This window comes from Lactuca virosa, chromosome 5, assembly GCF_052849685.1.
Source record: "Lactuca virosa cultivar CGN04683 chromosome 5, Lactuca_virosa_CGN04683_v6, whole genome shotgun sequence".
NCBI lineage: Eukaryota > Viridiplantae > Streptophyta > Magnoliopsida > Asterales > Asteraceae > Lactuca > Lactuca virosa.
Window position 1 is genome coordinate 53,101,049 of NC_136430.1, and position 72,089 is coordinate 53,173,137.

General features: G+C 36.2%; 3 protein-coding genes, 1 long non-coding RNA gene and 1 pseudogene across 6 annotated transcripts; 2 read left to right on the forward strand and 3 right to left on the reverse strand.

Moving 5' to 3' along the window:
* Positions 1–1,177: 1,177 nt before the first annotated feature.
* Positions 1,178–6,813, reverse strand: LOC145116764 (heat shock 70 kDa protein 17-like). 3 transcript variants are annotated; one of them, XR_013712290.1, is made up of 8 exons: positions 6,435–6,813; positions 6,224–6,286; positions 5,666–6,014; positions 5,292–5,392; positions 5,142–5,211; positions 2,242–2,298; positions 2,092–2,153; positions 1,178–1,279 (listed from the first exon to the last, which is right to left on the reverse strand). XR_013712290.1 is itself a non-coding variant. In XM_079053089.1 (7 exons), exons 2-5 carry the CDS (start codon positions 5,708–5,710, stop codon positions 2,278–2,280), a joined length of 237 nt encoding a protein of 78 aa, XP_078909215.1. In that variant the 5' UTR covers positions 5,711–6,014; positions 6,224–6,813; the 3' UTR covers positions 1,178–1,279; positions 2,092–2,153; positions 2,242–2,277. The 3 variants fall into 3 exon arrangements, 1 of the variants encoding a protein (XP_078909215.1); XR_013712289.1 differs by having other exon boundaries at positions 5,589–6,014; positions 6,224–6,813; XM_079053089.1 differs by having other exon boundaries at positions 6,224–6,813.
* Positions 6,814–21,763: 14,950 nt separating this feature from the next.
* Positions 21,764–23,913, forward strand: LOC145111366 (putative pentatricopeptide repeat-containing protein At1g64310 pseudogene; annotated as a pseudogene).
* A 1,397-nt stretch (positions 23,914–25,310) lies between these two features.
* On the forward strand, positions 25,311–28,009 carry EMB2759 (embryo defective 2759). Its single transcript, XM_079053509.1, has 5 exons — positions 25,311–25,607; positions 26,051–26,129; positions 26,254–26,378; positions 26,874–27,332; positions 27,426–28,009. Exons 2-5 carry the CDS (start codon positions 26,103–26,105, stop codon positions 27,814–27,816), a joined length of 1,002 nt encoding a protein of 333 aa, XP_078909635.1. The 5' UTR covers positions 25,311–25,607; positions 26,051–26,102; the 3' UTR covers positions 27,817–28,009.
* Positions 28,010–28,706: 697 nt separating this feature from the next.
* On the reverse strand, positions 28,707–29,801 carry LOC145117134 (uncharacterized). Its single transcript, XR_013712508.1, has 2 exons — positions 29,615–29,801; positions 28,707–29,077 (listed from the first exon to the last, which is right to left on the reverse strand). It is a non-coding gene; the product is annotated as an uncharacterized LOC145117134 (long non-coding RNA).
* A 2,589-nt stretch (positions 29,802–32,390) lies between these two features.
* Positions 32,391–35,426, reverse strand: LOC145116191 (putative pentatricopeptide repeat-containing protein At1g64310). Its single transcript, XM_079052546.1, has 4 exons — positions 35,137–35,426; positions 34,620–34,698; positions 34,371–34,495; positions 32,391–34,282 (listed from the first exon to the last, which is right to left on the reverse strand). The coding sequence occupies exons 3-4, from the start codon at positions 34,371–34,373 to the stop codon at positions 32,600–32,602; spliced, it is 1,686 nt and encodes a 561-aa protein (XP_078908672.1). The 5' UTR covers positions 34,374–34,495; positions 34,620–34,698; positions 35,137–35,426; the 3' UTR covers positions 32,391–32,599.
* Between the last annotated feature and the right edge of the window lie 36,663 nt (positions 35,427–72,089).

Here is a 72,089-nt window from a genome sequence, read left to right on the forward strand (position 1 = left end):
TGTAAGATGAAGGTGACTATACACTCACTTGGTTTAACGATAATCGGGCAACACTTTGTTTCTTAAAACAATATTCTTCGATGAAACCGGGATGTTTCTCAAAAACCGTGCTTCACGTGGGCAGAGTTTTGGCTCGAAAACTCTTTTTCTCGGGATCTTCAGGCTCTCCGGTGTTTGCTTATGATGCTAGGATGATATAATAGGGTTAGGGGTAATTTTTGCAACAAAATGGAAAGTAGAGGGTGAGAAGAGTGAAAAATGTAAACAATATTCGGCTGGCTTCGGTTCCTATTTATAGGAGACTGGAGCACCTTAGTACGCGGGGCGTACTGCCTTGCACACCTCTTCGTTGGGCGTACGAAGTGGATCAGCTGAGACGCGTCAAGGCTACGATACGTGGCTCTCATGCGAAGGAGTAGGGAGGGTGACGGACTTCGGAACACTTACACGAGTACGCTGGGCGTACTCCCCCGGACCAACCTCAAAGTTTGTGCCCTAAACTTCAAAAATTCGTAACTTTCACATACGAACTCCATTTTCGACGTTCTTTATATCCACACGTAGGTATGACCTTGATCTACAACTTTCGTTTAGACTCCATAGGCTAATTTTGACTTTATTTTTAAAGTTATATTTTAATAGGCCATGACAGGAAAAGTCTGTTAAAAATTCATAACTTCTTCATCCGATGTCCGTTTTCGTCTGTCTTTTTACCGTTAAGCTATAATTGACAAGATCCTCAATTCTCGTTTAGGTTGTTTTGGCTAAAAATCACTCGATCTAAAATTCGAGTTTCAAACTGCATATTGTTATGCCAAATCTTAAAAAATTCATAACTTCCTCATGCAAAGTCAGATTTGGACATTCTTTTTATGCAAGCTCTCGGTTTAACGAATACTACGACTTTCATTTAGATCACTATTGCTAAAAAGCACTTTATCGTAAATTCACTTTTTACATCATACAACGTCATGTCGGTTCTGTCACGAAACTTCAACAGGATATAACTTCTTCGTTATAATTCGGATTTCGGTATTCTTTATATATCCAAAATCCTTGTTTCAACCACTACAACTTTCTTTATAGATATCGGGTTTATCTAACGTTTATTTTCGACGCTTATTTTTATTCTTAACTTATTAAATCATAATAATTAAGCAATAAACACATAATAATCAAATAGTACATCTTTATTATTTCAAAATAAGTTATAAAGGTTGACCTAGACTATTACATCATCATTAATGCCTAGCCTAAAAACACGGACGTTACACCACACCTGCTCATAAAACATAGATAAAAACCGCAATTAAAAAACATTTTTCAAAAAAAACATCAAAGTTAAAAATGCAGCCTCATAAAGTTCATAACTTCTTCAAATTTCTACAAACATTCAAGAAAAATTAAGACTTACGATCATATCTTACATGAAGAGTTGGTGGAAGTGAGTAAAATATTCAATTATAGAAAAAAATATGAACTGAATTTTGAAAAGTAGTTGAAAATGACGTTTTTTGAAATTTAAATGTTAATAGGGTAAATTGTGAATAATAGCAGTATAGTTTACTCTCTCTACCAATATGGGCAATGTACTTTATACAGAAAATACATTGTCTATATTAGTAAAAAGAATAAAATATTTTGCTATTTCCTGCTATTATCCCTAATTTATAATTACAAAATAAAATATATAATGGAGGGTAAAATGGTAAATTTACATGGATTTAACGACAGAAAATAGATGGGAGTGAGTCTCATGACCAAAAAGGTGAAAAAATACACCACAGAGATCGAAAAAAGCCAAAAACATTCCTTTGTGGACAAATCCAACAGAAACCACTATACCACAGGGACAATGATAGTATGAAAGTATGCTTTATAGCACTATACTTTGCATCAGTTTGAAAAGAAAACTTGAGAAAATAAAAGATTCCATTATTACTCAATTCAAAAATTCATTCAGAAAGTAATTTATGAAAAAATGATGAACTTATATTAAAAAAATAATAAAAAAAAAGTCTAAATCAATTTTTTTTAGACTACAAAATGGCAACTTGACTTTGTGTATAACCAAATAAAACATTAACTCACTTTTATTGCTCAGCCTCCTTATCATTCAACCACTTCTTAAGATTTTTTGCCTCACGTAGTACCTGGAAATTAATAAAACATTAAACTTTATGTTTCATTAATAAAGCTGCATAGTTTACACTTTAAAGATGAAAAAAAAAAACAATTGACCTGGTCAATTTTCTCTTTTGGAATCCATGGTTTTTTTTATTCCCACCCACTAACAATCTGCACAAATGAAAAAAATTAATAAGTGACAGTCTGGCAGAGGTAGAGGCGTAGGATTCTTCAATTTATTAAGTGACATTTTTAATCAAAGGATATTATTTACTGTTGAGTGGTGAAGCCACTTGTTTAGTGGCAGACAAAAGTAAAGGCAGAAAACATGCAAGAAATCATGGCACCATGTTTCACGGATCATGATTAGCAGCTACTTTTGACAACTTGCAATTTCAATCTCTATATATAGTAATCATATGTATTTGTAAACTGTGTACCAAGATCAATAGAATATATTCCCAGTTACCAAGAGTGGACGTAGGTCAGAAATTCGACCGAACTACTATAAATTATTGTGTTCTTGTTTTTCTATAATTTGTGAGCTAAGAGAGAGAGAGTTTCGTGTTAGTGTCTCGATCCTAACAAGTGGTATCAGAGCAAGGTTTTAGCTCCAGAAGGTGATTTTCAGTTTTTTGGTCGAAATTTTTTTTCGTCAAAAACGATTTTGGTGTATACCGTTGGAAAGGTCTCGTTCCGAAGATTCCGAAAATATTTTTTTCTGAATTTTTTGACCACCGGAAGACGTCCAAATCGCCGGTCAAAGGTTTGCCGGAATAGTTACCGAAAAAAAACCAGTTCGCCGGAGAAGACGACACTGTAGCACCTGAACTCACCGGAGAAGACGACACTGTAGCAGGAACTGTAGCACAACGTCAGCGGTGACGTCAGCAGACACTGTAGCACGACGTCAGCGGTGACATCAGCAGAAACTGTAGCAACACTGTAGCAGATTTGAAAATTTGCAATTTGGCCCCTGAATTTCCAGAAAATTGCAAGATAGGTCATTGTTCTTTCAGAAAATGGCAGAAAGCAGTAAGCTTCAGATTGAGAAGTTTGATGGGAAAGATTTTGGTTGGTGGAAGATGCAAATTGAAGATTTGCTCGTGCAGAAAGACTTGGACGCAGTTTTAAGTGAAAAACCAGAGGCGATGACACAGGCAAACTGGGAGACTTTGGATAAGAAGGCCAAGGCATTTATTAGACTGACGTTGTCAAAGGATGTTGCCTTCAACATTTTGAAGGAGACCTCGGCAAAGGGAATCATGGAGGCATTGTCTAATATGTACGAGAAGCCGTCGGCAGCAAATAAAGTCTTCCTGATTCGGGAGCTAGTCAACACGAGGATGAGGGAAGGAAGTTCAGTTACAGTGCACATCAACAATTTAAACTCGATTTTATCTAGACTTGGGTCAGTGGGAATAAAGTTCGAGGATGAAGCTCAAGCTTTACTATTGTTATCATCATTACCTGACAGTTGGTCTGGAACAGTTACAGCCGTTACTAGTTCCACAGGATCGAAAGGGCTCACTTTTGAAGGAATTCGGGATTTAATTCTAGGCGAAGACGTCAGACGAAGAAATTCCGGGGAATCATCAAGTGAACAATTGAATGCGGTCAGAGGTAGAAGAAATAACAGAGGTAGTGGGAGCGGGAACAGAAGAAGGAGTCAGTCGAGGACTCGAAATGATGTGACTTGTTGGAACTGTAAAGAGGTTAGACATTTCAGGAATCAATGTCCAAAAGACAAGAAAGAAGTTAACGCTGCAGTAGACCATTCAGATGATGATGTTTTGATCTGTAGTGTGGAGAGCAATGTGGATTCCTGGGTTATGGATTCAGGTGCTTCATTTCACGCTACCCACAGCCGTGAAGCACTGCAGAATCTGAAAGAAGAAGATTTTGGTAAGGTAAGACTGGCGAACGATGAGGTTCTTGATGTGACGAGCATAGGTGACTTAGTTTTGAAGACTCCAGTTGGTCCATGGACTTTGAAGGATGTCCGGGTAATTCCAAGTCTGAAGAAACAATTGATTTCTGTTGGGCAGTTGGATGAACAGGGACACGAGGTTAAGTTCAGGAATGGGCAGTGGAAGGTTGTCAAAGGAAATCTTGTGATAGCTCGTGGACATAAGAAGGGTTCATTATATATGGTCAGATTACCATCTGAGGGAGTAACCGTCCCAGTTCAGAAGAAAAACAAAACCCGGTTCATAGAGTCTCGTGGACAGAAGAAGGTTTGCTTTGCAGATGGCAAACCCAGAGTCACAGGTCAGATTCAGGTTGAACGTGTTTGGAACGGTTCAGAAAAACCAGTCAAGGGCATTCATAGCAGTGGGAGCAAGGGTTGTGCTTCAGCTAGAATACCCAGAACACAGTGGGTTAAGAGAACCAGTATTCCATCTGTAAAAGTCTCTCCAGATTATCTGCTTCATATGGAGAGTGTCGTTTGTTCTCAAGATGTTCCAGGATCGGGCAGTTCATTTCAGTGGGAGCCGGTGGAGACAGAGAACAGGTCAGTGGCAGACTTAGTCATGACTGATGTGTTGGAGCTAACGGAAGCTTCAACTGGCCTTCAGGATAATTGAAGAGAAGGCCGGGTAATTAGGATGGAGTCAAGGTCAAAATCGTTTTACAGAAATACAGATGCACAGTTGAAGCACAGGTGAAAATTGTTCCGTGGCTTCAAGTGGGAGATTGTTGAGTGGTGAAGCCACTTGTTTAGTGGCAGACAAAAGTAAAGGCAGAAAACATACAAGAAATCATGGCACCATGTTTCACGGATCATGATTAGCAGCTACTTTTAACAACTTGCAATTTCAATCTCTATATATAGTAATCATATGTATTTGTAAACTGTGTACCAAGATCAATAGAATATATTCCCAGTTACCAAGAGTGGACGTAGGTCAGAAATTCGACCGAACCACTATAAATCATTGTGTTCTTGTTTTTCTATAATTTGTGAGCTGAGAGAGAGAGTTTCGTGTTAGTGTCTCGATCCTAACATTTACCTCTTGAAGCTCAGTTAAATACCGGCTAACACTTTTTGATGCTTCTGGCCTTGCTGTAAGCTCCTTGTATCTATACATACCACATGTTTATAAAAATTTAAGTTTTATAATATCACAATCAAATTTTATTATTTTTTATCTACTGCATACCTGAAAATTTTGGGGTCCCCGATATCCGTCAGTTGATCCAAACGTTCTTCAAATTGAGTAGCTGAAGCATCTTCACCATCCATGTACAACCGATATTCCACCTAAAAAAACAAACAAAATTAATATTAATGTCAATTGAATAGTCATTATGTGTGTGTCTCTGCACTTCTCATTCTTTCTGCATCCTTTGCATCAAGTGCAGTCAACCTATTCCTTTATTTGAAATTTGAAATCAACAATATAAAGCAATAAATCAGCATATCTTCTCTTCTTAATCTAATCAAACAATCATTTTACCTTTAAACCCTCCATCCTTATTCTATGCCTATGTCTCATTCTTTTCATAAAGTTATAATACCGTTTTTGCCCCTCACCCTTAAAATTTGCAACAAATCCGTCACATGCTTCAGCATCAACATCTTTTTCCCCTGAATGTGATATCTACATGTAAACAACACACAAAAATTCCATTACCCGATGCATAACATCTTCTTAACCCACCTGTACAGACATCAAGCAATTCAATTATGCTTGCAATTCATTGGTATATACATAAAACTATAAAATGGAAATGAAACCTGGGTGAAAGTGGAAAACGAAAGAGAAATCAGAGGCAAAGATACTGAATTTTTGAAAAACCTGATCAAAAACCACTTATAATCTACGAAATTGTCGTCGACCTCTCCATCTCCCCTCTGTCTTCATTATTGGAACTTGTAGAACCTGAAAAGAGGTTTCGTTGTGATGTTTAATGAAGAAAGAAACTGAAAACGAACGGAAGGAAGAACATGTTTTGCACCTGTGTTGATGTCTGTAGAGAAAAGAGAAGCAACCAGAAGCGGGGGCGACTTCATGTCGAAGAGTCACTGTTTTTGGTTAACATTGAGATTATATCATATTGAAAAAAGAGGTTATTAGGCGGTGGTAATAACCTAGATGTCGGTGGCTGGATTTGACGATGATTTTGAGACCAATTTATCCTTGAAGAGAATTACCTGAACATTGTCAACATTATCTGATTTCAAAATATCAGCAAGCTTCAACAAAATCTTTGCTTTGTCAATATCAGTATCCCCCATTGCAAGACATGTGGTAAATCCGTATGATATAAAAGAAACATCATTAAAGTATCAAGAGTCCTACCAAATTGTACACCGTGATTTTCAATGAGAGGAGGCTCAGAAAAAGGGGATGAAAGACGGTATGGCTACAAACAGCGGCTGCATATTCCAATCAGATATGCCTTGCCAAAATACGGCCTTCAAGTCCACCCATGGTCGACGGTGCAAATTTATTTCACGAACAAATCTCATCATCGCCTCAATCTTTGTAAAGAACAATCAAAATCGGACCCCATCAAAGGAATCACAAGTCAATGATGAACACCAGAAAATGCCACAGGAAGCAATCAAAACCGCAAGCCGTCAAAGGAGACGGTAGTTAGCGATTGAGCGATTCACCGGAAGAGGAAGAAAGAGTAAAGAAGAAAGGAAGAAGAAATAAGCAAAAGGGAAAGAAATACTACAGGACGACGAGGGCGGCAATGAAAGCGGATAAGAAAAATCATGATTGTGGAGTTAGAATGAAAATTAGAAGTTCCGTGTCAAAATATGAAAGAGAAAAAACTTCACTACAGCTAAGGATTTTAAGAATTTATGGTATATATAATGTCAAAGTTACTTATTTGGGGTTTGTTTAGCTTATTTTAATAGAAAAAAATACATGCGTTTAAATAATCAAGACTAAAAATATAGCCTTGGTTGGTCGAATTGTATAGGCAATGTCCTTGTTACTATCAGAAATTGCTTTAGAAGAGTGAATTTTGTGGTTGCTTTGCGTGAAAGATTCTGTTTAATTTTTATCATGTGAAGAAACTCATATGCTAAATGCACTCATATAAATCGGAAACTCTAAACTAAAAGGGGACTGATTTATCCACGGCAAGTTTTCATCCATCCACAGAAAACTTTATGTTTTGACAATAATACCCCTAAGTTTAATACCTAAATATTGAAGATAGAAAATCCCAGCCTCCGAACTCTAAAAGAAACATGACGAAACAACCTTCTTCCTACTTCAACGCCGCTTTTTCTTCAGCCCACTCTCTGCAACGCCTCTATTGTCGATCAACAATCCATCCCAAGTTCATCCAATTTCTCGATCTTCGTAAATCGAGCTTAGGGCTCCTGAAGATGATATGTGCAAATTAACCTCAAGTTCATCCATATTTATCGATCTTCTTAGCAAGCTCAACCGATATTGGTACAATCACACGAAAAGGACCACACATGAGGCTTTGAAACCGGCAACCACATGTCAACAACTCTGTTCAAATGTTAAGGCCTTAAGAATATTATATGATCAAAATTGTTCTGAAAACTCGTATGAAGCAATTCAACATAAGTCCCTCCACAAAATCCAACAAGGGTATGTCAAGATTAGGGGTGAAAATGCCAAAACAAGAGAGACTAAAAGGGGAAAACCATTTTATTAATAACTTATATGAATCACTAACCAATCTGTAGAGTCAAATTAATTGATTTTAAGAGTAAAGCCTAACAACTTTCATCAATTCAGGTTTCTGAACAAACTCAAAAGGATAAACCCCAACACTATGAAACCAAATTTAAGAAAAAAAAACACAGAATCAAATGCATAAACTGTAAATCCACATCAGATAACAAAAAATAAAGAACATTTTCTAAGATGAGGAAAGGATTGATGTTATTCGGGTCCCAAGAGTAATCTGATTTGTAGGTTTGCAACTGATATGCTTCTGGAAGTTGTGACAGTGAGTTTTCATGGTTTTTTGGAAACACAGGATCTGGTAGCGCTGAAGGAGAAAGAAGGATTGCAACGATTGCAGCGACGTGTGCATCGTGGTCCTTCGAAAACATAACACTTTTCTCTCTCTTAAATATGTTTAAATTTAAAATTTAAATGAGGGCATAATTGTCTATTTACAATAAAAATATGTGGATACATCAAAAATACCATGGAAAAATCAGCTCCCAAACTAAAAAAACGGAAAGAAAAATAAGAAAACAAGGGGCGTTTTATGAGGGAACGGTATTGTGGTCCCAGGTACGATATAAAAGGAGAATGTTGGTCATTGAATTCGCGGTATAAAACCCTCGACCGCGTAGCAGCCAATGCAGAAAACGAGAGTGGTTCTCCATTATTTTTGTGTTAAGATTTATGGAGTCTTGAACAAATTGACAAGTTCCTAAAAATTCAAGGGCCATAAATGTAACTTGACAAATATTAAACAATTCAATTGTTTAATATTGAATGGACGTACATGTCGGCAAATCAATTGTTTATTATTTGGACGCATCTTTTGCATGGTCAAACAATGGACGGCAAGAAATATTAAATTATTAAATGATGGCTCCTTTTTTCTCAATTGCGGCAATTTTGTCAATATGGACGGCAAATTTGTGTGAATCAAGAAAAGTTTACAGTACATCTCCTATATATATATATATATATATATATATATATATATATATATATATATATATATATATATATATATATATATATATATATATATATGTGTGTGTGTGTGTGTGTGTGTGTGTGTGTGTTGTGTAGCAGAGAGTGTGTGCATCAAATATAACTTGTAGAGTTATAAATTGTAATCTTATTGAGTTAATAAGAAAATCTAGTTGCAGCCCGTGGACGTAGGATTTACACCGAATCCGAACCACGTAAAATCCTTGTGTTCCTTCTTGCTTTATTTCCTTCGTGTGTTTGTGTGTGTGATAGTGTTTCCGCTGCATGTACCCGGTCTGATTCCTAACAACTGGTATCAGAGCCTGGTTAGCAAGGTTTGGAGGGTACGATCGTTTTTTTTATCACGCACGAGTGTACCTGATTTGTCTCTTGTTTGTCATAATGGCTAAAGACAAGGTTGTAATCGAAAAGTTCAACGGTTCTGATTTTAGCTGGTGGAAAATGCAATTAGAAGCATTGCTATGTCAGAAAGACTTGGACATGGTACTCGGAGACAAACCGGAGAAAATGGAAAAAGCTTTTGAAGATGCGTGGAACTCAAAGGACAAGAAAGCCAAGGCGGTTATTACATTGTCATTGACGAAGAGCGTTGCTTTCAACATCATGAATGAAACCACGGCGCGTGGTATGATGGAGGCTCTGTCAAATATGTATGAGAAACCATCGGCGGCTAACAAGGTGTTCTTGATGAAGGAGTTGTTCACTACAAGGATGAATGAGGAAGGATCAGTTACGGTTCACATTAATAATCTAAATTCAATTCTGTCCAGATTATCATCTGTGGGAATTAAATTTGATAATGAGACTCAAGCTTCGCTGCTACTAGCTTCTCTACCTGATAGCTGGTCCGGAACAGTTACTGCTGTTACGAGTTCCGTGGGGACCAGTGGTATGACTTTTGAAGGGGTTAGAGATTTGGTTCTAGGCGAGGATATCAGACGCAAGAATCAAGGTGGATCTTCCTCTTCTGATTTATTAAATGTCGGAAGAGGTAGAGGGAATAGCAGGAGCAGTGGGAGTCGGGGAAAAAGTTCTTCTAGAACTTTGAAGAATGTGAAATGCTGGAACTGTCAAGAAGTGGGACATGTTAAGAGTCAATGTCCAAAGAAAGAATTGAACATTGCTGGTGCTGAGAGTGTGTCTGAGGATGATGCATTGATACTCAGTATGGAAAGTTCTGTAGACTCTTGGGTCATGGATTCAGGGGCTTCGTTTCACGCCATGGACAACGGGGAAACGATGGTGAATCTAAAAGAAGGAGATTTTGGGAAGGTACGGTTGGCAAATGACGAGATGCTTCAGGTAACGGGCATGGGAGATATTGATCTGGTTACTTCATTGGGAACTACATGGAACCTGAAAAATGTCAAGGTGATTCCGGAGCTGAAAAAGAAATTGATTTATGTTGGTCAGCTGGATAAACAAGGACTGGAAGTAAGGTTTGGTGATGGTAAATTGATGGTGGTCAATGGTAATTCGGTGATTGCTCAAGGTTTGAAGCGTGGGTCATTGTATATGGTTGAGGTACCTGCTGAGGGAAGTATGACCATCCCGATTAAGCAAGACAAAATCTGGTTCGCTAAATCTACGGCTAAGAGAGTTCATTTTGCAAACATGAATTCTAAAGCCAAGGGGATGTTAGCTGAACGAGTCGGAAAGTCTAAACCAGTCAGGAGATTATGTGACAGTGGGAGCACGGGGCGTGTTCCGGGTACAGTTATAAAGAGCCGTTGGGTTTTGAAGACTAAGACTGAAAATTTCTCTCCTGTTGGATGTTTGCTATGTTTGGAGAGTGTTAGTGGTCCTCGGTGTATCTCTGGATCCGGTGGAGTGTCCAAACCAGTTGAGACAGAGGATGAGTCGATGGTGGGATTAGCCACGGCTGAGTTGGAGCTAGTGGGAGCTTCAACTGGCCCTTCTAGTAATTGATGATGAGGGGCGGCTGCAACTAGAGAAATCAGACTAAGTTTTAGCTTGTTCATTGGAACTGGAAGCCTAAAAGGACTTGGTTGTTTTTTAAGATTACTGGAATAATTGAGAGTTGAATGGCGGAGAAAAGCTAAAGTTGTTCAAGCCTCCAAGTGGGAGATTGTTAAGATTTATGGAGTCTTGAACAAATTGACAAGTTCCTAAAAATTCAAGGGTCATAAATGTAACTTGACAAATATTAAACAATTCAATTGTTTAATATTGAATGGACGTACATGTCGGCAAATCAATTGTTTATTATTTGGACGCATCTTTTGCATGGTCAAACAATGGACGACAAGAAATATTAAATTATTAAATGATGGCTCCTTTTTTCTCAATTGCGGCAATTTTGTCAATATGGACAGCAAATTTGTGTGAATCAAGAAAAGTTTACGGCACATCTCCTATATATATATATATATATATATATATATATATGTGTGTGTGTGTGTGTGTGTTGTGTAGCAGAGAGTGTGTGCATCAAATATAACTTGTAGAGTTATAAATTGTAATCTTATTGAGTTAATAAGAAAATCTAGTTGCAACCCGTGGACGTAGGATTTACACCGAATCCGAACCACGTAAAATCCTTGTGTTCCTTCTTGCTTTATTTCCTTCGTGTGTTTGTGTGTGTGATAGTGTTTCCGCTGCATGTACCCGGTCCGATTCCTAACATTTTGTCGATTAAGGTAACGATTACTTTTTCCAGAATCGAATTGAATTGATTATTATGTGTTTCAGGATCGAATCACATATTTAGCCCAGTTCGACTAAAATATTTTGTTTAATATTTTTCAAGCGAAGAAACTCATATGCTAAATGCATAGATACTCCTTGATTTTTTATAATAACTAACATGATTTCATGCTAATTTGTATAAATTTTTTGAACTCATCATTACACTTATGGTGTTGAAACCAATTATTGTGTCCATGGCCACTGACATGTGCAAAATTAGTGCCATTCTTGGACCAAATACTGAACTGGATTTTCTTTTAGCTATGTTACGGAATCTGATTTGATCTTTTTGTATATTAGGATTAATTAGAAGTTGCTTATGAATCGATCTCTGGCTTAATTACCAGATAAATGCTATTATTTGCAGAATTCTTTGATAGCATTCATGGCAGGAGTTACGGTGCAATATACCAGCTTTTCTTCAACACTAATTTCCAGTGAAAGCAATGTTTGCTCAAAGTCAAAGCGATATGGTAATTATAAAAACAGTCAAGTCAAGATGATGTGTAGGTTACAGGGAGTCAACGCTTTAGACAACAAGGTCAACAAAGCCATTATCTCCACTCAAAGCCAACGATTGCAGACACTCCCTTACATTGGACAGACAGAGATTGTTATATTTTGCCAAAGACCATGTTTGATCGGTTTACAGAGAATGCTATCAAAGCTATTGAGCTTGCACAAAAGGAGACTATATGCCTTGGTCACAATCTCGTGGGAACAGAGATGATTTTATTAGGTCTTATTGGTGAGGGCACAAACATAGCAGCAAAGGCCTTTGAGTCAATGGGGATTGGATTGAACGATGCACGGGTTGAAGTAGATAATAAACTTTACATGATACTTGGGTATTCTTACCCAAAAAGAAAAAAAGCTATCGGTAAATGTAGTGGAATTGTTGAAGTAGAGATTCCTTTTACATCTAATGCAAAACGCATAATTGAGATGTCAATAGAGGAGGCCCAAAAACATGGTAATATTTGTGTTTTTGAAACATTAATAATTTAAGTTATATCGATATAACATATTTAGTACCACGACTTGATCTTTCACGTCATAGTTATATTGGGACAGAGCACTTGCTTATCAGTTTGCTTCTTCCTAATGGAGGAGGTCTAGCAATTGACGTACTTGAGGAATTAGGTGTCGACCCAAGTAACATTCTCCAGGCAAGTGTAGCTACTATATATTGTATGTTATAACTTATATATTTTTGCTCTTAGTGTTTGTTTCTCTTTTACTTAATGCATTCAACATTTCTTTTTTACTTAATTTCGTATATCCGTTTTTGAGCACCCCTAGCTAGTCTTAATGGGTCAAGTGCTAGGGTGTCATTTTTTTGCATTAAGACCATCATTACCATTTTACCAAATCCATTGGTCCTTGTTTTTTGTTCTATATTTGTATTTTTGTTCCAAATACGACAAATCAAATCGACAAAAAACTGAGTCGTTTGTTATTCAACATCCCCTTTACATAATAGAAGGGTAAAAGGGTATTCATTTACATTTTGACAATTCATTCAAACATACATCATTTAACCCTTCTTTTGAATGTAGAAAGAAAAAGAAACATTGCACTAGTTAATTTCAATTAGCTTTTCATATGCTAAGAAGAAATTTGATCCCCGAGGATATCCGTTATCCCAAATACTAAAGAAAACACGGAGGGTGTAGGTAATTACCATATAAAATCTATTATTTGCAGAGTGTTTTTGTTGCAATCATGGTGAGGGACTGTAAAAGCAAGGTCCATTCAGTTTGGAGAGGGAATATGCCAATGCCCTTGTTTGAGTGTTTTACAGAGCAGGCTAACCAAGCTGTTACACTTGCACAAGAGGTAGCAAGATCGCTGGGTCACAATTTTGTGGGTCCAGAGATGATTTTATTAGGTATTATTGGTGAGGGCACCAGCATTGCAGCAAAGGTCTTCATATCAATGGGTGTTAATTATGAAACTCTATATGTTGAGGTGGAAAATTTTCTTGGTAGGGGTAGTGGATTTGTTGCTGAAGAGATTCCACTTACACCCCGTGCAAAACGTGGAACTATAAAATCATTAGAGGAGGCCCAAAAACTTGGTAATGTGTGTTTTGTTGAAATATTAATAAAGTTAACTCGGCCATAACTTATTGAGTACCATGCATGTCTTAATCTTTCAGGTCATAAATATATTAGAACATAGCACTTGCTTCTTGGTTTGCTTTTCAAGGGAGGTGTAGCAGATCGTGTTCTTGAAAGTTTAGGTTTGGACCGTTTTGACATTCGCAAACAGGCAAGTCGGACACACACACACACACTTATATATATATATATATATATATATATATATATATATATATATATATATATATATATATATATATATATATATATTATAAAGGGTACTTCTTTATGACTTGATGCATACAATAACTCTTAATTGGTTTAAGTGCAAGAGGGTCAGTTTATGCTTTTAAGACCATCATTTTTCTATCCCTACCATTTTACCAAATCGTTTCTCCCCTGTGTTTGTTCCAAGTATTGATGGTATGTGTGTAATTTTGTTCCAAATATGTCAAGACGACAAAAATCTTTGAGAGAAATACAATGGCTGTATATATAATTTGAATTTGTAACAGTTATCAATTAAACACTCGTTTTTATTAAACATTAGCTCTAGATAGAAGAGTAAAATAATCATTTATTCACATTTAGATGACAATGAAAAAAAAAAACATACAGTGTATCTACCGATTCAGCATTTTATCCATACAAGAATTGATGTAAAAAAAATAAAGAAACAGGCATAGTTAGTTTCCTGTGCAAAAAATCCTTCTCTAGTCTTATGTGCAATCTTTAACACCTTGAGTAGGTGATCAAAATGGTTGAAATGGTTGACGAGAGTGCTGCACTTTTAAGCAAGATGCCAACTCTAGAGAAATATGGTACCAACTTGGGAAAGCTAGCGAAGGAGGTAACTTGTGTTCAATATGGGAGTGATTTTAACTTTTAAGCAGATAAAATAAAAATTGCAACTGTTCTTTTTCCTTTTTACAGGGTAAGTTGGATCATGTTGTTGAAAGAGTTGCTCAATTTCCTGGAGGACTTACAAAAACTAATCCAGAAACAATTGATGGGAAGAAGGTCGGTTGCAGTTTGTATTTGTTTTATGTGGATAATGATGATGGTCTTGCATTAGGAGATGGATTGTGTACCATATATAGATTCTAATGAAAGGAGTTGGGTTTTTTATTTAATATTTTCTGCTGTTTTTCTTCCTAACTAAATGGCAATTAAGCCAATTGTGATTTATGTTCCTTCTTCAGATGTTTACTGGAGACATGGGTCGGGAGAGACGACTAAAAAAGCTAATTAAGCTAAGCGATGTAATTATTCTCCTTATTGATGAGTTTGATGACTTAATGGGAGCACAAGTAGGAGAAGGGGCTATTGATGCTGCTTAGGGGTGTTCAAAATATCACACACCGAAAAAACAATCGGAAAATTCCAAGAACTGTACAAATTTATTTTTATTTTTATTTTTTTGGATTTTTATAAAGTTCGTTAACATTAGTGAAATCTTCGGGTTTTTTGGCTTGGTTATCATTCATGTTATTTCTGCCGATAGGAAACTGGAAACAGAAATTTTTATTTTCTATTTTCTAGCTAGGTGGATATTTATGTTTAGAATTTTGGTTGATATGAGAAATCTCAAATTTTAGTGCTCGGCTAATACTTTTGTATTAGATTTATAACTGTAGATCATAATCATATATATCTGTTTAGGGTTATATGCGATTCTGTTTTTTTTTCTTCCATATTTGATGGAGTGGAGTTCGAATTTTGGGTTTCAAAATGCTCGGTTAATACTTTTGTAGGGCAAGTGTTTGCATGTAGACACTCTTATGTTATTTGGTACCCCTGGAAATTCGTTTCTTTTGTTATGGTACATGATAAATTGCTTAAATGACATAAGGGATTACTTTATTTTTACACCCGAAGACAAATGATGCATATATCATATGTTAAACAGGATACTTTTCACTTTTTAGAATGTTTATTTTGGAAGTATTGCCAGCAAGATGTATATATAGTCCCTAATTTGATCTCTTTGGTTAACAATGAACCATGTAAATTGTAGTTTTACTTCATCTGCTGCCAAGCAAATGATAGTGACAAGAGCACACGTTTTTTAATTAGTTCAACCTAAGACTTTAGTTGGATTTCTTAGAGGAATTACTCGTCTAATTCTTACGTAGTTAGAAGTAATATGGTTTCTAGCACCACTATATTGATTCCATAGGTGGATTTTATATTTATGTTTATAGATTACACAAAAACCGGATCCCGGGAATTGGTCCGATAATATCCGAATCTTGTCAAAATTGGATTTTGATCAAACTGGATCTGATTAATGCGATCGGTAGAATCCATATCCAAAATTGGATTGTTCCTGGATTGTAAACCGGTTTTAATGAGAATCCGTATCCAAAACTTCTAAAGATCCGATTCAAAACTGTGGAAAAGTTGTCTCCAAAATTAGCAAGTGGCAAATAGTTCAGGGGTTATTTCAGTAACTTATCATTTACTATTCATAGTTTGACTATGAATAGTAATATATATGTGAATTGAATGAAGAATTGGACGGTGTATATATGTGGTCAAAGTAAGGCGCCTAAAAACAATTGTCCGCCTACAATTTGGACGGCTTTTCTTCTTTCATTTCATATTATATTGCTTTTGGCTATAAATAGCCTAAGCCATGAACCAGAAAAAAGAACACAACCAAAAATTATCCAAGTATATATAGAAAAGTATTACATATATATACTGATACACCACCGTGTATTTTAGCTCTCCCACTCTATTTTGTAATCTCTTTCATAATCCCTGTAAACACTGCAAATTATAGTGAATTGTTTCTCGGCTTCCTCCGCCCGTGGTTTTTTCCCGATTTGGGTTTCCACGTAAATTCCTGTGTCTCTATTCTATTTATTTTATTCGTATTACGTTGTGATTATTACGCTTTGATAATTTTTGATCTCATTCCGCATTGAGCTAATATTATTTAAGTCAATTTGGATCCGTCATATTTTACAACAATTGGTATCAGAGCATCCAGGTTGTGATATTAGCTCGTTGGGATCATTTTATCAAGTAATTAATCATGTCTTCGGTAAAATACGATATTCCACTACTGGATCGTAACACCCGATTTCCGTTGTGGCAAGTAAAGATGAGAGACATTCTCATTCAGATGGATTTACACAAGGCGCTCTTGGGTTTCAATAAGATGCCCGATACATGGACCGAAGAAGAAAAGGGGATGAAAGATCTGAAGGCTTTATCCCAAATTCGTTTGCACTTGTCAAACGATGTTTTGCAAGATGTTCTAAAAGAAACGTCAGCGGCTTCTTTATGGCTAAAGTTGGAGCAACTGTTGATGACCAAGAGCTTACCAAACAAGTTGCATTTGAAGCAACAGTTGTTCAATCTCAAGATGATTGAAGGAGGCTCTTTAGCTGAACATATATCCACATTTAAAGAGTTAGTAAATAACTTAGAGAATATGGATGTTCAGTATGAAGATGAAGACTTGGCTCTATTCTTACTATCATCGTTGCCAGAATCCTATAGCCATTTTCGTGATACTATTATCTATAGCCGTGACACTCTAGTTTTAGATGAAGTCTATACAGCTTTGGATTCCAAAGAGAAGATGAAGCATATTACTGGTGGTGGTTCAAGTGATGCTAAAGCCGAAGGTTTGACTGCCAGAGGAAGAACAACAGAGAGAAGTAGAACTTCTCAATCTTCCAACAGAACCAGATCCAAGTCAAAAGGCAAACGAAAGTTTTGCAACTATTGTCACAAGAAGGGACATGTGCTTGAAGAATGCTTCAAGTTGAAGAACAAAGAAAAAGAGAAGACGACAGCAAATGGTAAACAAGCTAGCACTTCGGGTGAAGCCGATCTAGCTGAGGTCGAAGGTATTGGAGAACTTTTGACAGTTTATTCAGATAAACTGGATTCCACTGGTGATTGGATACTCGACTCTGGTTGTACTTTTCATATGTGTCACAACAAAAGTTGGTTTTACACATTTGAAAAGGTTAACCAGGGCTATGTGTTGATGGGTAACAATACTACATGTCCAGTTCTTGGACATGGTTCAGTCAGGATCCGTATGTTTGACGGAGTTATTCGAACCATAGGGGATGTTAGATATGTTCCTGACCTCAGAAGAAACTTGTTATCTCTCAGTTCCTTTGACAAAAAGGGATACGAGTTTGCTGGTAAAGGTGGAGTTCTCAGGGTATTCAAAGACGGTTCTGACAAACTGAGAGCCGAACGAAAAACCTCAGATCTTTACTTTCTTGACGGGCAAACAATTTCGAGTGATGCTGATGTTGTGTCAAAGTCTTTTTCTGATCCAGATCAGTCCCGTCTTTGGCACCTTCGACTCGGCCATATGAGTTTTCAAGGCATGTCAGAATTGAGTCGAAGAGGTTTACTTGGTCAACAAAAGATTGTTGATTTGGATTTCTGTGAAGACTGTGTATATAGCAAGGCAAAACGAGTAAGGTTTGCAAGTGGTATCCATACAACGAAAGGACCACTTGATTATGTTCACTCGGATTTGTGGGGACCGGCTCGAGTTGCTTCAAAAGGTGGAGCTATTTATATGCTCACTATTATTGATGATTTCTCCAGGAAGGTGTGGTCTTTCTTCTTAAAACATAAAGGAGACGTTTTCTCTACCTTCAGAAATTGGAAAGTTCAGGTTGAAAAGCAATCAGGTCTGGTGGTAAAGTATCTTCGTACGGATAATGGACTTGAGTTTTGCTCAGAAGAGTTTAATGTCTATTGTCAAAAGGAAGGCATTACTCGACATCGCACAGTAGTCCATTCACCTCAACAAAATGGTGTAGCTGAAAGGATGAATCGCACCATTATGGAGAAGGTCCGGTGTATGCTTTCTAATTCCAAATTGCCAAAGTCTTTTTGGGCGGAGGCTGCTTCGACTGCTTGCTATGTTATCAACCGATCACCGTCACGAGCAATCGAGAAGAAAACTCCGTTTGAGTTATGGTCCGGTAAACCTGCAAATTATTCAGATTTAAAACCATTCGGATGTCCAGCGTATGCACGAGTTGACAATGGGAAGCTAGAACCAAGAGCAATCAAATGCGTTTTTCTTGGGTACAATCAAGGTGTAAAGGGTTACAAGTTATGGAGCTTTGATTTGAAGAAAATTATCATCTCAAGAGATGTTATTTTTGATGAGTCTGCTATATTTCAACCAGTTGCTGACTCTTCTAAAAGAACAGATGCATCAGATGTATCATCCGAAGCAAATAAAGAGAATGCTCAAATGGAGGTGGAGCTTCCTACTTCACCTACCACTAATCAGAGTACAAATCAGCATCAAGATTCTTCTTCGTCGGATGAGCATGTTGTTGGTGAAGATTCAACACCTTCACAACCACAAGCTACTACTCCAAGCATTGCAAGAGATAGACCGAAAAGACAGATTATTCCTCCGAAGAGGTATGCTGAATCTGATTTGGTTGCCTATGCTTTTATTGTTGCTGATAATATTGAGTCTGCAACGGAGCCTGCAAATTATGACGAGGCTATCAAATCTGAAGACTCAAATGATTGGATGTTCGCTATGCAAAATGAGATGGAATCCTTGCAGCGAAACAGTACTTGGAATTTAGTTCCTATTCCGAAAGGGAAGAGACCAGTTAAATGCAAGTGGGTCTACAAGCTCAAGGAACCTGTCAACCCAAATGATAAACCAAGATACAAAGCTCGGTTAGTAGCTAAAGTCTACAGTCAGATTCCTGGTATTGATTACACTGACATTTATTCCCCAGTTGTCAAACATACTTCCATTCGTGTATTGTTGGGGTTGGTTGCTTCTAACGATTTTGAGTTAGAACAACTTGATGTCACTACAGCTTTCCTAAATGGTGAGCTTGAGGAAGAGATTTTTATGCAACAACCTGAAGGTTTTGTAGTTCTTGGAAAGGAGAACTACGTATGCAAGTTGAACAAATCTCTTTATGGCCTCAAGCAGTCTCCTAGACAATGGTACAAGAGGTTCGATTCTTTCATGACCAGTCACAAATTCAGCAGGTGCACCTATGATAGCTGCGTTTATTTCAAGAAAGGTGACAATGGTTCAAAGATCTACTTACTCTTGTACGTGGATGACATGTTGATTGCAGCAAAAGATATGAAGGAGATTCAGAAGTTAAAAGACCAGTTGAAAGCTGAATTTGAAATGAAGGACTTAGGAGCTGCCAAAAAGATTTTAGGTATGGAAATTATTCGTGACAGGAAGTCTAGGATCTTGCATCTTTCTCAGAAAAGTTATATTGAGAAAGTCCTAAGACGCTTCAGTATGCACGAAGCAAAGTCTGTCAACACACCTTTTGCAGCTCATTTCAAGCTATCATCCGCTTTGAGTCCTACTAATGAGACTGATATGGCTTACATGGCACGTGTTCCATACTCTAGTGCTGTTGGATCTTTGATGTATGCTATGATCTGCACGCGCCCTGATTTGGCTTATGCTGTTAGCATGGTTAGTAGATACATGGCGAACCCGGGGAAAGAACACTGGAAAGCAGTATAGTGGATTTTTCGTTATTTACGCGGTACGTCTTCTATGTGTTTAAGTTTTGGTAAATCTAACACTGGGGTGTTCGGATATGTTGATTCAGATTATGGCAAAGATTTGGATAAACGAAGATCAATTACAGGGTATGTGTTTACTCTAAATGGTTGTGCTGTTAGTTGGAAAGCCCAGTTACAGTCTACAGTTGCCCTGTCTTCTACCGAGGCAGAGTACATGGCGATTACAGAAGCAGTTAAGGAAGATATCTGGTTGAAGGGGTTATTTGGAGAACTCAATGATAGAATAAAGGTGACCACAGTTTTCTGTGACAACCAGAGTGCTATCTTCTTGAGTAAAGATCAAATGTTTCATGACCGAACAAAGCATATTGATATTCGTTATCATTTTGTGCGGGATATCATTGAAAAAGGTGATTGTGTTGTGGACAAGATTCATACAGATTATAATCCCGCTGATATGTTCACTAAAAGTCTTCCTATAGCCAAGTTCAAATTATGTTTGGACATGGTGGGTGTTTCTGATCGCAGTTGAGCCTGAAGGCTCGTAGGTGGAGGAAGTATTATTTATTTTTCGGAAACAATTTTTTTCTCTATATAAAATTTGCAGGTTCTTATGGAAGTTTTAGAGTTTGGTGAGCTATAGGTTTTGACTAATCGTAAAGCATGACTTGCTTAATTTTGATGTCAAGGTGGAGATTGTGGAAAAGTTGCCTCCAAAATTAGCAAGTGGCAAATAGTTCAGGGGTTATTTCAGTAACTTATCATTTACTATTCATAGTTTGACTATGAATAGTAATATATATGTGAATTGAATGAAGAATTGGACGGTGTATATATGTGGTCAAAGTAAGGCGCCTAAAAACAATTGTCCGCCTACAATTTGGACGACTTTTCTTCTTTCCTTTCATATTATATTGCTTTTGGCTATAAATAGCCTAAGCCATGAACCAGAAAAAAGAACACAACCAAAAATTATCCAAGTATATATAGAAAAGTATTACATATATATACTGATACACCACCGTGTATTTTAGTTCTCCCACTCTATTTTGTAATCTCTTTCATAATCCCTGTAAACACTGCAAATTATAGTGAATTGTTTCTCGGCTTCCTCCGCCCGTGGTTTTTTCCCGATTTGGGTTTCCACGTAAATTCCTGTGTCTCTATTCTATTTATTTTATTCATATTACGTTGTGATTATTACGCTTTGATAATTTTTGATCTCATTCCGCATTGAGCTAATATTATTTAAGTCAATTTGGATCCGTCATATTTTACAACAAAAACCATACTCAAAACCAATCAAAACCGGATTCTAGGTGACGTCATTTGTACCGTATCAGATCAGTCAAATGTGTACCTCTAGGGCTGAGTATTTACTGTCGGTTTTTAGATTAACAGGTCATATAAAAATATAACACTTTTTATACAAAATAGGGAAAAATCTCCTAAAATCCTAATTTTGACCCCAAATTGATGTTATTTTCACCACTTTCATTATCGTCTCTCCCTTTCAATGATGCTTGGGTTTTTTTTTTTTTTTTTTTTTTGTTTTTTTATAGGAGTTCACCCTAATATTTTCGTAACTCTTTTCATACAAGTAAACCCACCCACCCAATCATCTGTGCGTCTAATCTACAATCGGTCCCACTAAATATTTAATTAATCATCGATTCTCATGTAAAGTTCTAAAATTTTCATTTGTTACACGCTACTGCTAGGAATCGTATTTGAAGCATACAGGTAGCTCTCGTCATCTCTATGATATTCAATTCGTTTGAGTTTTAGTATTGTCAAAACTATAAGTTACGCAATTAGCAAAATTAATATTCTGCTGTTGATTGTGGTTTGCCTTTGGAGTCTCTGTGTATGATATGGTTTCATAAATGATGGGATGAGCTGGAAGGGGACAATGACTTGATGTTGTTTCATTTTAAGTCGCTTGTATTTGAACTCTCAAAGCTAAATCACACCCTTTCGAGAACCAAATCATTTCATGCTTTGCTAATCAAGTCCTGCCTTTTCCATGACCCATTCTACGCAACTAAAATCATCAGGTTTTATGCAATCAATAACGAGCTCACATCTGCCTGTAACCTGTTCGATGAAACTCCTAACAGAACTGTCTATCTCTGGAATTCCATCATCAGAGCTTACGCCCAAACCCATTCTTTTCTTGATGCATTTTCACTCTTCAAACAAATGCTCGCCTCAGAAACAAAGCCCGATAATTTCACATTTGCTTGCATTTTACGTGCTTGTTCCGAAAAACTAGATCTTGAAGCTCTTAAGCTTGTGCATGGGCAAGTAATTGTTTCTGATTTGGGATCAGACTCCATTACCGCTAGTGCACTTGTGTCAGCTTACTCTAAATTTGGCCTCGTTGATGATGCAAGAATGGTCTTTGATGGGCTAAACAGACACGACTTGGTTTTACACAACACAATGATTACAGGTTATGGATCTTGTGGGTACTGGGAGAAAGCACTAAATCTGTTTATTATAATGAGAAGAATTGGATATCAGCCTGATGGGTATACAGTTGTAGGGTTATTATCGGGTTTAACATGTTCTAGCTTGCTGGAAATCGGCCAAGGAATCCATGGTTACTGTTTGAGAAGCGGGTTTGATTCTAACACACACATAAGTAGCGTCCTTGTTAGTATGTACACAAGATGTGGTTGTATGAATTCGGCCTATAAAGTATTTAGTGGTTTATCACATCCCGATTTAGTAACATGGTCTGCTTTAATATCTGGTTTTTCACAATCTGGAGAGTATCACAATGCCTTAACTTCTTTCAAGAATATGAACTCCTATGGCAAAAGGCTAGACTCCGTTCTTATCTCCATTTTACTGGCTGTAACTTCACAATTGGTCACTTTGGCACCAGGAGTCGAGCTACATGGTTATGCCATACGCCATAACCTACATTCGGAGGTCATGGTGTCTTCTGCATTGATAGACATGTACTCAAAATGTGGTTTCTTGGACTTGGCACTCAAGGTGTTCGATGAAATGCCTAAAAGAAACATAGTTTCATACAATTCAGTAATAGCAAGTTTTGGTTTATACGGACTTGCATCCGAGGCTTTTGAAGTGTTTCATGAGGTTCTTGAACGAGGTCTAAAACCTGATGAATCTACTTTCACTGCTCTACTATCTGCTTGCTCCCATGGTGGTCTTCTTAAAGAAGGTCGAGACGTTTTCAGAAGAATGAGGGACGATTTTAGCATTGAAGCAAACACTGAACATTATGTTCATTTTGTGAAGCTTGTTGGTATGGCTGGGGAGTTGGATGAGGCTTATGAGGTTGTTAACTCGTTGGGAGAGCATGTGGATTCTGGTATTTGGGGTGCACTTCTTTCTTGCTGTGATGCACATAATGATTTGAAAATGGCAGAGATTGTGAGTCAGCGACTCCTTGGGTGTAAGCAAGAGAGAAGCAACTACAAGGTTATGGTTTCTAATATGCTTAATGGAAATGGGAGGTGGGATGACGTGAAAAAATTGAGGGATGAATTAGATGGTGTGGGAAATAGGAAAGTTCGTGGAGTTAGCTGGATTGAGGTCTAACCGAAGGAAATACCAAAGTAGAAAGGACATGTAACCTAGCAGTATCAGTAATGTTGGAACTATGCCCCTTAGCCAATAAATTCAGGGTTCAAGTTCCGATGTAGTTTAGGAGCAGATTAAGGGGTGTGTGAGTTAGTTGTTCAAAAGAAAATTAACAATGGAAATGATTCATAAATGAATTTAATAAATTTTTATGGGGTAAATTTTTTAAGTAAAGTAGTTAGGTTTTCTAACAACTTACTTGAGATTTTTTTTTCAATTAATTTATTTAGTGAAGCTTTAATTTGTCATGCATTAGTTGTATAAAATGGTAGCAGATTGAAGATAACTACATAAGTTGAAAAGAAATCTATTTCCTTGCATACATAAGTGATTAAGAGGCTATTTGATAGTTGTTGATCGAGTTAAATCCAATTGAGTCAAGGTGTAAGGCATAGCTCTAAATCTCACCGATTAAGAGGCATATTAGATGAATCATGACTTAGTTAGAGACTTTTAAATATGATATCAAACAATCTAAATCTTCTAAATCTTATCAAGTCAGACTTAAACTCTTAGCAGACCCAAAAAGAGACATATCAAAAAGCCCTAACACAATATATTGGCAACAAAGTAACCACGTGAGAATGTTCAAGTTTATTTTTGATGCTTATAAGTGTTTTCATATTGAGAATATTAGCATATTTTATAATATTTCGTGTTTGTCAATCCAATCCATACAAAAAACATTTGATTTGTTATGCTCATATATTTTATTTTTATTTTCTTACCACCTTTCAAGTAATAAAACTCTGAGTTACTGATATTTTTGTATAGTTGTATTTATGATATGTTAATAGTCGTCTAACGTGCCATGAAAGGAAATGAGTTGTTTTGTATTGTTTTTCTTTTGAGAAATTAAATATCCTCCTACCTTTTCTTCCTACATATCATCCTACCCAATTAAATGGTGACATGTGTAACATTTAATGTTCATTTAATGAAATTTAAAGATATTTTAAGATAGTAATATGACACATATCATTATTTAAATTGGTAGGAGGATTTGTAGGAATAAAATGTAGGAGGATATTTAATTTCTCTTTTCTTTTTACCAATCACAAATTTATGCTTAAATTTTGCTTATGTTTGTTTCTAATATTAGAAACTATGACTTTCCATTAAGTAAAAGGAATGGACACCTTTTAGAATTAATCTTGGTTTATTAAATAATAAATAAATATAATTTATAACTTCCATTGTTTTCGGTTTACATTGTATATGTGAAACTTTATATATCACTTAATTGTAATTTCTATGGATTTTTTTTTCAAACAACATTCTATTTGCCACATAACTTTTTCTACACTAGTAGAAACATGTTTTAATAATAATAATAATAATAATAATAATAATAATAATAAGAAGGTAACATGTTTAGAAAATAATTAGAAAAAATTTAAACTTGAAATTAGAAGGGTAAGGAATGTAATATAGAAAAAGTTATGTGGCAGATGTTAAAAATCACAACATAACATATAACGACCGCCATCACTTTTATCCTCATGTAATTTTCTAAAATAATTGGGAAAAAAAATCCCTTAAAACCCTAATTTTGACCCCGACTTGACGTTCTTTTTCACCACTTTCATCATCCTCTCTCTCTATCCTAATCTTTCCTCCCAAAACTCCATTGGAAGATAACAGATAAAGCTTTCGTTTCTTTTTAGGAATTCACCCTAATGTTTCGTGAATTCTTTTCATACAGGTAAACCCACCAACCCAATCCTCCGTGCGTCTACTCTACAATCATTTCCACAAATTCGTCATCGCTTCTCAATTAAGACAATTTTAATCATCAATCCTAGCAGCTACTGCTACAAATCGTTTCTTATGCATACAGGTAACTCTCTTTTGCTCTATGATTTCAAGTCGGTCAAGTTTTAGGGATTTTGACGCAATTCGTAAAATTAATACTCTGGTTGATTGTGTTTGGCTAGTTTCTAGTTTTAATTTCATGAAGGTTGGTAGGTATAGCTCGATATTGCTGAGTTTTGGGAATTAGTTAATTTTGCCATGTTTTATATGGAAAAAGCTAATATAGAAGGGTGAAATTCCTTTGCTTTACGGCTGTATTTTCATTCATGCTAATGAAATGAATCAAATGATAACGCTAATTCCCCTTTTTTTTATTTAGTTTGACAATTTTGGAACGAGTAGAATGCTCTTTGATTAAATAGGTGATTCATGCTAGAGTTGTGTTTCATTGAGCATGTGCCTGAACATACCTCCAATGGTTTCATGTGGATTTCTTCAACTGATATGAATCAATTATTGCATTTCCAGGTGCTATGTATGATGTTGCTGCATAAATGATAGGGTAAACTGGAAGGGCATAATGGCATTAGTAACCCACCAGGTTCAGGTAAAAGAAATTCTGACTACTTTTTATACTTCCTGCATATGTTAAGATTAGGAATTGGATGTATGAATGAATTGTTTGTGAGAGTAATAAATAAATAATAGATACTCTATATTTGCCTTTGAAGGGTTCATATGCTCCTCCAAGACCTTTATCTTTGAAGAAAGGGATCGAATCAAAGAATTTTTTAGCAGCATTTCCAATTGTTAAGAGAACAGATATTATATTATTGAAGCATAGATCTTGTTTATGGTAAGTACTTATCTCTATACTTTCATAATATTGACCTTTCAAAATTTACACTGTCTATGCTGGATATGACTGCTAATTGTAAAGCTTTTCCACTAAACTCTTTCGAGCCACATCACTGAATACTACATTATGAAGTGGTAGTTTCATCTTCTTTATAGTTTGTAGCACAAAACCTTACAACAATAATAATTATATTAAAATTCATAAACTTTTAGTTATTAAAAAATTTCTAATTTCTAATATTTGTATATTACTAAATGTTACCAAATTTTGAACTCTTGTTTATATTTTTATAAAATTCAATTCTATAAGTTTTAGAATATTTTATCTATCGAGTTTACATTACGTTAAACAAAACAACATGTTTATTTGTATGGATAAATTAAAAGATAAAAAGATAAAAAAGTTATGAAAAATCTATTTGGTCAAGCTATAGCTAAGATGCAAAAGAGATGATTAACATTAACTTTTTGTTCAATTGTCATTTATAAACAGTGTAAAGGCGCCTCAATCAAAGAGAAAACCATTAAAAATATCATCATTCAAAGGAAATGTCCAGAATGACGAATCAGGAGCTAGAGAAAACGGGTCAAAGTCCACAAAAAATCCGGTCAAACTCTCTTATCTCCCACAGGATCGCAAAGAAACATTAGCTGAATCACCAAAGGTGAAGAACAATCATGCAACCCCAACATCTAATATGCAACAAGAAACCACAGCAGGGTCTCAAGCCATACAGCAGCTCTTCAAAAGCTGGTTGACTTTGCTACGTACACCTTCTTCTTCTTCACAAAGTCAACTTCCAAATGAGACATTGGAGGAGACATCTGAGAATGAAATTGTGGAAACAGATGACAAAAAAATTCAAACAAGTGGAAGAGGAGTCATTTTGAAAACAGTTTGGAGAAACCTTTTGGGTTTGGATGCAACCATAAAGATACCTGCTATGATATTGTAAGTTTGAAAGATAATAATGAATGACTATTTTGCCCCTATAAAATATATATATCTCTGATGTCTTTGGGTGAATTTGCTTGCATTTTGCAGCATACCCATGTATCTGGCAGTGAACATCAAGTATGGGCCGGAAGTTGCAAAGGAACTGACTCCATTGTGGATATGTGGGCCCCTTATTGTTGCTCTTTACATCAAGATTCTTCATGGGTTATGCTTGCTCTACATTTACAGCTTCAAGCAATCGGTAAAAGTGGTGAAGGATTTGCCAGTTTATTATGATTATGTGATTAGTGGAAAGCTGAAAGAAGCCATAAATTTGCGATTATGGAAGCCTGTGGTGGAGTTTAGGAAGTTAGGGTACAAAGGCATATGGAAAAAATTTCAAGAATGGGCAATGGATAAGTATTTGGACTACATTGAATCCATATGGCCTCATTATTGCAAACTCATAAGGTTTTTAAAGAAGGCCAATTTCATCTAGCTTTTCATGTAATGTTTTGGAAATTGGAATAGGGCAGATTTTGAGGCAAGACATCTCTCTCTCTCTCTCTCTCTCTCTCTCTCTCTCTCTCAATCTTTGAGGATTACAAGTGAAAACAGGTTGGATTTTGTATCTCTGAATACATTGTATTTGGATTTTTATTCTAAGTCTTTGAGATTAACCATTTTTTACACAGATTTTGTATTCTCATAATGTCATGTCATGGGTTATGCTTTTGCTTTTTGAATTCGTTTTCTTGTTTAGTGGGATGGTTTCTTATCTGCTTTTTTTGTTTCTTTATGCATTAGTAATCAGTCACAATCAGTTTAAACTTTTTTTGAAAAGAATTGCTTTAGTAAATGTCAGTAAATACATAAAGAATGTTTATTTTGATTATAGAAAAATAACATAAATGTCACTCTAAGAAGCATCATATCTCTAAGAAACATCATATCGTTTAATACTTGATGTTAGATTCAGTTGGTATAAACCATAGGAAATAGCAACATGCTTTCTTATCTACAAGTGTGTATTTCCCATAACAGCAATCTATGTTTTTACTTATACTTATGTTTTTTTTTACTGATAGTAACATGACACTTATTTTTATAAGGGAGTTTATTCGTACACAATAAAGTTTTTGCCATCCACAACAAATTTTTATGAATAGACTTCTATTTTGCCAAACTTCACACTTTACCCCTTAATTATATAAATATATTTATGTCTACTGCATATAACATTGTTTTTGCAAAATTTCAATTTTATATTTTCTCTATTTTACTAAACTTTACATTGTACCTCCTATCACTAAATTTTTTTTTGCCCTAGATTTTTTTTCACGTATAAACTTAAAAAATAAAATATAAAACAGACGTATATACAATAGCAATTAAAATTGAAAACTTAGTTATATCACTTAACTTTTATTGAACAAATGTGATCAAACAACTGTCTAAATAGAAAACCAAACAGGCATCCGAATCAAAAATATATAGAACTAGTCGTTCAAAAAAAAATATAAAAAACTATAGCGGGTTCAAAAAGGATCGTTTGATTTATCTAATCGATATAGGTTTAAGTCGATTACGTTGTATTCATCATCCATTTTATTGTGTCTCTGTGATGATTCCAAGCACCATTTGATCCATCACTATACTTTTTGCCCACACACAGTCTTGAAAGGACAATTAATCAAACGAGATCCTGTAGTTTTTTTCTTTTACTTGAAATACCTCGTATATCTCGATACAAACCACCCCTGTGAAGCCACATAGATGTACAGTAACATCAAAATTAGAACTCAATTGCAAATCAATTCACTCTCATGTCAAAAGGTATCACAATTCACTTAGAACTCAAAAGGTATCACAGTTCACTTTGATGTCAAAATGTATCATAGTTCATTTAGAACTCAAAAGGTATTACAGTTGGCGATCAAAAAATTGAAATCATAATTAACTAATTCTAAATTTTCCAATCAAGAAAACAAAGAGTATCAATGATCATGACTGTGATCACATCTTCTTTCATTAACTGATATGCCCTTTTATATCTACACTTATTACAAAGAGGAAAATATCTAAGCTAATTAACGACACTAACAAACTAACAGAAAGCTAACTTAATTAGATATCAACACAGTTGAAGATTGTACAAGAAACGGATCCAAATCAATTAACGATTCCAAATTAAGGCTTCTGCAAACCGGATTGCAATTGTGCAGGACACACTGATACTCAATTGTACAGAACACGATAAAATATTAGAAACAACATTTCAAGACATTCGGGCATACCTGTGAGGCAAGCCGAAGGCAGATGGTGGACAACGACGGTGGAGTAAGCCGGAGGTGGCAACGGTGGTGGAGTAAGTCGGAAGCGACGACGGGTGTGAAGCAAGCCGGAGATTCGTGTGATGTTGGAACAGAAAGAGCGGTATTGATGGTGGGAGTTGCTAATGCCTGGGGGAGAGTTTTAGACTAGGAGGGGATAAAATGTAAAATATATAAAGGGTATAATTGTCAATCTTTTGTTATGTTCCTTTTTTACAAGGCTTTTGACACAAAAGTTCTTTAAGTTGGGCAAATTTTCTTGGTATTGTTAATATGATGTTCGTTAATATTCAAAATTTGCTTTTTTTTTTTTTTTTTTTAATTTTTTAAATTTTACTCTAAGTATATTTTTCAAGTTTGCAACAAAACCCTTAAGTTTATAAATCTCTTATATTTTCACTCTAAGGTGGTGGCTGTTTTTTCAAAGCGAAAATTTCTGAAGTCTGCGTACCGCATCTGCAACTATATGTAGCCCTTTACAGTAGAAGAGATGGACCAAATGACTGCAACTTGTAATAAGAACTTTGTTTGTTTTTTAATCTTTACAGACTGCTGCAATAGATTGAAATTTAAATAAACACAAATTTTTAATAATTTTAATCTTACAACACTTCTTGCCCTTCTAACTTCATGTTTAAAATTTTTTAATTATTTTCTCTGTCACTTGTTTTTTTTTATTAAAAAATGTTTGTACTTGTATAAAAAAAGTTATGTGCCAAATAGAATGCTGATTGAAAAAAAAATCTACAGAAATTACAAGTAAGTGCTATAAGTAAGATGATATAATAAAGTTTCACATTCAATATAAATTAAAAACAATAGAAGTTATATATTTTACTTATTTATTATTTAATAAAGCAACATTTTTTTATTTTTAAAAACAATGGAAGTTATATATTTTACTTATTTATTATTTAATAAAGCAACATTTTTTTATTTTTTATTTTTAAATAAAGCAATATTAATTCTAGAAGGTGTCCATTCCTTTTACTGAAAAAAATAGGAAGTCACAATTTCTAGATTTAGAAACAAACACTAAAGCAATACTTAAGCTTAAATTTGTGATTAAGAAAAACAACTCATTTTCTTTCATGGCACGTTAGACGACTATTAACAATTTAACATATAAATACAACTATACAACAAAATCATTAACTAAGTTTTATAAATTAACTTTATTACTTGAAAGGTGGTAAAAAATGAGCAGAACAAAACAAATATTTTTTGTAGGGATTGGATTGATCGACACAAAATATTATAAAATTTGCTAATATCATAAATAAACTAATATTCTCAATAAAATACTTATAAGTTATATGCATCAAAATAAACTTGACTCATCTAGTTACTTTGTTGCCAATATATTGGGTTAATCACTTATGAATGTAAGGAAGTAGCTTTCTTTTTCAACTTATGTAGTTACTTTCAATCCGCAACCAATTTACACAACTAATGCATAACAGATTAAAGCTTGACTAAATAAATTAATGGGTTAATGTCACTCTTGGGTAACAAACTTTCTTAAATTGCTTTAAATGGTCCCTCAACTTATTTTTTGGCTTTCTAAAGGCATAATGTGGATGCATATCTCCTTATTTTGTCCTACTAACCTGAAATAACTTGCCCACTATGTCATACAATAAGTTGGAGAAAATGTGGATGCCTAGTCAACATAATGTAGCCGATACCGATACATGGCTGTCCACTTGGACCTAAAGTTTATTAAAAGGGGAATGGTGGATTTCACTTACTTTGTTCCAATGTAATGAGGGTATTTGACATACTCCAGCAAAACTAAGCAAACAATCACGAGAGATGTATAGAGAGGGTATTAATAAGGTTTTGAGAGAGATCTTAAGCTTCCGATGAAAAGGAAAATGGGTACTAAATAAAGATGAAAAGTATGGAAACTGATATTTACCTATATTGAATTCAAAGACAACCACAATAGTACAACCTTTCTAGGGTTAGGATCGACCAAATTCCCAAGAATTAACTACCACCCCTCATAAATTACTCCATAAACCTTTGAATTTCTTTCAGATTGAAACGAAACCAACAAGCACACCATATGTTTGTTCTAATGACAACGAAATTAGTCTCTTTCTCCATGTTCTCTAATGATCCATGCTTGTTGCCCATTTCTATAGGGTTGTTGAAGACTAAACTTGCATCTATCATATAAAATAGCAGTTGTGAATGGAGTTACAACCCCTTTATGTCAATTGTGATGAGTTTCCCGATAAACCCAATTAGATGGAGGATGGAATGAGTCATTTTTGTGCAAAAGCATTCATATTGATGGGTTTAAAGTGTGGAATCGAGAGGAAAGGAGAAAATGACACGACAGCTTCGACCGGGAACAGGAACAAAGTAGAATAGGAATCCATACAAAGGATGTCGCCATAGTAACAACTTGTTGACCAACAAGTACGACATAACAAATGTGTAACTGGCTTACCCATTCAAATTTTCAGAAGGGACAATTTAAACTCGACAAAAGCCATTGTATGCCCCCAGAAAGCTAGAAAATAAGTTGATGGACCATTTAAAACAATTCGAAAGAGTTTGTTGCCCAACAATGATATTAACCCTAAATTAAGTGGAAAAAAAAATCAAGTAAATTGTTAGAAAACCTGACTACTATACCTAAAATTTTTACAACAAAAAAAATTGTTTTATTCATTTAATTTGTTAAAGATAAAAACAACCCAAATCAACTCATTAAATAAAACAGCCAAAACCGCAACCACTAATCTCATATATTTAACATAGATATGAATCATTTCCTTTGTTAATTTTCTTTTGAACAACTAACTCACACACCCCTTAATCTGCTCCTAAACTACACCGGGACTTGAACCCTGAATTGATTGGCTAAGGGGCATATTTCCAACATTCCTGATACCGTTGGATTACATGCCCTTTCTACTTTGGTATTTCCTTTGGTTAGACCTCAATCCAGCTAACTCCACGAACTTTCCTATTTCCCACACCATCTAATTCATCCCTCAATTTTTTCACATCATCCCACCTCCCATTTCCAGCAAGCATATTAGAAACCATAACCTTGTAGCTGCTTCTCTCTTGCTTACACTCAAGGAGTCGCTGACTCACAATCTCTGCCATTTTCAAATCATTATGTGCATCACAGCAAGAAAGAAGTGCACCCCAAATACCAGAATCCACATGCTCTCCCAACGAGTTAACAACCTCATAAGCCTCATCCAACTCCCCAGCCATACCAACAAGCTTCACAAAATGAACGTAATGTTCAGTCTTTGCTTCAATGCCAAAATCGTCCCGCATTCTTCTGAAAATGTCTCGACCTTCTTTAAGAAGACCACCATGGGAGCAAGCAGATAGTAGAGCAGTGAAAGTAGATTCATCAGGTTTTAGACCTCGTTCAAGAACCTCATGAAACACTTCAAAAGCCTCGGATGCAAGTCCGTATAAACCAAGACTTGCTATTACTGAATTGTATGAAACTATGTTTCTCTTAGGCATTTCATCGAACACCTTGAGTGCCAAGTCCAAGAAACCACATTTTGAGTACATGTCTATCAATGCAGAAGACACCATGACCTCTGAATGTAGGCAATGGCGTATGGCATAGCCATGAATCTCGACACCTGGTGCCAAAATGACCAATTGTGAAATTACAACCAGTAAAATGGAGATAAGAACGGAGTCTGGCTTTTTGCCATAGGAGTTCATATTCTTGAAAGAAGTTAAGGCATTGTGATACTCTCCTGATTGTGAAAAACCAGATATTAAAGCAGACCATGTTACTAAATCGGGATGTGATAATCCACTAAATACTTTATAGGCCGAATTCATACAACCACATCTTGAGTACATACTAACAAGGACACTACTTATGTGTGTGTTAGAATTAAATCCGCTTCTCAAACAGTAACCATGGATTCCTTGGCCGATTTCCAGCAAGCTAGAACATGTTAAACCCGATAATAACCCTACAACTGTATACCCATCAGGCTGATTTCCAATTCTTCTCATTATAATAAACAGATTTAGAGCTTTCTGCCAGTACCCACAAGATCCATAACCTGTAATCATTGTGTTGTGTAAAACCAAGTCGTGTCTGTTTAGCCCATCAAAGACCATTCTTGCATCATCAACGAGGCCAAGTTTAGAGTAAGCTGACACAAATGCACTAGCGGTGATGGAGTCTGATCCCAAATCAGAAACAATTACTTGCCCATGCACAAGCTTAAGAGCTTCAAGATCTAGTTTTTCGGAACAAGCACGTAAAATGCAAGCAAATGTGAAATTATCGGGCTTTGTTTCTGAGGCTAGCATTTGTTTGAAGAGTGAAAATGCATCAAGAAAAGAATGGGTTTGGGCGTAAGCTCTGATGATGGAATTCCAGAGATAGACAGTTCTGTTAGGAGTTTCATCGAACAGGTTACAGGCAGATTTGAGGTCATTATTGATTGCATAAAACCTGATGATTTTAGTTGCGTAGAATGGGTCATGGGAAAGGCAGGACTTGATTAGCAAAGCATGAAATGATTTGGTTCTTGAAAGGGTGTGATTTAGCTTTGAGAGTTCAAATACAAGCGACTTAGAATGAACCAACATCAAGTCATTGTCCCCTTCCAACTCAACCTGTCATTTTATGAAACAACATTATCCGGCATAGACGGTGTAAATTTTAAAAGGTCAATATTATGAACGTATAGAGATAAGTACTTACCATAAACAAGATCTATGCTTCAATAATATAATATCTGTTCTCTTAACAATTGGAAATGCTGCTAAAAACTTCTTTGAATCGATCCCTTTCTTCAAAGATAAAGGTCTTGGAGGAGCATGTGAACCCTTCAAAGACAAATACAGAGTATCCATTATTTATTCATTACTCCAACAAACAATTCATTCATACATCCAATTCCTGATCTTAACATATGCAGGCAGTATAAAAATTAGTCAGAATTTCTTTTACCTGAACCTGGTGGGTTACTAATGCCATTATGCCCTTCCAGTTTACCCTATCATTTATGCAGCAACATCATAAATAGCACCTGGAAATGCAATAATTGACTAATATCAGTTGAAGAAATCCACGTGAAACCATTGGAGGTATGTTCAGGCACATGTGAAATACAACTCTAGCATGAATCACCTATTTAATTAAAGAACATCCTACTCATTCCAAAATTGTCAAACTAAATAAAAAATGGGGAATTAGCGTTATCATTTGATTAATTTCATTAGCATTACTGAAAATACAGCCGCAAAGAAAAGGAATTTCACCCATATATATTAGTTTTTTCCATATAAAACATGGAAAATTAACTAATTCCCAAAACTCAGCAATATCGAGCTATACCTACCAACCTTCATGAAATTAAAACGACAAACTAGCCAAACACAATCAACCACAGAGTATTAATTTTATGAATTGCGTCAAAATCCCTAAAACCTGACTGACTTGAAATCATAGAGCAAAAGAGAGCTACCTGTATGCATAAGAAACGATTTGTAGCAGTAGCTGCTAGGATTGATGATTAAAATTGTCTTAATTGAGAAGCGATGACGAATTTGTGGGAATGATTGTAGAGTAGACGCACGGAGGATTGGGTGGGTGGGTTTACTTGTATGAAAAGAATTCACGAAACATTAGGGTGAATTCCTAAAAGAAACGAAAGCTTTATCTGTTATCTTCCAATGGAGTTTTGGGAGGAAAGATTATGAGAGAGAAAGAGAGGACGATGAAAGTGGTGAAAAAGAACGTGAATTCGGGGTCAAACTTTCGACTTGTTCCCGATAAGAAAATTTTAAACTTTTGTGTTCGAAGGAGGAAAAAAATAATAATAAAATTAAAATTTTCTTCATTTTCTTTTCAAATCCGTCCAATTTATGAGAAAATTTTGAAAAAAAAATATGGCTCAAAAATCTTTTACCTCTCCTCATTTTTTTTTCCATTAATGAAATTTGGAAACACGATTTTATTTCGACATCCCTCACTTTTTCTCCGTATCCTTCCATTTCTCTCTTTAGGGTTTTAAGGGATTTTATTTCCAATTATTTTAGAGAATTACATGAGTATAAAAGTGATGGTGGTCTATGTTATGTTGTGATTTTTAGACAAAACTGCAAAAATGGTCCCTGTGGTATGCAAATTTTAAGGTTTTAGTCCAAACCCCGAGTTTTTTAGATTCATGGTCCTTTTGGAGTGGTTTGTATGTGGAAATGGTCCTCGGATTTAACTTCCGTTAAGTTGTTGCTGTTAACCCTCTCTTGTGCCTCCCATATGAGGGTATATTTGTCTTTTCACTTCTAATGGACCATTTTTGCAATTGAAAAAAATATATCTCCATTTAAAAAAAAATTAATACTTATTTGTTTATTTTAATAATTAAAAAATAAAAGATCTCTCTCTCTCTCTCTCCGTCTCTCTCTCTCTCTCCTAAATGTCATTTAGGATTTGAAGAAAAAACCCAGATTGATTTCTTCAACTCCATCTCTCCTTCATCTGTTCTAAAACCAAAAACTCTATAGAAAGAAATTTACAACCTGCAATTATGAAGGAGAAACACACACACGCAAACAATGCTCTTCAATCGTATCTAAAATCGATGAAAGATTTGGGTGTTTTTCAATCAAAAACAGTAAATGTCATCTTCCCCATGTCAAAAAAACAAGCTAATGATTTACCAACAGTCGACTACAATCAAAATTAGGTAAACCATTTTCTACACCTTCTATTACCTCGTGTCTTGACAGAAACAGTCGTAATTTAACATAGTTAGCCCAAGACAATCCCAAAGCTGGAAGAACTCGTCTTCCAGATGTATACAAAGACTCCAGATTCCCAACTCAGACACCGATTGACATATTATTGTCTTCGATTGAGTCAACCATCTGGTTTGTAACCACAATCGCAATCCCACGACGCCTAGCGTGTGAATTTAGAATGGATGAGATATTGAAGAACAACGAGGACCCTAGCTTCAGATCTGTTAGATTGTTGTCAAAATCGCTTCTGAATAAAGCAACAATCAAATCAATCACAATCAAATTGATATCCAACCGGGTTTCCATACATGATAATGAGAAATATGAGGGAATAAAAGGAGTTACAGGAGAGAAATAAGGTGATAACATCTGGGCCCGTGTGCTCTGGTTCAACATTCGATTTCCATTGCAAAAACGAAGAAGATTAGATCACATAGAGCTTATGGCCGAGTTATCTGTAAAGTTCTTAGGTGGGATATCGATAGGCATCCTTCTGAAATTGTTACAGAGCATAAATCTAGTGAATTATAGGTATCCCATTACTGAAACTTTATTGAATTTGATTAAAAAGTTTATAATTTCTTGTATTTGCAGGGAAATGATGTTAATGGTGGTTGTAATTCGAGTTTTAACAAGATTAGGATGATGGGTCGTTGAATCGTGATGAAAAAGCTCATGTTTCAGAAACTGTTGATGATGAATCCATGGTTTGTGATGAGTCTCTAGCAAAAGCAAACGTAGAAGAAGAAGATACAAGATTATTTTTTGGAGAGAGAGAGAGAGAGAGATCTTTTATTTTTTAATTATTAAAATAAATAAATAAGCATTAATTTTTTTTTATAAAAATGGAGATATATTTTTTCAATTGCAAAAATGGTCCCTTAGAAGTGAAAAGACAAATATACCCTCATGTGGGAGGCACATGAGGGGGTTAACAGCAACAACTTAACGGAAGTTAAATCTGGGGACCATTTCCACTTACAAACCACTCCAAAAGGACCATGAATCCAAAAAACTCCGGGTTTGGACTAAAACCCCAAAAATTTGCATACCACAGGGACCATTTTTGCAATTTTGTCTGATTTTTAACATCTGCCGCATAACTTTTTCTATATTACATTTCTTGCCCTTCTAACTTCAAGTTTAAATTTTTCTAATTATTTTTTATGTTAAGTAGCGAACCTAGAGCAAAAAATTACGTTGTTCTCAAATTAAGTAAATCCGATAAAAAAAATCACCAACACTTGTGGGGGGTCGGGTCATGTACCTTGAAAAACTTGTACCAACCGGTTAAAACCGATCAGACACCACAGATTAAATTTTTTTAAGAAAACGACTGAAATATAATTGAAAAAAAAAACTCATACGGTTTAATGAAAAAAAATTGATTATTAGTATGTTGATAAAGTGGCGAACAGAAAGTGGAAGTCTTTGGCAGTGTCTGACGTCAATTCTAAAGTGGCGAATAGACGTGAGAAAGGCACAGTTGAGTTTTTTTTCACTTTTAGTTTTTTTAATTTATTTTTTCTAGATTTGTAAAAGTTAATGAATCGGAAGGAGTTGAGGCATTTGAGCTTTCTTTTATTAGAGCAATTTATATATTTATCGATATTTTGAGAGTGTAGATAAAAAGCGGTTAACTTTTTGTTATCAATCTCATAATTTAAAATAACAAACTGCCCCTAGTAACATAATTTTTTTCTCATTTTAAAATTGTTTTTAAGACATTTTTTTAAAAAACAAACTCAATGTATGTCTTTTATTTTTTTTTTCCAAAATAGTTCCTAATTTTTCTCCTATTTATATTATAAACAAAATTTAAATTTTAGATAGGTCATAGGACCTACCTTTAGTCTTAGTAGCTACACCTCTGATGTTAACTGTTTTTTTTCTTTTAAATTAAAATATGTTTCTACTAGTATAGAAAAAGTTATATGGCAAATAGAATGTTGATTGAAAAAAAAAATCTAGAGAAATTACAATTAAGTGCTATAAGTAAGATGATATAATAAAGTTTCACATTCAATTTAAATTAAAAACAATGGAAATTATAAATTTTACTTATTTATTATTTAATAAAGCAATATTAATCTCTAGAAGGTGTCCTGGAAAAATGGAAAGTCACAATTTCTAGATTTAGAAACAAACACTAAAGCAAAACTTAAGCATAAATTTGTGATTGTCTAAAAAGAAAAACAACACAAAACAACTCATTTCCTTTCATGGCTCGTTAGACGACTATTAAGGCCGTCCGGTATGGTTGCAACGGACGAGTTCGTGGTAAAGGTGGCCACGAACCACGACCGTGCACACCATCCCAGTGGCTCGTGGTGGTTCATGGTCGTGAGCGTTCATGGTCCGGACAACGAATGGAAACGGCTAATTTGATTGGCTGTTGAGTAACGGCCATATTTAGGGTTTAAAATCTTTTTTTTAACTTTACCTTTCAAACAACATTAAACCTCTTCTATAAATACCACACTTATTTACTCATTTTACTCACACAATTCTTTTCTCTTCTTCTAACAATCACACACTTCTTTTGCTTGATAAATTCAAAACCAATGGCTCCTAAAAGGATGAATTGGTTAGAAAATGAAGAAGATAACTTAGCATTAGCATGGGTAGCTGTTTCAGAAGACCCAGAAATGCCTCCTAATGTAATACTCGGTTTCAGATTTGCCTTGTTGCTTGGGGCTGCGGCCCAATCATCAGTTGTCATGGGGTTTAAGGCTTCGGGAAAGGAAGGATTTAGCCCGTTTCGGATATAGTTGCCACGGTTTGAGTGACCATGTATTCGATTGTGTCTTCGGAAGCCAAAGGTATGACTGTAAATTGACATCTCAGTCTTTTATGGGTTTTGGGTTTTGTTCGGAAGGTTTTAAGGGTTGGGGGTATTGCTGGAAGCGTAGGGCTTCTTGCCATATTTTTGTGGATATAAGGATCATTGGAAATGGACCTAGAAAGAGGAAGTTATGGTACTTTGAAGGTTTTGGCAAAATTAGTCCCTAATGGAAGTATATGGCAGATCAGTCCCACGCATGCAAGGAATGCATGCGTGGGTTTGGCTAGGTACGCCCAGTGTACATGGCTAAGTGATCGTGGGTGGTTTGTGAGTACGTCGGGCGTACCAAAAGGTACGCAGGACGTACTTCCTTCAGACCAAAACCCTAATTTTGGGGTTCCTGCCCTATATAAGCAGCATTATACTATTCATTAGGTCATTTTAAGCCAGCCACCACCCCCTTCTACGTCCATAAAACCCTAGAGTGCCTTGGGTGAAGCTTGAAGCTTGAAAGAAGAATCTTGGTGGCTTATACAAGAGAAGAAGGAGGTGAAGGACTCAACCTCTGGAGAAGAACTTAGAGATCCAATGTTTATATCTCCATTTCAAGACTTTCAAGGTATAAAGTCTCTAACTTGGCTATTCATTTCATAGATCAACTTTAGGTTGGTTTTGGCTATTTTAGTCCCTTTTGCTTGGCCTTGGTGAGCTAGGGTCGTTTTAGGGACTCATACTAGTAGATTTGGACATTCTAAGGTTCTCTCTCTCATAAAGGTGCAAGCTCTGTGGAGATTTTGAGTTCAATCATGAATTGAGACCATCCATTAAGCTCTTTTGAGCTTTAGAGTCCCATTAAGCCATGCATGTTAGTAAAGTTGCCAACTTTACTTGAAAAGTCACCTTTAGGAGTCAGACTGGAGAGTTGGAGCAAGGGTTGAAGTAATTAATTGCTTATTGGAGAAGTTTGGAGTTCAAAGGAGTACGTTGGGCGTACCCAACTGGTACGTTGCGCGTACTGGCCCCAAGGGGTGTATGTTGGGCGTACCAGCTGAGTACGCGGGGTGTACTCGACCGGATTGGACTTTCTTGGATTGTTGACTTTTTGGGCCTTGGACCTTGGACCATGAGTTGACTAGGGTTGACCATTCAGTATTTCAGGCCTTTTTGGATATTGGGCCTTCTTGGGTTAGTTCCATTATAGTTTGGGCCTTGTGGGACATTTCGGGTTTGGGCTATTATTTGGGTTTGTGGATTGTTGGACCAGCTAAGGAGGTATGTTTAAATTGGGAATAAGTTATTGGGCTTTAGGGTAAGGCCCATGCAAGGGTTTGGGCCTAATTTGGAAAATTAGGCCATTAGTGGGCCTTTATGGATTTTGGAGTTTTCGGTTTGTTTGGTTTTGGGCTTGGGCCTTAGTTATGAATCTAGTTGGGCCAGGGGTAAAATGGTCATTTTACCCCAAGTAAGGATTATGGATCATGGGTTGGGACCCAATTGCTAATTGGGTGATATTTTGGTATTGATAGCTCAAGGAGTTGTGAGGGCAACAGCTAAGGATTTTGTGCGATGAACTTCAGCATTATGAGGTGAGTTACATTCCCCGTATGAGTGGGTCGAAGGCACCAATGCCAGCCCACTGGTAGTTGTTTATAGTAGAGATGATTTTCTTTGTGATAATTTGTCACACCCCGAAACCGATGGGCTGAAACGTTCCGGGGCGGAGGACGTCATGTATAGCATCACAACCAATGAATAACATCAATCATAGCAACACAACCATTACAGTGAATACTTAAATAAAAATGTTTACATCAGTTTGAAACTTTGTCTAAAACTTTGTTTGAATTACATCCGATAGTTTTGCATAATCAAGAAACTTAAAAACTCATAATGCTTCAGTTCTTCGAAAATCAAGCAAGTACTTGTCTACTGATTTCCTGAGAATACAAGCAGTTTGAAAAATATCAGCATAAAGCTGGTGAGTTCATAAGCAGTAATTTGTAATGAAAACTTGTTGATGAGCGAGCCGAAATGTTTGTGTAATCTCAAGAAAATCCGATATTTTCTTTAGTGAAAAACGTAGCGTTATCGATTTCGTATAAAACCATGAGTGTTCGTTTCTGAAAACCGTAGTTATATGCGAAAATACCACTTCAGGTGACTAACCCGAGCTAATCACAAAGTATAAGTATTTTATATGTAAAACCATAGCATAAATGGTTTATGTTTTGAAAACCCTGGCTTGGCCAGTATGCATAGTGTGTTTAGTTCTATTTGATCTAAATAAAACTGCTGAAGAAAGCCAGGTTGGTAAACTAAAGGTGATTTATACATAATCTGAGTCGTATAACCATGCTTGATATGACTAGTGACCTTTCCAACGTTCTTCAGGCGTTGAGTGAAATGACATTTGTACATCTCAGGCGTGCCCGCCTAACTGTAGCTAGCAGTCCAGATGTGGGATTGTCAGTCCCGAATAGATCTATTCACAAATCTCACGCTCTCCCTCCAGGAGACTCTGGTTATACAGTGGTAGGATTTATCCCTGTACACCTAAGGGTACAGTAGTGAAGTAGCGCCTCACAGTATCGTACAATCTAGTAGTGCAGTAGCGTTCTACCGTAGTGAAAATCCGCATGTATACCGTATATAGTGATAATTACAGTTATGAAAATCATGATAGAGCAGTGATATATACTGGAAACGGTTTCTGTTCCCGTGCATATGTTTAGTAGTGAAAGTTTCTATGTTTGATAAGTTTTAGAGAGATCCCAAACTATACCGATTATAGTTTGCATGGATAACGTAGCAAATAGCGTGTCCGGAAAACTATGCAATTTTAGTGAAAACGTCCCTTATGCTCGGCATAGTACAAAAGGGAATTAAAGTATAAAATTTGCATAAGTTTTATATATATTCAAGAAAATATTTATGTTTAGCTTGTATTCCCCCCTGAAAACATTAAAAATGCGAAAGAATGTAGGGGTATGAACTCACAGTTGTTGCGTGGAGTTGTTGACTGAAATGAAGATTCCCGAGTTGTTGCACGTGACACTTAAAGAAATCCTATTATCAAATAAATACGTATATGTATCAAAATTAGCGATTTCGATAATTAAAGTGTCAGAAAACACTTGAATTCGGTTGAGGAGTGTTACCGAGACTTGCTTGAATCGAAGAAATGAGTTTTCAGCCTTAGAACACGAGTTTACGGTTTCTGAAGATGAGTTTACGGCCTTAGAACACGAGTTTACGGTTTCTGCAGTTGGCCGAGTTTACGGCCGTAAACTCAAGAACTGAGTTTACGGTCTTTGAAGCCCGGACCGTAAACTCGGAAAATGAGGTTTGGATGTTGATTTCGATGCGAGGGGTGATTCCAGACGCTCCAAAGGGCTCCAAACGGTGTTTTTCGACGTTTCCCGGAGTTTAAATGCGTTTTTGAGAGTTTACGGTTGATGAATCTTAGAGAGAGGAGGAGAGAATGTGGCCAGAAAATGTTCTAATGAGGATAAGGATATCGTATTTATAGGGTGAAAATGGGGGCCAATCGTCACTGACCGTAAACGGAGTTTACGGTCGTAAACGAGTTTACGGCCGTAAACTAGTTTACGGTCGTAATCCCATTTAGACCCAAAACTGTTCGATTTTTGAGACTTTCGGGTTTCCGCGTGATTTTTGGTTCCGACTCGTAATAATTTAATTAAATATAACTAGATTATTTCATTAAACCCAAAATTTTGATGGAAAAGTTAACGGATCTGAACTTCCATTAACGGAAATGCGAAACAAAAACGGAAAAAGTTTCGGGTTGTCACATCATCCCCCCGTTAGAGGGAATTTCGTCCCGAAATTCAAACCTAGAATACAAGTCATGGATTAGGAAAAGAGATGCGGATACTTCTGTTTCATCTGGTCTTCGCGCTCCCAAGTGAATTCAGGTCCCCGCTTGGCATTCCAGCGAACCTTCACTATCGGGATGCGACTTTGTTTTGTTCGTTTGATCTCTCTGTCCATGATTTCGACCGGTTCTTCCACGAAGTTGAGGTTCTCGTTGATTTCAATCTCGTCGAGAGGAATCACAAGTGTCTCATCGGACAGACACTTCTTTAGGTTCGACACGTGGAAAACAGGATGAATGTTGCTGAGTTTTCGCGGTAACTGAAGCTTGTATGCTATCAGACCGATCCTAACAAGGATCTCGAATGGCCCAATGTACCTTGGGTTTAGCTTTCCACGCTTTCCGAAGCGTATCATGCCTTTCCAGGGTGAGACCTTCAGAAGGACGTGGTCGCCAACCTGGAACTCCAAGGGTTTATGTCTCATATCGGCGTAGCTCTTTTGTCTATCTCGTGAGGCTTTCAGTCGATCCCGGATTTGTACAATCTTCTCAGTTGTCTCTCGGATGATCTCGGGACCAGTGAGAGTACTGTCGGGGACTTGACCCCTGGCTAACTGCGTGTCGCACACCTCAGCCCAGCACAGAGGGGATCTGCACTTGCGGCCATAGAGGGCTTCAAACGGTGCAACCTTGATGCTGGTATGGTAGCTGTTGTTGTAGGAAAATTCAACCAAAGGAAGATAAGTGTCCCATGACGCGCCGAAGTCAATGACACAGGCTCTCAACATGTCTTCCAATGTCTGAATTGTTCTCTCACTCTATCCATCAGTCTGTGGATGGTAAGCCGTGCTCATATCCAATTTAGTTCCAAGAGCTTTCTGTAGTGACTGCCAGAACCTCGATGTAAACCTGCTATCTCGATCGGAGATAATGGATGTAGGTACACCATGAAGGCGAACTATCTCTTGAAGGTAGATCCGTGTGAGTCTCTCCATCTTGAAGCTTTCTTTGATTAGCAGGAAGTGGGCGGACTTCGTCAACCGATCCATAATTACCCAGATGGCGTCGTGTCCACGCGGAGATCTGGGTAACTTGGTGATAAAATCCATGGTTATCCTTTCCCACTTCCACTCAGGTATTTCTGGCTGCTGAAGTAGACATGAGGGCTTCTGATATTCAACCTTCACCTTGGCGCAAGTCAGGCACTTGCCCACGAAGGTAGCAATCTCTGCTTTCATGTTTGGCCACCAATAGAGTTGTTTGAGATCCAGATACATCTTATCCGAACCTGGGTGAACGGAGTATTTAGTCTTGTGAGCCTCATTCATGACAACCTCTCTGTAACCACCAAACTTTGGGGTCCAGATTCTGTTCATGAAATAGTACACTCCGTCTCCTTTGACCTCTAAGTTCTTGTCTATTCCCCGCAAAGCTTCATCTATCACGTTCTCGGGTTTTAAGGCTTCCAGCTGAGCCTCCTTGATTTGCGCGGATAGATGGGAATGGATGGTCATTGTTAGTGCCTTCACCTTACGCCCTGGATACTCCTTTCGGCTGAGGGCGTCTGCTACCACGTTGGCCTTGTCGGGATGGTAGCGAATTTCGCACTCGTAGTCACTGAGTAGTTCGACCCATCGTCGATGTCTCATGTTTAACTCCTTCTGATTAAAGATGTGCTGCAAGCTCTTATGGTCGGTGAAGATAGTGCACTTGGCTCCGTAAAGGTAATGTCTCCAGATCTTTAATGCAAAGACCACTGCTCCCAACTCCAAATCGTGAGTTGTGTAATTGACTTCATGTGTTTTCAACTGTCTTGAGGCATAGGCGATAACCTTTCCTCTCTGCATGAGAACACATCCTAGGCCCTGATTTGATGCATCACAGTATGCAACGAAGTCTTCTGTCCCTTCGGGCAGGGACAAGATAGGTGCACTGCATAGGGCCTGCTTCAATGTTTGGAACGCAGTGTCTTGCTTGGCTCCCCAACTAAAGGTTACCCCTTTTTGCGTTAGGGTAGTTAAAGGTGTTGGGTTATGAGCATTCTAACACTCCTAAGTGTACATGCAACCCTAAATACCTTGGATCTATGTTTTCTCTATTATACATACAATTATGAACATCCAAGGTATTATCCTAATCTAGCATACAAAATAATAAATATAACAAGATAGAATACATACCTCTTTGATGTAGAATATCTTCATGAAGCTTGAGTGCCTAGTGCCCCAAGTGTGACACCTCAAATGGTTCACACAACACCAAATACACTTGGAATAACTTGAGAGAAACTTGAACACTCCTTGAAATCGTCTAGCCCTCACACTCACACATTAGTGCACGATTTCTTGAGCCATGGGATTCTTTTATATGGTGGCTATTAGGGTTACACCATGTAACTCATAACTTTACCCATTCCTTATGCTCCATGGATTTTAACCTCCATGGAGTATCCATGGGTCACCCCATGGACTTAGTCCAACATAAGGAATCTTGGATCACAAGCCCACATATATAAGAATGAATGATTTACACAATCAACCCATATATTTAATTAGTCTCCTTTTGATCACTTAATTAATTCCAAATTAATTCTTGATCAATACTAATTAAATAACCTTATTAATATATTAGAACTTATAATATATTAACCAACCTTAAGTGTTATTTCTCTCATTATAGTCTATCCAAATGCACGATGCCATGCAACCCAAATGGACCATGCCGGGTCGGGTCAAGTCTTACCAATTATAGTTATGGACTTAGACATTAATCCAACAGTCTCCCACTTGGATAAGTCTAAAACTATTATTGCGTATGACTTCAGGAACCGATCAGCAATCATAGCTCTCAAAAGCTTCTGTCGAACTCTGACCTTGTCGATGAACTCTGGCCTTTGTCAATGACTTGTCCATTAGATAAGGGATCATATATTCCTCCATTCTAGATATCATATGGACTGAGACATGGATTATCAATCATTCTCTCTGTCCATTTGTTGTTTCCCGATTTCCGATTCATGATGACTGACTGATTGAACAAATCAAATCAGTCCTGGCTTGGCCAAGCACTCACATGTATCATCTTTAAATCATCGAGGGGCCCACAGATATCGCTTTTATCCCGAAGGTAAAAGGAATGGATAAACTTCGACTCATATGGCTTGTTCTACTACTTGTTGAACCATACACAAAGGCACGTTTTATAACATCGAGTTACCAATGCGTTTTCGTGCAATCAATGTATAACCAACTCATAGTAACAAATCATATCTCTAGGTTTGAAGAATATAAGATATTATCGTCTCATGATCACTCGTGATAAAATCCATGAAGTGATTCAAATGAGCGCGGGTTGAATCCAATACTCAGAACTTATGAGCACTCATGAGTGTTGTAGCACCACTTTGTCCACCAACTCGGACCTCTACAAACCAACCCATGACAGTCTTGATTCATATCTACTTCCAACATATGACCGACTGTGGATGGTTTGAATAACTTAATCATTCAGGAAGAGCGACTTAGTTATTCTGGAAGTCAAAACATGCAAAGTGAAACACAAGAATAAATGAATCAAATATGGTATCAAACCCTATGAATATAAATAAACACTTTTATTTGTCACCATACTGATTACTCATTATTCATTGTTTCGGTTTTATCAACTTTATACTTGAATTTAAAACAATAGTTGTCCCATGCTCCAAGCATGTACACTATGTTTTCTAAACACTAGTCATGCCATACACCAAGTATGCATACTATGTTTGTCTATGATCTTTACTTTGTAAAATAAATCAATTGAACATCACTCCAATGATCCTCTTTTCACAGTCCCAAATCCTTACTGCAAATGCAAGAATTCCAAATTCATGCCATTTACTGAAATCTGTTAGACTCTAAACTTATATGCATTGATCCTCTTAATGATTATGCACAAAGTCAGAAAGACTTGACAACAATCATTACAAAGCATTCCAAAGGAGATCAGCTCCTTGGAAACATCCTTCTTTCATTAAGTTTCCTAATCTTACACAGATTGAATAATTTCTAACTTTGAAACATTTCCATATTCCATTTTGACTATCACTTCTGAACAAGAGTTGCCTCCTTACAGATTATGTCAATATGGTCCTTCCAGAATTAACATTATACTTCCAACTGTCCTTGAGCAACCAATCTTTGGTAAACCTTAGATTGTCCTCGACAATTGCTTAATCATTTTAGTCATATCCAATTCTTGACCTTTTCCCTTCATAATGCCCCAGGCATTTGGAAAATTTTAGAAAGGATGAATATAGCACATGTAATCGATCCTATATCCGAAGCATATGGGACACGATTCATGATGTCTCACATAAAGACTAAACCAGTCTTTTGCTATAATATTTCCATTTCAATTTGCCAAGTTCTCAAAATTCAGATTATGAAAAGGGATGCCGTAATCATAATCGAATTTTAGAACGCAAATAAAGACTAAACCAGTCTTTTGCTATAATATTTCCATTTCAATTTGCCAAGTTCTCAAAATTCAGATTATGAAAAGGGATGCCGTAATCATAATCGAATTTTAGAACGCAAATAATGGACCCATATATAGAATTTCCTTATGTTGAGCCATTCCAACATGAAATTCATATATATATCCTTGATTAAATACGATTAAAATCTCAATCTAAGCTTTTAGAATTGAAATGAAGTATAATTTCCTCTCCCTTAATTATAGCAAAACAACTTTTTCAACCCCTGCAACCTCACGAATTGAAACTTTTGTTTTCTATAATTAACATTGCTAACTTGCAACCTTTGTCATAATTATCATGCTCCCACTAACATGATGATTATTAGCATAACACTTATGCTCCCACTAGCTTTGACATGTACTCAGAAATCAGCTGACTTTCTTACCAAAGTTCAGATTTCTGATACTAGATTGTTTTGATAAAACTTTATCAAAATCATACACCTCTCTTAGATAGCTCACATGTGTGTCTAAACAATTTTAGAACTATGAAAAGAGATGCCATAATCATAGTCTCAATTGTTTATACCTTTTCCACTTCTCACAAGTCCATGTTAGTGTGCCGGTAAACCACACACGCTCCACTAACGACTTTGAGAATGCAAATATCACAATTGCTATCTAGCTAAAATCTACTTAGTGAAAGTGTTTCCTCACCACATTTTCATGAATCGGAGAGAAACCTTATGACACTTAGATTTAATAGTGTATGTGTTTTATCCATGTGAATTTGTCAAAACCATAATCACAAGACAAGGTTAGTGACAAATCCAAACTCATATTGATTAAACTTGTGTAATCTTAAATTCTTGCCATTTGGCAGCTCAGGTGCCTGCCATTGCTTCCAAGTAGTTGTGCAACCAATTGAGAACTCTCAGAACTCCTATGCAAAGCCAACTTGAATAGGCACAAAAATTTCAACACGATAGGTTATAAACCTTAAGTCGTGTGCTAGTGAAGGACTTTAGGTTTTATTCTTGATTAAGAGTTGAAACTTTCAAGAGCTTTAAGACTCCCACTGTCCTCTTGACATATAAGACTCCCTTGTCAAATATTCAAGAGATAGTGCGGATTCTTTATCAAGACTAACACTTTACACAATTGGCCTAAGTTGGTCTCTGTTTTATCCAAAACATCACAACTTACCAATTTCAAATGTACAAGAGTAGATAACCTTTTACTCTTACATTTGACTAGTGTTAACAAACCCTCTTTAAGATATGTCACTCAAGTTACAATCTTGGAGTATGACTCTAAGAATTGTTTTGGAACGAAGTATGACTCATCTTTTTGATTTAATCATTTCAACAATTCATGACTCCTCTTCATAGTCATAAGAGATGACTTTAGAGGACCACTTGTGATATGGTATCTTAATCATTAAGATGATCATAAACATGATACTAAAGTACTCTCCCATCTTTTCAGATTTGAGAAACTTTTATCTTTCTGCCATACTTTGATTCTTCTTATTTGTTCTGTCTCACATTGAAACTTCTCTAATGCTACAGACTTGTACTTAAACTTATAAGTATAACCATATTTACTGAACTTAAGTAAATCATGACGAATAGTCTTCTTGATCTTTTGTGGTGGACTTGACCAGTGCACAAGAATGTGTACTCGATCCCTTAGTTCTTTCCTTATTCACATAAGGAATTAGTCTTAATTTTCCAAGCTGAAAGTTCTCATTCATCATACTATACAACTTGCATGATTCCAAGTTTCGGTCCAATTGAACCTTGGGTGATGAGAATCTTTCCTTATTTGGTAATATTAGACACTACCACAACCGAAAGAATCAAATCCATTTTTCCAATATTGCTATCAATGGAATCTTATAAGCAACAACTTTTCACAAATGCCATTGTAAGGATACTTAAAATAAATAAAATCAAAACCTTTTTCTTTTATTTTAAAACTTTGCGGAAAAACTTACCCTTACAATCCATATGAAAACCTTGTTGTTATCTATTCCTAAGCAATATAAATATAAATAATAGCCCAAAAGTCTGATCACCGAACCATGCGATTGAAATCCATCTTCGCGATCAGAATCAGCATGTACTTAATAGAGTTAGACAATGGACTTTACCTGAAGTAGAGCCAAACTTATTGACTTTAACATCCTTAGGTAAATTTGGCAGCTTCGTAGCCAATGCCCCTTCCTTTGGCAATAGTTACCTATGGACCCTTGATAATGAGACTATCTCAGACTTCGCCTCTCTCTTTACCATTGGGTCAACCGAGTTGACTATGGCCGATCCCTTTCCATTGGGAAGAGAGAGCTCTACTGGATATCCAATGTCATCGTTGTCAATGTCCATAGCGTTTTAGGAAGTTGATCTTAGCAAATAGATAAGATCATTAAGGGTCTTGTCTTAGTCTGTTTCATAGGATTCCCAAAAGAACTCACTATGTGACTTAGAAAGTAGTTGAGCCACCAAATTTCTCAAGACTTTGACACCCAACTCTCCCGGCTTGTCAATATGTGACTACATATCCAAGATATGATCACACCTAGACCTTGCCTTGCCAATAGGGCTTAATGACCTTAAACTTTTTAGGAACTTGTGGGTTAGGGAGAATAATTGGAGGAGGTGAAAGAAGTATGATATCTATGGGACATCATCTTCATTTAGGAAAGCTTGTTTCAAGAGATTTGGTAAGATCATAAATGTCTAGACCAGACATCGTTTTGGGAGATATTCAAGATAGTTGATTTAAAGTCCTTAATATGACACCCAATATGAAATATTAAGGCTAGGACCCAACAAACTATTTTATAACTTAGAAGAGGGATGCCGTAATCCAAGCTATAAAATATTTGAAGGTAGGTGAATGACGATTCACCAATTTCCACCATGAAAAACGAAATAATTTATTAGGTTTTAATTGGATTTGAAAGTCCTAGATCTTTGAGATTCATTGAACTGTTCAAAGGCATGTTTCAATCTCGAGTGTGCCCTTCATGTTTTGTGACTGGGATGCCGAGGATCACAAAACAAGGTGTGAATAACCATGCAAATATACTTGGTACCCTTAATATTTACCCCTTAATCAGTGTGCCGGTTAACCACACACGCTCCACCGATACTATGATAAATATTAAGTTACCCTTTGCCTACCTTGTTAAGTCCAGGTTAGTGTGCCGGTTAACCACACACGCTCCACTAACGACTTAAGCAAAGTGCAAAGTGTAATTTCATGGGTTAGCACCAAATTCACATTTTCCTAAGTAACTAAGATTGGGTATTAATAAGAGTTTAGTTACTTAGTATTTATCATTAATACTTTTATTGAAAGGAGAATTATAGTCCTTGTCCTACCCGTTTGGCTAACGACCATCCACCAGTCAAGGAAGCGGTGGGTGAGAGTGGACACCCATTAAACTGCCATTTTATAGGCAGTAACCTTATACCCCCCTTATAGACCGGCTTCGTGAATGAGGCCTACTAACGGTAAGACTGACTTTACTCTTATACATATATATAAATATTATTAACTTATAATATTATAAAGTATAAGGGTTGTATTTTAACTTTTAAAATTCTAAGGGCTAACTTGGAATTAAAGTATTCATAAGTGAAAACTTTTCAAATTCCAAAACTTGAGGGCAAGTTTTGAAACTATTCAAAACTAATTAATTCCATAACTTATGAGTTTAAAGTAGTTTTAATTAAAAAAAAACTCTTCAAGTTCCATAACTTGAGGACAAGTTATGGAAGACTTTAAACTAATTAATAAAAAAAATAACTTTTTTTATTGTAACTTATGGAACTAATTAAGGTTACACTTTTTTTTTAATTTAATGAAGAGACTCTTGAACCTCCATAACTTGAGGACAAGTTATGGAGTCATAAAACCATTTAATTAGAACTAGACTCTTCATTTTGTAACATTTGCCAACTTTTATGAGTTTTATGATTCTTAAATGTGACTTTTCATATAACTTGAGGACAAGTTACAAAAACACACTTTGGGATCAACTCTTAGATTAAAATGGATTGAAAACAACTATTTCACACAACTTTTCTATTAATCTAAGAACCTCATAAGAACAAGATAATTCAAATCATCAATCTTCAAGAAATTAGCATGAACATACAAACTAATACAAATCTTGAAATTATGACAATTATCTTAGAAATTGGATTAGCATGAACATTACCACATCAAAAACAAGTTTATAAGTCCAAAAACATCTTAGGGTAATGTTCCTAGTCCAATTCCAGCCAAAACAATCGAATATATGCATCCAACTCGATTTTTCAGCTACTTTTGCAAGTATAACAAGAAAACAAACCTGGCTCTGATACCACTGTTGGGTTATGAGCATTCTAACACTCCTAAGTGTACATGCAACCCTAAATACCTTGGATCTATGTTTTCTATATTATACATACAATTATGAACATCCAAGGTATTATCTTAATCTAGCATACAAAATAATAAATATAACAAGATAGAATACATACCTCTTTGATGTAGAATGTCTTCATGAAGCTTGAGTGCCTAGTGCCCCAAGTGTGACACTTCAAATGGTTCACACAACACCAAATACACTTGGAATAACTTGAGAGAAACTTGAACACTCCTTGAAATCGTCTAGCCCTCACACTCACACATTAGTGCACGATTTCTTGAGCCATGGGATTCTTTTATATGGTGGCTATTAGGGTTACACCATGTAACTCATAACTTTACCCATTCCTTATGCTCCATGGATTTTAACCTCCATGGAGTATCCATGGGTCACCCCATGGACTTAGTCCAACATAAGGAATCTTGGATCATAAGGCCACATATATAAGAATGAATGATTTACACAATCAACCCATATATTTAATTAGTCTCCTTTTGATCACTTAATTAATTCCAAATTAATTCTTGATCAATACTAATTAAATAACCTTATTAATATATTAGAACTTATAATATATTAACCAACCTTAAGTGTTATTTCTCTCATTATAGTCTATCCAAATGCATGATGCCATGCAACCCAAATGGACCATGCCGGGTCGGGTCAAGTCTTACCAATTATAGTTATGGACTTAGACATTAATCCAACAAAAGGCTTAGCGATTCTGGAGAAGTTCTGGATGAACCTGCGATAATAGCCCGCGAGACCCAAGAATTGCCGGATTTCTGTGGGTGTCTTTGGTGCAGATCAGTTCTCAATCGCCTTGATCTTGGAAGGGTCCACGTGAATTCCTTTATTGCTAATCACATGCCCAAGGAAATTCACCTTCCTGATCCAGAATTCGCATTTCGAAAATTTCGCATACAGCTTTTCTGCCCTTAACGTTTCCAACACCTGCCTTAAGTGCTGTTTATGGTCGTCCTCACTCCGTGAATAGAAAAGTATGTCGTCGATGAACATAATCACGAACTTGTCTAAGAAAGGATGGCACACCCGATTCATCAGGTCCATGAATGTTGTCGGTGCGTTTGTTAGACCAAAGGGCATTACTACAAACTCGTAGTGTCCATAGCGAGTTCGGAACGCTGTTTTGGGCACATCATTCTCATGAACTCGCAACTGATGGTACCCTGATCTTAGATCGATCTTTGAGAAATAACTGGCTCCCTGAAGTTGGTCGAATAGATCGTCGATTCTGGGTAAGGGATATCGGTTCTTGATGGTAAGCTTATTCAGCTCTCGGTAGTCAATGTACATCCGAAAGGATCCATCTTTCTTTTTCACGAATAAGATCGGAGCTCCCCAGGGTGAGGAACTCGGCCTTATGAATCCTTTGCTGATCAGCTCGTTGAGCTGACTGGATAGTTCCTGCATTTCCGCTGACGCTAACCGGTAAGGAGATTTTGCTACAGGAGTAGCTCCGGGGATCAAGTCGATACGAAATTCAACTTGACGCTCGGGAGGGATTCCTGGGAGATTTTCAGGGAAGACATCAGGAAAGTTACAGACTTCTGGGATGTTCTCGAGGTCTCTAACTTTTCGCGTTCCATCGACAACATGAGCTAGGAATGCATGGCACTCCTTCCGCAGATACTTCTGAGCTTTGATGCACGAAATGATACGGAGGTTCGAGCTAAGCTTATCTCCGTAAATCGTAAGGGTTTTGCCAGAAGGAAGATTAAGACGGATAGCTTTCTCGAAGCAAAGAATATCAGCATGATGGGAGCTTAACCAGTCCATGCCGATAATGACGTCGAAGCTCTTGATGGACACAGACATAAGGTCGATGGGAAAAGAATAATTGTCTAGAGTAAGAGTGCAGCCTATGAATATCTCGTTAGTGCTCTCCTTCTTTCTGTTAGCCATCTCGACGGTAAATGTTTCGGTTAGAGGTTGGGATTTACACTTGATTAGATGTTTGAATGAATGACTAACAAAACTCCTCTCTGCACCAGAATCGAAGAGAATGCATGCATAAGAGTTGTCAAGGAGGAACGTACCCGTAACAACGGTAGGATCAACAACTGCTTCATTCTGGCCCATAGCCAAAACTCTCCCTGTATTGCCACCAGTTGTTGCCTTGGTACAATTTATTCTGAAGTGCCCAGCCTCTCCATATCCATAGCAAGCTTGGCTGACACCCGCTCTAGGAGTCGGATTGGTTGGTTGGGCTGGTGCTCTGCAGTATCGGGTCGTGTGTCCCTTCTTCCCACAGTTGTTGCAAATCAACTCACGGCAGGGCCCGTGATGATGGAAGTTACACTTGTTGCACAAAGGTAGTTTCCCTGAATAATCACCGGTAGGAGCTTGGGTGGTTGGAACAGCAGTGGGAGCAGCAGCAGGAGCAGTGACAGCATGAACTGCCACTATTTGTTGTTTCTTGGAGGGCTCCTGCGAAGACTGACCCTTTCGTTTGTTGCCAGACTTCTTCTTCTTCCCACCGCTTTCTTTTTGGGGCTTGGGGCCAGCTGCCACTTCATCCAGATCGATTCCATGATCGATCAGAGTCTGTGCCAAATCCTTGGCGCTTTCAAATGTAGTTGGCCTAGCAGCCAAGACATTTCCTTTGGTGGGTTGCGTCAGTCCCCAGATGTACCTCTCGATTTTCTTGCTTTCCGGGGTGACCATTCCCGGACAGAGAAGCGCCAGATCACAGAATCTAGCAGTGTAGGCAGCGATGTCGGAACCTTTCATCTTCAAGTTCCAGAGTTCGTGTTCCAACTTTTGCATTTCGCCCCTCGGGCAGTACTCCGCGAGCATGAGCTCCTTCAGTCTTTCCCAACCCATGGCATTAGCCACTGGCAGGGTTAGGTTTTTGACTCGACCATTCCACTAGGTCAAGGCTCTGTCGGTGAAGGTGCAGGCGGCGAACTTCACCTTGTTTGCCTCATAACAGACGCAGATTTCGAAGATGGATTCGATCTTCTCGAACCATCGAGTCAGGGCGATGACACCTCCATTTCCGTCGAAGGACTTGGGTTTCGCGGTCATGAAGTCCTTGTAGGAACACTCTTTCTGATGTCCCTGACTTCCATCTTGTCTCTAGGGGTCGGTTCCACCTCCAGCCCCACCAGCGTTCACTTGAGCCATTGCTGTAGTCACGGCGGCGGTAACTGCGGCCTGAAACATAACAGGGTCGAACTGAGGAGGTGGTGGTGGTGGCGGAGTGTCGTCGTTCCTTTTGATGGGTCTTGGTCGAAGAGGCATCTTGTTCTAGAAAACAGCCAGGAAGAAGAGGATGGTAAGTCCTCGAGATATAATAACAAAATATATCTCATCCTGATAATGAAAGTATTCTACCGAGCGATAATCATAGAAAGGTTACTAACACAAGTAAGTTATCGCTTAAGAAAGGAGAGGTAGCAATACTTAGAGTGAATCTGCATAATAAATTTGGCTCTAGCGAAAATACTCCTATAGTATTTTATGTGAGATGATTTTGGTAAGTTTTAGGCCTGCTGTAGCACCACAGTCACCCCTAAACACATGTTGGTCATGTCTCGACTGAATATAGTTGATCAGGCTATATTCACCCTAGACATGATTACATAACTGCCCAGGTTTAACCGCAGCGTTCCAGCATCCAAAATACTTTTGTTCTGCTCTACTAGTGATACGAATCCTGTTATGTATGCATGCTCGTATACTTTTTTTTATAAAAATACTTATATTTTGAAAGTATACTTTTAGTGTAGAGCACTTAGGCCCCTTAGTGTTTATAGTTGTATACCACGTAAGGTTCGGTATACTAGTTCGCTATAAACATGGGCTCTGATACCAATCTGTCACACCCCGAAACCGATGACGGAAACGTTCCAGGGCGGAGGACGTCATGTATAGCATCACAACCAATGAATAACAGCAATCATAGCAACACAACCATTACAGTGAATACTTAAATAAAAATGTTTACATCAGTTTGAAACTTTGTCTAAAACTTTGTTTGAATTACATCCGATAGTTTTGCATAATCAAAAAAGTTAAAAACTCATAATGCTTCAGTTCTTCGAAAATCAACCAAGTACCTGTCTACTGATTTCCTGAGAATACAAGCAGTTTGAAAAATATCAGCATAAAGCTGGTGAGTTCATAAGCAGTAATTTGTAATGAAAACTTGTTGATGAGCGAGCCGAAATGTTTGTGTAATCTCAAGAAAATCCGATATTTTCATTAGTGAAAAACGTAGCGTTATCGATTTCGTATAAAACCATGAGTGTTCGTTTCTGAAAACCGTAGTGATATGCGAAAATACCACTTCAGGTGACTAACCCGAGCTAATCACAAAGTATAAGTATTTTATATGTAAAACCATAGCATAAATGGTTTATGTTTTGAAAACCCTGGCTTGGCCAGTATGCATAGTGTGTTTAGTTCTATTTGATCTAAATAAAACTGCTGAAGAAAGCCAGGTTGGTAAACTAAAGGTGATTTATACATAATGTGAGTCGTATAACCATGCTTGATATGACTAGTGACCTTTCCAACATTCTTCAGGCGTTGAGTGAAATGACATTTGTACATCTCAGGCGTGCCCGCCTAACTGTAGCTAGCAGTCCAGATGTGGGATTGTCAGTCCCGAATAGATCTATTCACAAATCTCACGCTCTCCCTCTAGGAGACTCTGGTTATATAGTGGTAGGATTTATCCCTGTACACCTAAGGGTACAGTAGTGAAGTAGCGGTTCACAGTATCGTACAATCTAGTTTACATGTAGTGCAGTAGCGTTCTACCGTAGTGAAAATCCGCATGTATACCGTATATAGTGATAATTACAGTTATGAAAATCATGATAGAGCAGTGATATATACTGTAAACGGTTTCTGTTCCCGTGCATATGTTTAGTAGTGAAAGTTTCTATGTTTGATAAGTTTTAGAGAGATCCCAAACTATACCGATTATAGTTTGCATGGATAACGTAGCAAATACCGTGTCCGGAAAACTATGCACTTTTAGTGAAAACGTCCCTTATGCTCGGCATAGTACAAAAGGGAATTAAAGTATAAAATTTGCATAAGTTTTATATATATTCAAGAAAATATTTATGTTTAGCTTGTATTCCCCCCCTGAAAACATTAAAAATGCGAAAGAATGTAGGGGTATGAACTCACAGTTGTTGCGTGGAGTTGTTGACTGAAATGAAGATTCCCGAGTTGTTGCACGTGACACTTAAAGAAATCCTATTATCAAATAAATACGTATATGTATCTAAATTAGCGATTTCGATAATTAAAGTGTCAGAAAACACTTGAATTCGGTTGAGGAGTGTTACCGAGACTTGCTTGAATCGAAGAAATGAGTTTTCAGCCTTAGAACACGAGTTTACGGTTTCTGAAGATGAGTTTACGGCCTTAGAACACGAGTTTACGGTTTCTGCAGTTGGCCGAGTTTACGGCCGTAAACTCAAGAACTGAGTTTACGGTCTTTGAAGCCCGGACCGTAAACTCGGAAAATGAGGTTTGGATGCTGATTTCGATGTGAGGGGTGATTCCAGACGCCAATGCCAACCCAATGGTAGTTGTTTATAGTAGAGATGATTTTCTTTGTGATAATTTGTCACACCCCGAAACCGATGGGCGGAAACGTTCCGGGGCGGAGGACGTCATGTATAGCATCACAACCAATGAATAACATCAATCATAGCAACACAACCATTACAGTGAATACTTAAATAAAAATGTTTACATCAGTTTGAAACTTTGTCTAAAACTTTGTTTGAATTACATCCGATAGTTTTGCATAATCAAAAAACTTAAAAACTCATAATGCTTCAGTTCTTCGAAAATCAAGCAAGTACCTGTCTACTGATTTCCTGAGAATACAAGCAGTTTGAAAAATATCAGCATAAAGCTGGTGAGTTCATAAGCAGTAATTTGTAATGAAAACTTGTTGATGAGCGAGCCGAAATGTTTGTGTAATCTCAAGAAAATCCGATATTTTCTTTAGTGAAAAACGTAGCGTTATCGATTTCGTATAAAACCATGAGTGTTCGTTTCTGAAAACCGTAGTGATATGCGAAAATACCACTTCAGGTGACTAACCCGAGCTAATCACAAAGTATAAGTATTTTATATGTAAAACCATAGCATAAATGGTTTATGTTTCGAAAACCCTGGCTTGGCCAGTATGCATAGTGTGTTTAGTTCTATTTGATCTAAATAAAACTGCTGAAGAAAGCCAGGTTGGTAAACTAAAGGTGATTTATACATAATGTGAGTCGTATAATCATGCTTAATATGACTAGTGACCTTTCCAACGTTCTTCAGGCGTTGAGTGAAATGACATTTGTACATCTCAGGCGTGCCCGCCTAACTGTAGCTAGCAGTCCAGATGTGGGATTGTCAGTCCCGAATAGATCTATTCACAAATCTCACGCTCTCCCTCCAGGAGACTCTGGTTATACAGTGGTAGGATTTATCCCTGTACACCTAAGGGTACAGTAGTGCAGTAGCGCCTCACAGTATCGTACAATCTAGTAGTGTAGTAGCGTTCTACCGTAGTGAAAATCTGCATGTATACCGTATATTGTGATAATTACAGTTATGAAAATCATGATAGAGCAGTGATATATACTGGAAACGGTTTCTGTTCCCGTGCATATGTTTAGTAGTGAAAGTTTCTATGTTTGATAAGTTTTAGAGAGATCCCAAACTATACCGATTATAGTTTGCATGGATAACGTAGCAAATAGCGTGTCCGGAAAACTATGCAATTTTAGTGAAAACGTCCCTTATGCTCGGCATAGTACAAAAGGGAATTAAAGTATAAAATTTGCATAAGTTTTATATATATTCAAGAAAATATTTATGTTTAGCTTGTATTCCCCCCCTGAAAACATTAAAAATCCGAAAGAATGTAGGGGTATGAACTCACAGTTGTTGCGTGGAGTTGTTGACTGAAATGAAGATTCCCGAGTTGTTGCACGTGACACTTAAAGAAATCCTATTATCAAATAAATACGTATATGTATCTAAATTAGCGATTTCGATAATTAAAGTGTCAGAAAACACTTTAATTCGGTTGAGGAGTGTTACCGAGACTTGCTTGAATCGAAGAAATGAGTTTTCAGCCTTAGAACACGAGTTTACGGTTTCTGAAGATGAGTTTACTGTTGGATTAGTGTCTAAGCCTGTAACCATATTTGGTAAGTACTTGACCCGATTGTGCATGGTCCTTTTGGGTTGCCTTCACCAAAGCAACTTGACTGGAGAAATAATAGAGAAAGAGGTTATTATGATTTATTAATATGTTATAAGAATAATATATTAAAGGAGAAATCATATTTGTTTAATTAATATCGGTCAATAATTAATTAAGAATTAATTTTGTGATCAAATGTAATTAATTAAACTAGAGGGGCTGAATTGTAATTATGTGATAGTTACAAAATATGGTAATGGTTATCCTAAATATGGGTTGAACGAATTCAAGGAGATAAGGATCCTTGAAATCGTCCAAAGGATAAAGGATAAGGGATTTCAAGGCTTATCTTATTATTGCTTGGTAGGCAAGCAACTAGATAAGGATAAGGACTGAAACCTTAATCTCTACACCTATATAAAGACCCCTAAGGCTCATGAATTCGTCCATGCCTTCCCAAGGGGTCCTAGGGACGAAATTCTATACCTCTTCCCTCTCTCTATTACCTCTCCATTTGCTCTTGGTGTTTGTGAGCCATTAGAGGTACTACACTTGTGGTACTTGCTTTCAAAGACAAGAAGATTCAAGATTTAAGTTGTTATTACAATATAACAACAAGAGGTATGTATTTCATCTTTCCTTGTGGATTTCGAAATTCCTAGAATCCTTTTAGGGTTCTTCAAGTGTTCATAATGTTGTGTATCTAATAGTGAAAACATAGATCCAATTCTAGGGTTGCATGCACACATATGATTGTTTGTACAAACCCATCAGTAGTATCAGAGCCTTTGGTTTTTGTTTTCAATTAGCATTATACAATTGTATGACCTTGACATATTAGGGTTTATTGCCAATAAACCCTAGGAGGCAAGAAATTTCGAGATTAGGGTTTCTATACCCTAATTTGCGAAAATTTGAAAGGGTTTTCAAATCCTTTCCTTAAGCCTCAAGATTTCGAAATCTAGGGTTTGAAAAAACCCCATGATTTTCGAAATTAGCCTCCTCCCCTAGATAAGATCCTAAATTTTAGGGATTTGGATTATCCTATATCTTGTAATTATCCTTTAATGGTTATATATGGTAATTAAAGATTTTGAATTATCCTATCCCATGATTTTCGAATTTTAGAGGGATTAAAAGGATTAGGATAAATTAATTGTTTAATTGGTAATTATCCTTCATGATTTAGATAATCCCTTATGATTTAATAATTTAGATTAATAGTTTAATTCAAGATAATTATTAAATCAAGAGTTTTAATATTTAAAATTTTAATTTAAATAGTATTAAATTTCGAAAATTTTAAAGTGAGATTAAAACCTAATTGTTTTGAAAAGTTTCAAAACTTGCCCTCAAGTTTTGGAATTTAAATTGTTTGATTAAAAGGTTTAATTTTGAAAAAGTCAAAATTCTAAAACCCTAATTTTGAAAAGTTCAAATTACACCCTTATGGTTTTATTAAATTAATTAAGTGTATAATTAAAAGAGAGTTAATAAATCCATAATGATATGGTTTATATTTAATTAAATTAAAAGTGTAATTTATAAAATTAAACCACCTAGTATTTTAAAAGTGTAAAACACACCCTATACTATATATAGCATTAAAAGTCTAACATTATATATATATATATATATATATATATATATATATATATATATATATATATATATATATGTATAAGTAAATGCTAGTCTTACCGTTAGTAGGCCTCATTCACGAAGCCGGTCTATAAGGGGGGTATAAGGTTATGGCCTATAAAATGGCCGTTTAATGGGTGTCCACTCTCACCCACCGCTTCCTTGATTGGTGGAGGGTCGTTAGCCGAACGGGTAGGATAGGGAAAACCCTTTCTATTAAAAGTATAATGAAGTATAAAGTAACTAAATGTTTTTACAAAATTCCCAATCTTAGTTACTTTAGGCAAAAGTGAATTGATGCAATCCCATGAAATTACACTTTGTGCCCTTGCGAAGACATTAGTGGAGCGCGTGTGGTTAACCGGCACACTAAATGGTTCTAAGCAAAGGTAGCAAAGGATGACTCATTGTTTGTCATAGTTCGGTGGAGCGTGTGTGGTTAACCGGCACATCGAATAGGTGACTGTAACATTGGGGGCACCATGTAAGTTTGCATGGTTATTCACACCCTGTTTTGTGATCCTCGGCATCCCAGTCACAAATCGAGGGGCATATCGAGATTTAAACATGCCATTGAAAAGTTCAATGAATCTCAAAAGATCTAGGAATTTTCAATAGATTTAAAACTAAATTTCTTTTTTGTTTTTCATGGTGGAAATTAGTGAATCGTCATTCACTTACCTTCAAATGTTCTGCAATTTGGGTTACGGCATCCCTCTCCCAAATTGTAGAGTATTGTGTTGGGTCCTAGCCTTAATATCTCATTTGGGTGATTTATTAAGGATTCAATCAATCAACTAACTTGAATTTTTCTCCCGTTTTGTAGATGTCAAAGTATGACAACTATGGTCTTCCCAAATCCCGTGGAACAAGCTTTTCACATGAAAATGATATTCCATGATTCGATCGGGGAACAAGAGATCATGCTTCACTTCCTCAAAAGATTGAAAAGTTCAAACTCACTCAAGTCCTTTTGGCAAGTAAACATGAAGAAGGAAAATCAGTGTGTGCACACGTCCTAGAGATGAAGTCACACATTGATAAGTTAAGAATGTTGGGATCGGTTGTCTGTGAGGAGCTGGCTGTTGACTGGGTCCTTCAGTCACTTCCTGAATCATGTAGTGAGTTCGTTAGAGAGTACTATATGATGCATCACAACGTGACCCTCATTGATCTCACCTATTTGCTTATAGCTGTTGAATCAGCAATGATTTGGCGTGCTGGTCAAGCAAATTTGTCTGGTGAGTCAAACTCCCAAACTGCAATGGGCACTGGCAACATCGGAAGTCTAGAAAGAACTAAGTCTATGATTGTCCGATGTGCTGTGCCAAAGGAGTCCATTTGATTTTATTGCCAAGAGAAGGGACATTGGAGACGAAGCTGCCCTAACTACCTGAGAAATCTAAGAGATGGGAGAGTCAAGATGCATGGCTCTACTTCAGGTAAAATCCATTAACTAACTCTTTTAAGTTCCTATTCTAGATTCTTAATACATGATGTAATAAGATTACATTTTGATGTTTTATAGGATCAAAGAAAAGAGAGGAAGCTTAAGGGAAGAAGTGAGCGGAATCTAATCATGAAGAAATGGATTTCGATCGCATTATTTGAAGATTAGAATCTTGAGCTACTACTTGGAGTCAGAATAGATTGCTATGAAATATGTATTAACATAGTTTTTCAATTAAATTGCATTGTAAGGACAAATTTTTCCGCAATAAAATAAATTTTGATTTTATATTATTTATTTATCCTTGCAATGGCGTGTATGAAAAAATTGATGTTTGTAAGTTTCTATTATTAGCAATAATGGATTTGATTCTTAATTGTATTATTTGTGGAAAGGTCAAGAATTTACCAAATAGGGAAAGTTTCTCATCGCCCAAGTTTCAATTGGATAGAAACTTGGAATCATACAACTTGATTGCATGATGAATGAGAAATTTCATATTTGGAAATTTAGACAAATTCTTTGACAAAGTGTCAAGTGTAGGACTAGGAGATCGAGTACACAAAGTTGTGTATTGATCAAATCCACCACAAGAGTAACAAAGATATTCGTCATGATTTACTAAGGTTAAGTAAATATGATTATACTCATAAGATTAAGTGTAATTCTGAGTTGATTGAAAGAGCTTCAATCAATAGCAGAACGAATAAGAAGAATCAAGTAAGCAGAAAGATAAAAGTTTCTCTATTCTAAGAAGAAGGGAGAGTACCTTTTATTATGTTTTATGATAGGTCTTAATGATGAAGAACCATATCTCAATTAATCCTCTAAGTGAGTCTTAGTGCAATTGTATGTCTGAGAAGAGGAATCAAGAATTAAAGAAATGGTTAAATCAAGAAGTCAATCATACTTCGTTCCAAAAACAAGTCTTAGAGTTAAGATTGTGACATTGAGTGACAAGTCTTAAGAAGGTTTATAACATTCATCAAATGTGGAAAGTTGTGATGTCTTGGATAAGACAAAGACCAACTAGGACCAATTTTGTGAAGTGTTTTGTCTTGATAAAAGCTACACTAACTCTTGAATATTTGTTTGTCGAGAAATGTTTATTGACAAGAGAATCTTATATGTCAAGGAGTCAGTGGGAGTCTTAATGGTCTTGAAAGGTTTCAAGAACAAATCAAGAATAAACCTTATCATTCATCACTAGCACACGACTTGAGGTTTACAACCTATCGTGTTGACACTAATTTTATTTCTGTGCCATTCCAATCGAGTTAATTATGCATGTGAGTTCTACGAGTTCTCAATGGATTGTATAGGGGCAAGACACCTTGTTCAATGGAAAGTACATTGAAACGAAGGGGTGAGCTGCTCAATAACTTGGAAGTAATGGTGGGACCCTTGATGGCAAGAAATTAAGAAGAACAAGTTCTATCCATAAGAGTTTGGATTTGTCACTAACATTATCTTGTGATTATGGTTATGACAAATTCACATGGATAAGAACGAATACACCACAAAATCTAAGTGTCATAAGGTTTCTTTCATTCATAAGAATGATTGTAAGGAAACGCTTTCACTAAGAGAGATTTTGAAGATAGCATTATGTAATTTGGGTTTCTCAAATTCAACTATGATTACGGCATTCCTCTTCATAGTTTGAATTGTGGGAAATGGCAAATGGGTCTGAACATTTTAGACTTGTTGATATGAGTCCTAGAATCGTTTAGACATATACATATGAGTTGTCCAAGGAAAAGTGTATGAGTTTGAGAAGCTTAGATAAAGTCTTATCAAAGCATCTAGTATTAGAAATATGAACTTAAGAAATTGTTTTCTAGAAGTTCAGCTAATTTCTGAATACATGTCGATGCTAGTGGGAGCATAAGTGTTATGCTGGTAAAGAAATAATCATCATGTAAGTGGGAGCATGATTATTATGGTAAGTATTGCCAGTTAGCAATATTAATTATAGAAAACAAGAGTTATACTTTGCAAAGTTGTAAGGGTTGAAAAGTTGTTTTGCTATAATTAAGGGAGAGAATATTGTGCTTCATTTCAAATCTAAAGCTTAGATTGAGAAATTTTAATAAATTTAGTCAAAGGATACATAGTGTCTTCTTAAACTTCGATTATGATTACGGTATCCCTCTTCATAGTTCGAATTGTAAGAACGTGACACATAAAATATTATGGCAGAAGATTGATAGGGTATCGTATCTTTATGTAAGACATTATGCATCGTGTCCCATACGCTTCGGGTAAAGGATCGATTGCAATTGCTATAATATTTGACCATTCTAAAATTTTCCAAATGTCTAGCGCATTAAGAAGGGAAAAGGACAAGAATTGGTATTGACTAAGATAATTAAACAACTATCAAAGGACGACCCAAAAGTTCGCTGAGGATTGGTCGCTTGTGAGTAGTTGGAAGTATGGTATTGAATGGATCAAAGGAATTGTTCTGTAACAATTTTGATAGAGTACCTTGTGATTTCGTTGGCCGAGTCTTTGTGATTTTTGTGCCGTGACTTCACAAGAGGATCATTGCATAAAATATTAGAATTTGACATATTCTAAAAGGTGGCAAGAATTTGGTATTCTTACACTAATTATAAGGATTGGGGATTGTGAAATGAGTTGTATTTGAAAAGTTTCAATTGATCTATTTCACAAAGTATGGACCATAGGAAACCAAAGTGTGCATGCTTGGAGCATGGGACAATTGTGGTTATGATTCGAGTTATAAAGTTGAAACATTAAACAATGGATAATGAGTAATCGATATGGTGATAAATAAAAGGTGTTTTATTTATACTCAAAGGTTTGAGACCATATAGGATTAGTATTATTCTTGTGTTTCACTTTGCATGTTTTGACTTCCTGAATAATTAATTATTTCATAATAATCAAATTATTCGAATGGTCCACAGTCGTTCATATGTTGGAAGTAGGTATGAATGAAGACTGTCATGAATTGGTTTGTAGATTGTCTAAAGTGTATTAGACATAGCAAAGGTTTGCTACAACGTTCATGAGTGCTTATGAATATGATTTTGAGCATTGGATTAAACCCACGCTCACTTGGATCGCTTCATGGATTTTATCACGAGCGATTGGTGAGACGATAATATCTTGTATTCTTGAAACCGAGATGTGTGAGTTGTATCTTGCGAATCGGTTACACATTGATAATATGTAAACGCACCAGTAACTTGGTGTTATAAAACTTATTGTTGTGTGTGATTTGGTTAGTGAGTGCAAGCAAACATTGAGTCGAAGTTTATCCGTTCCTTTTATCCAAAGTGGGATAAAAGCGATATTTGTGGGCCCCTCGATGATTTAGTGATGACAAACGTAAATGCTCGGCCGGGTTAGGGCTAATTTGATTTGTTCAATTAGTCAGTCGTCGTAAATCGGAAATCGGGAAACAACACATAGACTGAGAGAATGATTTCAATCCATGTCTCACGTCTATACGATATCTAGAATGGAGGAATATATGATCCCTTATCTAAAGGACAGGTTACTGATAAGATCAGAGTTTGACAGCGTCTTTGAGAGCTACGATTGCTAATCGAGTTGTACTTACATTTGTGGTTACTAGACTTATCCAAGTGGGAGACTGTTGGATTAGTGTCTAAGCCTGTAACCATATTTGGTAAGTACTTGACCCAATTGTGCATGGTCCTTTTGGGTTGCCTTCACCAAAGCAACTTGACTGGAGAAATAATAGAGAAAGAGGTTATTATGATTTATTAATATGTTATAAGAATAATATATTAAAGGAGAAATCATATTTGTTTAATTAATATCGGTCAATAATTAATTAAGAATTAATTTTGTGATCAAATGTAATTAATTAAACTAGAGGGGCTGAATTGTAATTATGTGATAGTTACAAAATATGGTAATGGTTATCCTAAATATGGGTTGAACGAATTCAAGGAGATAAGGATCCTTGAAATCGTCCAAAGGATAAAGGATAAGGGATTTCAAGGCTTATCTTATTATTGCTTGGTGGGCAAGCAACTAGATAAGGATAAGGACTGAAACCTTAATCTCTACACCTATATAAAGACCCCTAAGGCTCATGAATTCGTCCATGCCTTCCCAAGGGGTCCTAGGGACGAAATTCTATACCTCTTCCATCTCTCTATTACCTCACCATTTGCTCTTGGTGTTTGTGAGCCATTAGAGGTACTACACTTGTGGTACTTGCTTTCAAAGACAAGAAGATTCAAGATTTAAGTTGTTATTACAATATAACAACAAGAGGTATGTATTTCATCTTTCCTTGTGGATTTCGAAATTCCTAGAATCCTTTTAGGGTTCTTCAAGTGTTCATAATGTTGTGTATTTAATAGTGAAAACATAGATCCAATTCTAGGGTTGCATGCACACATATGATTGTTTGTACAAAACCCATCAGTGGTATCAGAGCCTTTGGTTTTTGTTTTCAATTAGCATTATACAATTGTATGACCTTGATATATTAGGGTTTATTGCCAATAAACCCTAGGAGGCAAGAAATTTCGAGATTAGGGTTTCTATACCCTAATTTACGAAAATTTGAAAGGGTTTTCAAATCCTTTCTTTAAGCCTCAAGATTTCGAAATCTAGGGTTTGAAAAAACCCCATGATTTTCGAAATTAGCCTCCTCCCCTAGATAAGATCCTAAATTTTAGGGATTTGGATTATCCTATATCTTGTAATTATCCTTTAATGGTTATATATGGTAATTAAAGATTTTGAATTATCCTATCCCATGATTTTCGAATTTTAGAGGGATTAAAAGGATTAGGATAAATTAATTGTTTAATTGGTAATTATCCTTCATGATTTAGATAATCCCTTATGATTTAATAATTTAAATTAATAGTTTAATTCAAGATAATTATTAAATCAAGAGTTTTAATATTTAAAATTTTAATTTAAATAGTATTAAATTTCGAAAATTTTAAAGTGAGATTAAAACCTAATTGTTTTGAAAAGTTTCAAAACTTGCCCTCAAGTTTTGGAATTTAAATTGTTTGATTAAAAGGTTTAATTTTGAAAAAGTCAAAATTCTAAAACCCTAATTTTGAAAAGTTCAAATTACACCCTTATGGTTTTATTAAATTAATTAAGTGTATAATTAAAAGAGAGTTAATAAATCCATAATGATATGGTTTATATTTAATTAAATTAAAAGTGTAATTTATAAAATTAAACCACCTAGTATTTTAAAAGTGTAAAACACACCCTATACTATATATAGCATTAAAAGTCTAACATTATATATATATATATATATATATATATATATATATATATATATATATATATATATATATATATGTATAAGTAAATGCTAGTCTTACCGTTAGTAGGCCTCATTCACGAAGCCGGTCTATAAGGGGGGTATAAGGTTATGGCCTATAAAATGGCCGTTTAATGGGTGTCCATTCTCACCCACCGCTTCCTTGATTGGTGGAGGGTCGTTAGCCGAACGGTTGATGAATCTTAGAGAGAGGAGGAGAGAATGCGGCCAGAAAATGTTCTAATGAGGATAGGGATATCGTATTTATAGGGTGAAAATGGGGGCCACTCGTAACTGACCGTAAACGGAGTTTACGGTCGTAAACCAGTTTACGGTCGTAAACGAGTTTACGGCCGTAAACTAGTTTACGGTCGTAATCCCATTTAGACCCAAAACTGTTCGATTTTTGAGACTTTCGGGTTTCCGCGCGATTTTTGGTTCCGACTCGTAATAATTTAATTAAATATAACTAGATTATTTCATTAAACCCAAAATTTTGACGGAAAAGTTAACGGATCTGAACTTCCATTAACGGAAATGCGAAACAAAAACGGAAAAAGTTTCGGGTTGTCACATAATTGTCTGGTATGTCACTATCTGTTGATTATGTTTATGATATATTATTATGTGGTAGTGGTAGGGGTGAAATAGTCCCCGTAACCGGTTGAAAAAAACCGGAGGGTAGGTCAGACACCGAAATATGTCTGACAATATGTTTATGCTATATTATTATCTGGTAGTGGTAGGGGTGAAATTGTTGCGTTTTGAGCACTATAACACTTCCTAAGTGCACATGCAACCCTAAATGCTTTGGATCTATGTTTTCTCTAATTATTCATGCATTTTCTTTTTCCAAAGCATTCACCCTAGCTAGCATACAATTGAAGCTATATATAATCAAAACATAGTTAGGATGCTTACCTCTTGAGTAGGGTAGAGTTCTTGACCTTTGGAAACTTGAGCACCTCAAGTGTGATGCCTCTAATGGTTCACAAACACAAATATGCAAGAGGAGGTTCTAAGAGAATAAGTTATTTGTCTCTATGGTTGGTGCAACCGATTTTGGTACATGGAGGGGGCTATTTATAGTTGTGGCAAGTGCTAGGGTTACACTTTGCATACCTTAGTGACCATGACTTTCCACATTCCTATGATCCATGAGTTTAACCTCCATTGACTATCCATGAGTTATATTATTGGTTTAGCCAACTTACATAATCATGGATCTCTTAGCCCATACTATAAATATCATTGATTTACATAATCAGTCCCTCCATATTTAATTAGTCTCTTTTGACCACAAAATTAATTCTAAATTAATTCTTGGACAATACTAATTAGAAAACCATATTAATATATTATACTTATAATATATTAATAAATCGTAAATAACTTCATTCTCATAAAACCATCCTATCAAATTGCACTGGTGAAGGCAACCCAAAAGGACCATGCTACTATCGGATCAAGTACATACCATTTATAGTTATGGGCTTAGACACCAAATCCAACAGTCTCCCACTTGGATAAGTCTAATAACTATAGCTGCCTATGCACTTCAGGATCCAACTTAGCAATCGTAAGCTTCCAAAAGCCGTTGTCAACTCTGACCCCAGTCAGTGACGCATCCTTTAGATAAGGGATCATATAATCCTCTGTTCTCAAGATATCAGCTGGACAAATACATGGAACAATGTCATACTTATTGTCCAGCAGTTTGTTTCCCGATTTCCGATTCGTCTGACATAGAACATAACCAAACACATCAATTTAGTTCTGACCGGGCTCGACATATAATTCAAAACATAATCATCGAGGGGCCCAAGATATCGCTTTTAATCCTCTTAGGATAAGGGAACAGATAAACTTCGACTCATATGCTTGTACTAACTATTCATTGAATTATACACAACAGCACGTTTTATAACATCGAGTTACCGATGCGTTTTCATACTATCAATGTACAACCAACTCATAGTCAACAACTCATATATCTAGGTTTGAAGATATATATGATATTATCATCTCACAATCACTCGTTACAAATTCCATGAAGTTATTCAACTGAGCGCGGGTTGAATCTAATACTCAAATCTTATTTGAGAAATACTCATGAATGGTGTAGCAAACCTGTTGCTATGTCTAACTCCTTAAACAATCATACAAGCCAACTCATGACAGTCTTCTTTCATACCTACTTCCAAAGTATGATCGAATGTGGATAGTTTGAATAATATTATTATTCTGGAAGTCAAAACATGCAAAGTGAAACACAAGAATAATACTAATCCTATATGGCCCCAAAACTTGTGGGCGTAAATAAAACACCTTTTATTTAATCACCATATTGATTACTCATTATTCATTGTATAATGTTTTGAAAAATCAACTTAATACTTGAATTAAAACAATAGTTATCCCATGCTCCTAGCATGCACACTATGTTTACCTATGGCCCTTACTTTGTGAAATAAATCAATTTGATTTCCAAATAAACTCATTTCACAATTCCAAATCTTTAAGTGTAAGAATACCAAATTCTTGCTACTATCAGAATGTGTTAGTTCTCAACTATTATGCAAATATTCCTTTGGAGATTGTTACAAGACAATTCCATGGAGACGAAGTCTCAAATTCAAAGTACATTCCTTTAAACATCCTTCTTTGCATAAAAGTTTCTAACTTTCTCAATATCCAACTCCCAATATGGAGACTTTTCCATAACTGCCATATGACTATCTATTCTTAACCGAATCCTATCTATTCAGAATTATATCAATATGGTCCATTCATTACTATACTTCCAACTATCCATAAGCAACCAATCCTCAGCGAACTTTAGATTGTCCTTGACAGTTGTTTAACCACTTTAGTCGTATCTGGTTCTAATCTTTTTTCCATCTTAATGCCCTAGGCATTTGGAAAATTAGAAAACGTGAATATTATAGCATATGCAATCGATCCTATATTCGAAGCATATGGGACACGATTCATAATGTCTTACATAAAGACGTGATACTTGACCAGTCTTTTGCTATAATATTTCTATTTTCCATATTCTCACAATTCGAACTATGAAGAGGGATGTCGTAATCATAATTGAATTTTGAGAACGCAATTAACATTTCCATATATAGAATTTCCTTATGTCGAATCTTTTCAACATAACATTCATATATATCTTTGACTAAATTTGATTAAAATCTCACAATCTAAGCTTTTAGATTTGAAATGAAGCATAAGTTCCTCTCCCTTAATTATAGCAAAACAACTTTTCAAACCCTGCAACTTTGCTAATTGTAACATTGCTAACTTGCAACACTTACCATAATTAATTATGCCCCCACTAGCATAACAATTATTTTTTTTGTTATTAGCATAACTTTTATGCTCCCACTAGCCTTGACATTTATCCAAAATCAGCTGGACTTCTAGAAATCATTATTGACTTTCTTACTAATGTTCAAATTTTTGATATGAGATGCTTCGATAAACCTTTATCCAAGCTAATACACCTTTTATTAGAAAGATCATATGTGTGTCTAAACTATTTCAGAACTTACAACAATCAGTTTCGAATGTCCAAACTTTATTTGCCATTTCTCACAATTCGAACTATGAAGAGGGATGTCGTAATCATAATCAAATTTGAAAATGCAAATATCACAATTGCTAACTCTTAAAAATCTTCTTAGTGAAAGCGTTTTCTCATAATCATTTTCATGAGTTGGAGAGAAACCTTTTGACACTTAGATTTTATGGTGTATGTGTTCCTATCCATATGGATTTGTCATAACCATAATCACAAGACATGGTTAGTGACAAAATCTACCTTATATGGACTGAACTTACTCAATCTTAATTTCTTGCCACTTGGCAGCACAAGGGCCTACCATGTCTTCCAAGTTGTTCAGCAGATCACTCTTACTGATCAATGAACTTTCACTGACCAAGGTGCTTTGCCCTATGCAAATAATTGAGAACTCATAGAACTCACATGCATAGTCAACTTTAACTGAAATGGCACAGAAATAAGAATATGTCAACACAATAGGTTACAAACCTCAAGTTGTGTGCTAGTAATTAACAATAGGTTTATTCTTGATTAGTTCTTGAAACTTGTCAAGATCTTTAAGACTCCCACTGACCTCTTGACATATAAGTTTCTCTCTGTCACACCCCCAAACCAAGGATGGCGAAAACGTCCGGGGGTGGAGGACTTCATGTATAGTATCATAACAACAATTGTAATAGTAATTGAAGCAAACACAACCAACATATATATAATTGAAAAAGTGACATCATTGTATGAATTACATGTTTACGAATCAATTACAATATGTTGACAAAATATGAAATAGTAGACGCCTTAGCGCCCCATCCTCAAAAGCACTTGGTTACCTGTTTAATGATTTCCTGAGAATACAAGTTGTTTGAAAAAGTGTCAACACAAAGGTTGGTGAGTTCATAAGCTTTTGTTTGGTATTATTAAAAGCCTTTCGTTTGTAAAAGTAGTATTTGTGTTAGAAAATCCAATATTTTCCTTAATGTGTAAATGTAGTCTTAAAAC

Excerpts from the sequence above, each read along its gene's own strand:
- LOC145116764 (XM_079053089.1), bottom strand. The coding sequence starts at position 5,710 with ATGTTGATGCTGAAGCATGTGACGGATTTGTTGCAAATTTTAAGG. Across the intron at positions 5,393-5,665 it reads ATTTGTTGCAAATTTTAAGG|GTGGAATATCGGTTGTACAT; the intron begins GTGAGGGGCAAA and ends TTGTTTTTTTAG. Across the intron at positions 5,212-5,291 it reads GGGGACCCCAAAATTTTCAG|ATACAAGGAGCTTACAGCAA; the intron begins GTATGCAGTAGA and ends TGGTATGTATAG.
- EMB2759 (XM_079053509.1), top strand. The coding sequence starts at position 26,103 with ATGGCATTAGTAACCCACCAGGTTCAG. Across the intron at positions 26,130-26,253 it reads TAGTAACCCACCAGGTTCAG|GGTTCATATGCTCCTCCAAG; the intron begins GTAAAAGAAATT and ends TTGCCTTTGAAG. Across the intron at positions 26,379-26,873 it reads AAGCATAGATCTTGTTTATG|TGTAAAGGCGCCTCAATCAA; the intron begins GTAAGTACTTAT and ends ATTTATAAACAG.